Source organism: Fistularia commersonii, chromosome 30 (genome assembly GCF_037954325.1).
Source record: "Fistularia commersonii isolate RoL2024-O1a breed Wild chromosome 30, RoL_Fcom_v1.0, whole genome shotgun sequence".
Lineage (NCBI taxonomy): Eukaryota > Metazoa > Chordata > Actinopteri > Syngnathiformes > Fistulariidae > Fistularia > Fistularia commersonii.
This window is the reverse complement of record NC_141313.1, coordinates 4,847,609-4,901,170: the sequence shown is the minus strand read 5'-3', so window position 1 is coordinate 4,901,170 and position 53,562 is coordinate 4,847,609. Positions and strand designations below refer to the sequence as shown.

Below are 53,562 nucleotides of genomic sequence, written 5' to 3'. Positions count from 1 at the left end.
TAATGTATGTTCGAATGTATGTATCTATATGCATGTGTATATGTATGTATGTATGTATGTGTTAACATGTGTAAGTGTATTTAGGTATATACATTTATATATGTATGTATATATGTGTGTATGCGTGTATGTATGTGTATGAATGAAGGTATGTGTGTACACTTGTATGTGTGTATGTTTGTATTCAAGTTTGCATGTATGTATGTATGTTTAAATTTTGCACACTTATATATTCCTGAATTTATGTATGTTTGAGTGTATGTATGTATATGTGTGTATGTATGAATGGATTTAAATATGTAGCTATGAATGTATTTTTGTTCACATTCACAACTATATTTGCCAACATATATTTACATATATAAATACATACATACATACATTCATACATACATACATACATACATAAATACACTCAAACATAGCATACAAATACATATACACACATATTTTACTTATACAATGATTAACATACAAACATAAATATAAACATACATAGATACATACATACATACATACCTACATATATATGTACATATGTATATACGTACATATGTATATACGTACATACATACATAAGTACATACTAACATACATTCATACATACATACATACATACATTCATAAATACATGCAAACATACAGACACTAATACATGCATACACACACATACATACATATACAGATTTAAACATATATACATACAAACACAATTACATACACGCATACATGCATACATACACTCATGTATAAATAAATTCTGAAATATATACAAACACACATACACACACGCACACATACATACAGACTTACATCCCTTTACACATACATACACACATACATGTATATATCTTCATGCAATCATGGATGTATATATATACATACATACATACCTACACACATATACACTAACATACATACAAACAAAAGTCATGCATACATACATATTCCTACCTACATATACAGTTTATACCTACATACATACATACATGCAAACACATAAATTTGTACATACATACTATCATACATGTTAATACATATTAACATACATATTACATACCTACATACCCACATACATACATACATACATACATATGTACAACCATACATATTCACACCTACATGTATATACATACACACAACCATACATGTTTATACATACAGACATACATTTATACATGCATACATCCATACACATACATTTATACACTTATACTTACATACATACATACATGCATAGATACATACATATATACGACCTACATATTTACAAACATGCACATACATAAATATATACATACACATACACACATATATACAGCCATTCATACATACACTCAAACATACATTAATTTCAGAAATATATATATACACACAGTAACACGTAACTACATATATGCATACATACACACACATACATTAATACAGACATACATACTTATACACATATAATTCCAAACACACATAGAAACATACATGAATACTTTCAACCTGATATCTACATAAACACATATACAAACATAAATTCACACATTTCATACATATTAACTTACTTACAAATATACATTCATACACATACATACAGACACATAAAAACATACATAAATACACATATATGCATACACACATACATACATATACACAGATATTTATACATGCAAACATATATAGACATACGTGATTACATTTATACATACATGCAAACATATGTACGTATATATACACATATATAAACACATACAATGACGTAAATATAAAAATAAACACATACATAAGACCTACATATTTACATACATACATATACACATACATAACACACACACATACGCACATATATACATAAACATACATACATACATACATACATACATACATTCATACGTATGAATATCAATATATACATTCATTCATACACACATAAATACATAAACACACATACACACAAACATATATTTATATATATATATATATATATATATACACATATTTACGTAAATTTACGTAAATATTGCAAATTGCAAACTGACATAAAGAAAGTCATACATCCACAAATACATGTATGTTTTACACACATACATACATGTTTGTATTTATATACATGTATTTAAACACATACATACATACATAAACAGATATACACATCAAACATTCATATATAAATATATATATAGATACATAATTCAATCATACATGTTAATACATACATACATACACAAACAAACATACATACAACATAATTATACACTTACATACACTCATACATATATACATACATATACATATATATACATAAATATATACATGCATACATGCGACCATACACTTATACATGTATAGACACACACTTACATACAAACACACACTTACATACACACATACATACGAACACAAAAACCATTATATATAATCACACATACATAAATATATAAATGCATTCATACACACATATATAAATACACACTTAATAAATATAGTCATACATAAACATATACAAACATACACAGATTTATTAAACACATACATACACAAACATAGACACACACACAAATTTATATAGATACAAAAGCGTATAGATCCAGACACACTTGCAAACATACATATATAAAAACATACATAAACATATATATGTTTGTGTATATATACACACGCTTACATACAAACATACATATATGGATGTTTATTTACATATACATACATGTAAGTAAATACACACGTAACTACATATACACACATACTGTATGTAAATGCATTTTTTCAAACATAAACATTAACTCATACATACATAAATATATAAACATGTGTCTAAACAGACATTATGTGTTTAAATCCATATATAAATACATGCAAACATACATATATACATACATACATCTATATAAATACATACATACATGTATATACATCTAAAATTATGTGTATATAAACACATAATTACATGTATATATCTACACACATACATACATGTATTTATATACATACAGACATGTACATACATACATTCACATGCGAACATACATATATACATTCATACACATGTACATACATATACACGTACATGCCAATGTACATCCATACATGTATACATAAAATGCATGTATCTGCATGGATATATATATACATACAAATCAATTAATATACGTGTATGTATGTCTGTATCTAACAGATATATATATTAACATACATATACAAACATGTACATACAAACATATATACATAGATTCACATATTTGTATGTGTGTATGAATAAACATGTAGATATATATAAAGATAATCATATTTAGACATGTACGTGTATATATGACCATACGTATATTGTGTACATGTATATAAATACATACACATGTACGAATAGTCAGATATACATACAGATATATGTATATTCGTAGGTGTGTATGTATGGATATACATACATCCATTAATATAAATGCATATAAACTTACTGTTACTTATGTACATCCATATATACATACATGCATGCGTACACACAATTTTATACTACCATACATAATGTATATACATATATGTATATAAATACATACATACACACATAAACAGATACACACATACATGCCAACATACATGTAAATGCATACATGCATACATACATAGGCAAAAATATATACATACATACATGTATGTACATAAATATATATATGTACACACATATGTAGATACATATGTTTGTAGGAATGTATACCTTCAGACATACAAATATATACATGCATATGTTTACATACATACATAGCTGCGCACACACATACATTAGCTACATAATGTTTATACATACAAAAATGTATATACTTACATGCATAATGTTTATACATCCATACAGATGTGTATATAAATACATGCCTATACCTTAATAAATGTATATAAATGTATAAATACATACATACATACATACATGTGTATAAAAACATACATACATTCATACATACATACATGTGTATAAAAACATACATACACGTATATACATGTATATGCTTACACACATACCAGTACATACATACACACATATGAATGCATACATACATTCACATGTACATACAAATATGTATATATGTATATATTACATTGATTATATGCACATACATACCTATATATATATACCTACAAATACACACAATATCTGTATGGATATACATACAAATGTATTTATATGGATATATATTTCTACGCATAAAATATAATTAATATGCATGTATGTATTTATTTGTATACACACATATATACATGCCTGTATGTATGCATATGTACACAAACATATATATATATATATATACATGTATATCTAACCTACATACATAGATACACATGTACATACACATATTTGTGTATCTATATGTGTATGGATATAAATTCATGCGGGTACATACTGTTACATACATACATTTATACATACATGTCGAGATACATACATATATACAACCAATACTGTGCCATACATACATACATGTATATACATACATGCATATAAATGATACATACATGTATTAACATCTATAAATATGTACATACCTATACATACATGTATACAAACATTCAAATGGATGTATATACATGTATAATTATGTATACATGTGTGTATATACACACATTCATGCGTGTATGTATATACATACATATATTTTATATATTTACCTACATGTATGTATATACATACATACATACATCAATACATACATATATACATACAGATCTACATGTATATACGGACATACATAAATACATGTGAAAATACAGACATACAAGTACATACATACATTCGTACGTACACACTTTCATACATGTCTAGACTTACATATATGTATATATCCAAACACACACACATTTCTATTTATACATGTAAAACATCATCCTTGGAAGTGAACACTCCTGGTTCAATTTCTGTTGCTGTATATGAAAAATACCTTTATAGTGCAAATCACTGCATATATATAACAATTTCATTTTTTTTTTCATTTTTTTTTCTTTCCAAGATTGGAGAGTGAGGCATGGCCTCTCCTGCCTCCCCTGACTGCACTGCATCCATGCACTGCATACATACATATAATACAGACTGTAGTGAGTCACGAATGTTGGGATTTACGTTGATGCTTGTTTTCTGTGTGATTTTGGAAGTTGCCGGGAATTTTGTGGCTCTGGTTTGGGGTGCAATGAATTCTGTTTTTTTTTTTTTTTACCTGGAATTGACTGGGAACAGTTACTTGTATTGCAGGCTTGTGCGGTGTGGCTATGGGCAGCAACAGATATTGCTCATTAAACAGACGTTTTACCATCACACGTGTGTTTCCCTGACTAAATCCACATAGATAAAGATGAAAACCTAAATAGCCATACACACTCCATACACACTATGACCAAATATGGTCATATTTGTATGTAAGTATAAATACATGTACAGTATTTGTGCACACATACATGCATACACAAATACATACTTTTGTATGTTTACTACCTGTATACTCATGGGTATATATTGCGGGATCGGCACTTACCGCTGGTCCTGTGGGCTTATCGGTCAGCAGTCCAGGAGTCCACTAAGTGCAACCCCGCAGTACTTATGTTTGGGAGGGAACAACGCACGCCGGTGGACCTGGCCTTTGGGCCTCCGCCTGAACCTGAAGTGGAGGGCAGACCTGGCTTGGATTACCTGTACCATCTCTGAGAACGACTCAAGGGCATGCACAAGTTAACCAGGCAAGCCCTTGAAGAGGGGGTCCAAACTGAAACGGGCCTATGACGTGCACTGTAGTGGAGAGGATTTTTGCTCCCAGGGCCCAGGTGTGGGTCTACAGCCTGGTGAGCAAAAAGGGTCTCTCCCCCAAGCTGGTGAGCTGCTGGGTTGGGCCGAGTACTGTTTTAGAAAAACTGTCAGATGTTTTGTATAGGATGAAACTAGTGGAAAGGAGTCAGGTGATAGTCCTGCAGACAGACTTGCCCTGTACCAACCTCTACTCCAACCAGGGGGCAAGTTTGGATACTGGCCACCAGAGACCAGCCGCCCCTCTGAGCCTGCTGTTGTAGGACCCCAACCCTCTTTAAAGACTTTGTAATGAACGGTAAGATTGCTGAGGACAGCTAACCTGTGGGAGATATGTAGCGCGAGGCGGGGACTGGCCAGCAGAACCAGAATCCTTTGCGAATGATACTATGATGACTTTTGGGAGCTTCTCTTGGTTCTATGTTAAGAAGTCCATGGTTGAATGATTGTAAAATGTTGTGTTTAATGTGAGACACTAACCTGTGCTGGTAGTTACCATAACGGGGGAGTGCCCCCTCAGGCTAACTGTTAGCGCTGAGACACACAGCCCCTGTGATTCTTCTCTTTGCTATATGTAAAACTAGAGTTAACTACCTAACAGTAGAAAAATTTTGACTTCAATTGGCTACATACTGAACCATAAATTGCAAATGAATGCATATAACTATATTTATATGTGTATATGAGTACACCTGTAGTCCTATACATACATGTAAATATAAAGCAAGTGTGACCTAATATATACGCACATTGATACACATAAGCGTGCACGTGAGTCCGTTTATATTTTCACAATCAAAAAGAGACAAGTTCAGTATCAGGTCTTAACTTTCCAGACTCTCTGGTTTCGTTCGCAGCACGGCGGTCTATAAAATACAATCTAAAAACATTGCTGGACTCGTATGTGTGGTAGTTGTGTTGGGACTTATAGTTGCGTGTCCGGTGAAGACCGCCGACTACTTGTCACTGTCGAGTACGACACCCTTTATATGGACGCAATGGAATGATCCCGTTAATCCGCGCGCGGCCCACGCGCACCTCTCCGTCCAGTCGCAGTGAATGAGGCAGAGTCGCGCGCGCGCTGGCACGGACGTCTCTCGCGCCGGCGGCTCGCTATTAACGCTAATAACGTTATCTCTCGCGTCACTCAACGTCCGCCCGAACGTCAACGGTCGCGACGGGGCGGAGGAGCGGGACTGAGCCGGAGCGGGGACTGCGGTTTCAGGTGCATCGCCGTGATTGAAAGGCGGCGTGAAGTTTGGTCGCCGCGGACGGAGGAGGCGGACACGGAGCGCTGATTTGTCGACAAGTGTTTATTCGACGTTCTCGCCATTGTTGTTCTTCTGTTTTTGTTTTTTTGTTTTTTTTGTGAACGGGTGATGGGATTCCTCCCGGAGCGACCTGTCGCCTTCCGCCACTAAGGTAAGACTCCAAACTAACAAAAGCTAGTGCGTCAAACAGGAAGACGATGCGGGGAGTGGGTGCACTGTTTTGGAGTGGGGGAGGGGGGGTGGTTGGCGTGCGGGGAAAGTTAATGAAAAGAGTCAGGAACGGTCGTTGAGGGCGCCGGCTCCCGAATCTCGTACCGGGGCAGAACGGCGCCGAGCGACGGGACCGAAAGTGGGCTTGACAGGCAGCGACCCCCCCTCCTCCTCCTCCCCTCCGTACCTCAGCCGTCTCTACGGCTCTGTTCGGCGGGTCGCCGGTTTGATCCGCGGCGCCGCTGCCTGCCACAGCTGTGGGCGAGCGATCGGCGAGGAGTGCCTGTGCACGCAAACTTGCGGTTAGTGAGTGCAAACGGGACAGACAACAAGGCTGCCATTGTAACGGATCAGCGATGGATTAACAGAATTCCTTTTTCTCTGCACTGTCTGAATGGCCTCCAATCTCTCTCTTTCTCTCTCTCGCTCTCTCTCCCTGCCTCTGAGGATGTAACATCTTGATTCCTCGTCGCTTTAACCTCGGGGATATTGACAGTGGAAGTGAGGATTTTAGATAAATAAATATGAGAATACGCATCACCGACACCTAACCGGTGGGCGAGGATCCACCTGGGCTGAGTCACCGTGAGACGTTGATGGGACGGTTTTTACCAGGAACAATATGTTGTAGGTATTGTCATCAAGGCTTGTGGCTCAACATCAGGGATTAGCAAACAGTAGGGCGCCAACTAAAAATGTCCACCAGTTAATGATGAAGTCTGCAAAAAATAAGAAAACAACTCCATTCTTTACTTCAACATTTTGAATGGACAATTGTAGAGAAACACTGCCAAGAATACTGAAAAGTGCAAATTGGCCTGGAATGCTTGCTTAATGCTCGAATCATTTGGGTTATTAGAAGGAGTTTTCTCCCTGTCATAGTGTCACAACAGCTCCAGCGACTCACATTGTAAAGTGATGCCGTCGCCTTGCACCTCTCAGAGGGTTAATGAGCCCTAGAGGACAAATATGTGTCATGCAGGTCTTGGGGCTGTTTGTCTGCTCTTCCCATAAAATGCTGTTGCCTCATGAATGATCACCAGTGTGAGTTCCAGTTGGAGAAGATTTTTATTTAGGCTGCAAGAAAAAGCTTTGCTCACATCAGTCAGACAACTATATAAAGCCTCTCTCTTGTGCCTTTTTCTGGCTCATCACTGACAACAAACAAGCTCAAATATACAATCGCTTACTCCTCCTCTACAGCCCCCCACACACACCTCCTTCCCTACTCTTGCACATCATGCACAACACGCACCATCCTGTGCCCACCCCTCCCCATATGTGGCCAACCAACATGTGGGGAGGTAATCCCAGCTATTAGGGTAATCTCCTCAGCATGACGATCAATAGGGGCGGGTGTGCGACAACTACCAGACAAGAGTAGCAGGGGGACAAAATTTGGGCTAAGGAAAAAAAATGATTTAATCATCGAGATTGGGTCAGGAGACTGGGGTCTGGACATGGGGGAGGGGTACAGACAGAGCAGCAGACAGGAAGATGTGAAGGGGTAATGTCATCTCCACTTTGGGGAGGTCCCTTGTGTGTTAATGGGCTTGTTTTCTTGGTGAAAACAAATTCAGCTTTATGGATTTCTATGACCGTGTCAGTTCAGCGAGTAAAACTGAGAAACAAAACAAAAAACAACAACACGGTCAGAAAAGTATCTTGTAAGATTCTAAGACAATACTTGTTTAACTATGAAATTGTCCAAATAGTTGCTACGGAATGAAAACCGAATGCTTGAATCTTATTTATCTCAAAGGAAACTATGAAGACAGATAGGAGATTCAAACAAGCCTTTGCCTTAACATTCTTTACAATCCATTCGAAGTGAAGCAACAATATGCTAGTGAGACGCCACACACTGCAACACACACACACACACACACACACACACACACACACACACACACACACACACACACACACACACACACCATATTATCCCCTGACGTCCCCTCACCCGCAGAGCCTCAAGAGTGCCTTGTTATTAATCTACTTCCTTCACATTATCGTCAACAAGCTCACAGATAGAATAGCCTGAATTGTCATTGCATTTCAGAAACACAATGAAATTTGAATACATTGTCATTAAAATATGACATTTTTTTACGATACACCTAGCAAGAAATTATCCTTATAGGGGTCTAAATTATTCACCATATTTTTTCTGCTGTATCAGGTTAATAATAATAATAATAAAAATTATTATAGGGCCAAGCCTTTGACCATTGAAAAGGTCTCAACATGCCTAGTCTCAGACCCTCTGGGATTCTGTTTTGGCAGAGAAGTGACTGTTCTCTAGGCTGCTTCTCCATATTTAGTTTTAACGCTGACAAATGCCAGTAATCCCAAACCAGCTGACTGAGCGGTCTACATGATCAGTAGAGGTGAACAAGAGAGAAGAACCTTGATTTTGATTCTACCAGTAACTGGTACCAACAATGTGAGGACTCTGTGCTTAGCTTTTTTGGCTGCTGTGCAACCCTGGTACCAGCATTCTTCTGTATCAGCTGAAGCTGCTTGAGTGCAGCACTCAAGCCAGCTTGAGATATTCTGTATGCATACAGTTTCTGCAGAACATTTTTTTTCTAATAAGGTCATTTCTGAAATTCATTATGCATATATATATACACACACACATATATATATGTATGTATACATACATACATATATATGTATGTATAAAATAATATTTATATATTATGAAAATATATATCTGAAATAATATATACATAAACTTGTCCTTAATGCCTCCAGTGAAGAAACTAGAGTGCAAACACTGGTAGGATGTCCAGATGGAAGATGGCAGGGATGAGTAAGGTGTTCACAGATCCCTTCTGTTTGGCCCCACTGAGACAGAGAGAGACGAGATTGGATGAGTCGGAGGGAGTCAGGTTACTATAGCCCCATTCTACTCCCAAGAAACGATGGTGTAAAAGATGCAATACCTCTCTGGGAAACCTAATCCAAACCCTGCTGCCAGCTGTCATTCTTTTGCTCGAGGGTAAAATCGCTGAGCACGTATTACCTTACCCCTCCTCAATCATTACCTTAATCGTAGTAGGATGTAGGACTTTTTAAAAAAAGCTTTTTTTTTCTGTAGTGCTAATCAACCACGTAATTTGAGAGGAAAGATTTAAGGTGTGTACCAGAAAGAAAAAAAAAACACTGTAGTGTTAAGGAATATTAACACGTGGTTAGTCAAACTATAACCATTTTTAATTCAAAAGCATAAAGGAGAAGGCCACACTTTCCTAAATAACTGTGATCTATATATATATGAACTGTTTACCGGAAGCTTGTTTTTTTTATGATAAACACTATATTTACACCACCAAAATATTTTATCTTACAGAGGTTCTGTATCTGATCGATGCCTCCCTTATGAAATGGTTTGATACCAAAGTTCCCCTCAATCAGTTACAATGATTAATAGTAATGTTTTATGCTGTTGTTTCTTTAATTTCAGTGATGATATTAAACCAAAACATCTCTGTAGTGGGATACCAAGTCATTTAATTGTAGTGCTGTGCTAATCAAATCGCAGATGCTCTGACCCGCTGTTTCAGTGCATGAATATCAGGCAATGTACTTGTACCTGTTCCATATCAATCACATCCTTCACAACATAATTGGCAGCAGTACTGAGGCCTCCACTTTAGTCTTGCTTGTGTCTTTTCATGCTTTCATGACTTTTCCTGCTTCTGTTGATGCAGAGATGCACGTCGTCAAGGATATTGTATTTGCCCTTTTGAATGGCAGTGTTTCAAAGCTGCATAAGGGGTATGCTTATGAGTATTTTTGATAATTCATTATTTTTTGGGAGGGGGGGGGGCAGCACGGCAGCACATAGGTCATCGCTTCGGCCTCACAGCACAGCCCCGTGTCTGTATGGGTTTTCCTCTGGGTTCGCCAGTTTCCTCCCACAGTCCAAAAACATGCAGCAGGTTAATTGGGAAAATATTGGGGAAATTGCCCCGAATGAATGAGCGACTGAATGATTGTTTGTCTATGTATGTGGCCATGCAATTGACTAGCGACCAGTCCAGTGTGTACCTGATGACAGCTGGGATTGGCTCCAGCATCCCCTGCAACCCTGAGGGCAGGATAAGCGGCAGGAGATGGATGGATGGATGGATGCATTAACTTTTTTCGTATTTTAATTTGTTTTCATTGTTAAATTCACCGAGATGTGGATAAAGTGTTTTTTTTTAACCAGGAATTTCATATTGACTCAGTAGATCAGCAGTGTATAAAGACATGATATCTTTTGGAGTAAAAAAAAAAATCAGATGTTAATACTTTAAATTGGTTGACTGAAAGAATTGTGAGAGCCCTTTCTCTTTCTTATTTTAGCCAAACTAAAACAAAGAATGATTAGGAGTTGAATGAATTAGCCAATAATATGACTCAAAGTAAATGAAAGCAAGGAATTTGATGACATCACTATTTTCTTCTTTGAACTTGTTACTGTTCATTTTATGGATAAGAATAAGAATAAGAACAAGGATTTAATCTATAAAATAACCAACAGGAAATATACTATTTATTTTAAGAGCCTATATGGTTTCTAATTGTAATAATCTGCAAGCTAGTGTACTTGAGATATTAATTTTTGAAAAGCATTCTTGTGGTTTCTAACCTTACTAGAGGATTGAAACACATTTTCAAATGCATAGAAAAGTCAGCATATTTAATCCGTCAATATGTTTTGTTTACATTTGATCGCATTGGGAGTGAAATCAAGAGACATGCGGTGGCAGTGGTGAACAGGACATCTCATGGCAGAGTTAAAGGAGCAAACAGAAGATTACAGGAACACTGATAAAGTAAAAGACAGAACGCAAAGTGATAGAGAGACATAAAGAGAGACAGTCAGAGTGAGTCTGAGCTGACCTTGCCATGATAATCTAATCCCTGTTGAGAGTGCTTTTTTTAGAGAGCAAGTTAATGCCAGCAGATTATACTACAGTGTCTCCCACACCAGCCAATCCACATCTAAAACAGAGTGGGTCCATACTGGATCCTAGGACCTACCACAGCAGGGACACACAATGTGCATGATATAGGATGCACTATATCCCAAAAATGTTTTTGGGGGGGAAACATTCACATATTGTAAACTATGTCTCCCTCTCTGCTTTTCTGCTCTCACAAGCAGCAGATGTTTAGTATCTGATGTCTGCTTTTGGGATTGCATGACAACATTTTCAAGACCAAGTGTTAACATTTCCTTAACAGGTAAAAGCTCTGCTAAGTATCGCCCCGATTCCCCTTCCTTGTGTCTTCAATTTGCCAGTCTTCCTCCCTTGAGTGTGCTTTATTTATTGCACAAAGGGGCTTCCATGATAAAAGGCCACTCATTGAGCAGCCCATCTAATGCTATGAAGAGTAATCCCTCTGTATGTTGTGTAACGGAGTGGAGAGTTGGACAAGGAGGGGGATGGGGATGAATGTGTGCAAGTTTGTCCATGCTTGTGACTGTTGAGCTCATGGCTGTCTAATCTTTTAGGTACACGAGGCTGTTCGCCCACAGTATTGTGCTGCTTCAATCTTTTTACTCCAATTAAGTCATTCTAGGAAGCTTGCTGACACTGAACACTGTCGAGGGGTTTGTGCAAGTCACATTGTGCTCATTACACTGCAAACGTGTGCAACGAATGAAGGTGTGTCTTATGCTACTACTCACACTTGACATCACTGACTGAGATGGGAGTGATGTAACAGTTGTTGTGCAGGCCTATTTCTTACTGCAAAAAATAGTCTGATGAGGTTTTATTTAATTGATTTTCGCAGCTGTTATATCCCCCTTTGATCGTGTTTTTTATACTAGCACACGTAACATGACTTAAATGCACAGTTTTGCTTTGGACTGCTCACATTTGATTGGCACTGGGATGTGCAGGGATTCTGTGTTTAAAGCCTCAGCCATGATAAGAACTGCATATGTAATGAAAAACATGCCAGCCCACTGACTCCTCAGCTGATGTGCATTTTCAGACAGAAATATTCTTGGTTGTTAATTTTTTTGAAGCAGAAACTGATATGTGTTTCTGACATGCGAGTGATGTAACAGTCATACATTTTCATGACAAATAGTATCATACTTAGGTAAATGCCCCGATTATGATGAAATAACAAAATATTAATTTCAAGGTTAATAAAAATAATCCGTAACACACGGAACAATGCGTTATTAGAGAATTATTTTCATAAAAATGTTATCATATCATCATTTGACTTGACAATTGAGATGTAATATGTGATTGTGTATTATCCTGTAATCTCTTGTGATTTGTAACCATATTTCAGAAAGTAGTGATGAGTTGTTTTTTTAACTTTATGGTCACATTTTTTTTCTTTGAGAGTAGTAAGCTCGCACAAAGATTTTGCAGTGTGACTAGGACTGAGAAGGTGTTTCTTTAGTTAATTACTCTGTGTAATATTTTGTGAATCAGTATAATATTGATAGAACCATACAAAAATAAAGTATTGATAGTTTCAAGTTGATCTTATCTAAATAGTATTAAACATTCTGTTGAACTTAAAAATCTACTTTAAGTTCCACCCTATTGGACCTGCACAAACAATGATTTAGTTGATGGAGAGAAATTACAGCATTTCTTACATTTAGAGAAGCTGGAGGGATTATTCGAAGATGGAGACAAAAAAAAAAAAAAATCCTTGGAAAAAAGCCCCCCTTTGTTTCTCTACAACATGTACAGCAAAGAAAACATTCCCAATCTGTGTATTAGATTTGTTTTATGCCTCAGTTGTGTTAGCAGTTGATGAAAACAGACAGGATTATTGGACACAAAATAGTGGATGCGAGTTGAGGCTTAGCGAGTGACTATGGCTTTGAACACTAGCATAAGGACAGTCACATGCTATCTCCAGTCAGGGGTATGTTGGCACAGGCTTGTTACTGGTTGTTGAAAATATTTGGATGACTTCAGCACACGCGCACACACATTCACACGCACACACACACGCACACGCACACACACACACACACACACACACACACACACACACACACACACACACACACGCACACGCACACGCACACGCACGCACACGCACAGACGCGCACACACACACACGTATGCAGACACACTGCTATACACACATTTTTGCTAAAAAAGGTCACATACTCTACTTGTTTGTGCTTACCATCTTGCTAAAAATGGGTACTGCAGGTATTCTGCTGTGTAGCTTCAGTATCTTGCAAAGTGACTTTAGCGACAGCACTATTTGCAGTCCCTGGCAGGAAATTACACCCACAGTTTTGGTGCAGCAGGCAGTGCACACACATACGACTCACCGACAGTGGATATTTTCATGCAAGAACACACACGCATCACAGCACACAGGCTCTCAGCATCAGTGCCCTAACCATAGGGAGTTTGTGCTGAGCTGGTTGGGACGTCAGGATGAATCAATGCGAGGACAGCTGACTGGACATGCCTATTCATCTGCCAAAGAAAAGAGAGAGAAAAGGGGAGTGAGGGATTCTAAAAGATATGAGTTAAGCCCCTGGAGCAACATGTTTGGCTATCTGCATTACAGCTCTTCCAAAGGGTTTTCAGTTTTCATAGAATGACAGAAAAAAGAAGGGAACTAGATAAAAAGGAATGCAAAATGCAGTTAGCTTTAAGATTGATTTTCGCTTTTGAACATGCAAACCACAAATATCTTTAAATAAAAGGATTTTGCAAATGCAAATATTTAGCACAGACCAAGCATGTAGGTTGCCTCGACAAAGGCATAAGCTGACACTGTAGAGGCGACTAACTCCATACTGATGGCCTGTTTATTCCCATCTGTTGCCCTCAGCTCTGACTTTATCCCCATTGTGTTAACTCATTACATTCGCCTTAACCTTAACCCCTTAATTGCCACCCTCTCGTTTCTCTTGCACATCCTCCCCCTCACGGAGACAGTGTGCTACATTGCCCATACCCTAATCTGATGGCGTCTGCCTAGCAAACACCTGCCACGTCCGGAGAAACCTCACAAACTCCTCCCATTCCAGATACAAAACCCATTCCAGTGTCCAGTGTGAGCAAACATGACCTCGAGCAGACTCACATGTGATGCAAAGACGGATGGAAACACAGATAATTACAGAGACAACCACGTCCCCGGAAAATCCTAGAATCCCAAAAGCAGAGACAATCTCTTTTTCTGGGCTTCATGTGCTCGTGCACCTAGAGCTTCCTCACATTCAAAGATAGACAAGACAAGCAAGAGTCGTCTGTTGTTCTGCCTCTGTGACGTGCAGACCTAGGCCTCTTTGCTTTAACAATAACTCTCTCGACCCCCCTATGTGGGTTGGAGGGCCAGACATGAGGCGATGTGACAGTTCTGGTGCGGCCAACACAATAGCAGGTTTTACTTTTTACTGCCTGGCTGCATATAGGCCACAGAATACTTTCTTTCCCTATAACAGTCTTGCAAATGTTTGCCTGAGGAACAAGTTTAATCACAAAAGCCTGTGCCATAGTACTATCTTTTCATATGGCATGCAGCAAAAACTATGCCGTTCCTGGATGTTTGTGTTGTGAGCATAACCAGATGTCTCAGAGGAATTTAAAAGTCATATATCAAAGAACTCTTCCATTCTGCTGAGACAATTTGCCTACAAGGTTTTGTATGGCATTTTTTCACCACTCAAGGATGCTATAAAAGAGAAGGGATTAAGAGATAATAGTTAACACTCTTTGTAATGAATACAGTACTGCCACTGTCATAACAGATAATAAGACTGCAACTTATAAATGTTTACCATGCTACCCGATCTTACTTCAGCACTTAACCCAGAATCCGAGATGTTTGTGTGTCTGTATGAGTTTCTGAAACAAAGTTTGTTCATAATGGATTATTGATTGTGAATTAGTGTGTACTGCCCCCTGAGGGCTCATCCTAGTTGGCCAGGAATGAATACATCTCTTCATGCTTCACTTCACACACTCAATTTAGGCAGAGGAAACCAAGGACACAATCACACAAGCCTGTTGAGATAAAACCTAATTCATACAGACAGGCGTCGCTCAACGTGTAAGGGACAAAGGTCATCCTGGAAGCTTCCAATGAAAATTTTCCTCATTATCCAACTCCTTACTGAGTTTAGATTTTCACCACAAAATTAGTAAAACAGCTTTATACCCACATACTTCAACTGATTTAAAAGATATGTTTATGATGTAACTGCTATTTGTCACTTTCATGTCGGCCATTTTAACAGAACTCTGCCTTTTCGGTAAACACACTTAATGACACTTAATAAACTAGGTAAACTAGGTAAATAAAGGTAAATATTAAACTAGTACATCAACTAGGACCTCATGATTTTGAAAGATTTGAGATTTTCAATGGAGTGACATTTTTTGCAATTGAAAACTGTCGTGGACCAGATTAGGATTTTTAACTGAATTCTTGGCCAACAATGCAGACCTAATAACATTTCACACTGCAAAGTAAAACTTTGTAGAACCCTTGTATTTACTACACATCCATTGTTTCACATATTCCATGAGCTTTAAATATTTGAATGGTATGGAGTATATATGGGAAATTGTTAAAAAAAAAGGTTCGCAATGTCTTGTTTGTGTTCCTTAGTGTAAATATGACTGGGTTGTATAACAGAGGATTGAGATTTTATGGCAGTTGGTGTCCATTGAGTCGTATTTGCCACCAAAGGATTTTTTTACGTTTTTGATTGTAATCTTAGAGTGTAAACACATTTTCAGGTCAAAGGCAGAATTCCGAGATTTAAGTAAGAAAAGACAGAATCATGACTTTTCTTACTTTAATCTCGGAATTCTGGTCTTTGAAGTCGGGGGATTTAAAGGTTCGGACTGATGGATCTTAAACAGATGCTTGACTTAGATATAGCACCTTCGTGGATGCCAACTGCCATAAAACCTCAAAAGAAGAAGTAGCAGAACTTGGAAGACTGTTAGGGATGTGATTATAATTTACTCTAATTTACTGACATGTCTTTATTCCCCTTTTAGGCTTTCTCGTTAAAATTAGTTCGTGGCTTGCTTGAGGAGAGCATCCCGCCAAAGATCAGGACGAAAGAAGAGCAGTGATGCGAGCTTCATTTTTGACGCCTGCTTCCACATCGCAGCTTTTTTAACCACTGAATTGGCAGAGTTATCAGAGTTACAAGACGACTGTATGCCAAGATACACCAGTGCTGTGGGAAAAGTAATGGAGACAGAAGAGAGAGAGGATGAACTGCAGAAAAGCACAACTAATGTAAAGGTAGAGGTGGAAGAAGATGTGATATCTGGCCACACTTGTGGTGTTTGTGGCCGTAGCTTTCCTCTTCTCAGCTCTTTGTCGCAACACATGAGAAGACATACCCGGGAGAAGCCGTACAAATGTCCATACTGTGACCACCGGACGGCTCAGAAGGGCAGCCTGAAGGCCCATATCCGAAGCCATAAACTGGGCTTATTCAGCCAGAACCTGAGTGACAAAGATGGCGATGGAGTTCAGGCGAAGGAAGATGCGGAGACAGTTGACATCCTGGGAACCATGAGCACACCCGACTGTCATAACGTCAATGGCAAGGTGAGGAAGAAAGGCACTAAGAAGAAAGTCAAGGGTAAAGATGTTGTCACTGCTGACGAGGCCAGTTGTGCCGATACCGAGCCCTTCTCCTGTAGCATTTGTAGTCAGGTTTTTCCTCAGGTGTCACTTCTTAAATCACACATGAAAAGGCATCGAAGCCCCCAAGACCACGGTTGCCGGATTTGTGGGCGCCGCTTCCGCCAAGCATGGTTTCTCCAAAGTCACATGCGCATCCACCGCGCTAAAGCCCAGCTGCGGGGTGGCAATGAACCCCCTACCACCATTAATGACGTTCCCCAGCACCCGACGTCACTGACAAATGACGACTGCCTCTACGAGCTTTGTGCCGGCTGCGGTCATTTTTTCAATGACAGCAAGACTTTACGAATACACCAAAAGCTTCATAAACAAAACCACAGCCACAATCAGATGCAGGGCCAACCACAAAAAGACCACGAGATGAACATTACTAAGAGACACTTCTTGGAAAGCCTGAATCTCACATGTGTTGGACCAAAGGAAACGCCTGAAGAGAGTCTGGGCAGTCGAATTCCTGAGCTGGATCCTGTTTGTAGCTACCAGGCTTGGCAATTAGCCACAAGGGGCCGTCTAGTGGAAGCCACTGAGAAATGTCTGGGGTGGGAGGAGAGACTTGCAGATGCTGAAGTGGCATATGACATGGAGAAGGGTGAGTACATACCCCTGAAGCAGGAGAAGAAAAGAAAGCAAATTGACACCGCTGTTTCCAATGTTAAAAAGAAGAAAGGTGATATAGACTCTGATAACACATCAAAAAGCTTGGCTCACACTAAAGGTGCTGACAAGAGAATTTTCCAGAAGGACCGTATTCTGTTGAATGGACTAGGTCATGCCTTTTATGAGGCCATGCAAACTAAGAAGCTCAAAGACGATGGGTTCTCATCTATCCAGACAAGCAGCAGCAGGAATCAGGACCAGGGAGGTAAGCCACATATCTCCAGTTCATTTTTTTTATCCCTCACAAATAGAGATTTTTTTTTTTGATGGGAGGGTTGATGTAGCACCAATGTAAGTGTTGAACTTCATGTCTGTGTCCCAATGTAATTGATAAGAACTGCTATGTTATGCTATTTAGTTTATTGCAGACAAAAGCTGAACAATACCATGTCTTGCAACAATTGTGTCAGCATAACAAATTTACAAATTGAATGAATCAATACAGTCTGGTCAATTGTTAAATTACACAGAAACCCTGAAGTTGTCCCTGTTGCCATATGAGATGTGGAGCCAATGTCTGCAATACACCAGATCCTTTTTTTGAATAATGAATCATTTATAACAGGTTTATTGAATGGATTTTCTTACCACATAAAAAATGACTGGGTACCTCCTATGGAGTCCAAAATCAGACTTTGACTATAGCAATGTAATAACTCATAGTTTTAGTCCCTTTGGCGCATTACTGAGTTGAATCTCTAATAATCCCAGGAAGTTGAATCTGACATGAAAAATTTTTGAGACCTACTAAAAACCAACATTTGTCAATTATAACATGTTCATCCTCGGAACCGAACCGAACAGTCCTGGTTCTATTCCTGCACTGCTCTTGACCTGTCGAAAGGTTGAGGAGCAAGACACTGAACCCCTAACGGCACCCTTGGCACTGTTCAGTAGCTGCCTTCTGCTCATGGGTCATCCAAAACGGGTTAAGTGCAGTGGTCAACTTTTGCCGGCGTTGAGCTTTATGTAAAACTAAATATGACAAAAAAGGTTTTCTTCTTCTAATGGAAGGAAAATGGTCTGTTTTCAGATTGAGACTTGAGTCAAAATTGAGCCCAAATCTTTGACTTTATTAGTACAGCACTGGTAACCACTGCTTATCGTCAAATTAGTATCAGTATTTTCAATAAAATGTATCTTGCTCATATGGTTTCTCTCGCTTCTGCCTACAGATAACAAGCCCATCTTCTGTGAGCACTGTGATTTCCACACTGTTGATGCCTCTTTACTCAGGTCACATTTACACATGCAGCACCAGGACCTGCTTGGTCCCTACAACAAGCAGAACACCGTTTTTGAAAATATTCGCCAAAGTGGCTCCAAAGCTTCGAGATACATGGACTACCTCAGAAACAGGAGTGCGATGCTCAGTCAGCCATACTGGAATCCTTACACTTGTCCACTTGGTCAAGGTGCAACAGATCCAAACATTAAAGTAGAAAAATCCCTTGATTCAGAGGTCAAAGTGCAGGAGTATGTGCACAGTGATGCTGGCAGGCTTCTGAACTTGTCTGCATTAGCCATAAGTAAAGGAGATGGCACTGTAAATAATCCTGTCAAAAAAGAGTGTCTAGTGAGACACCATTGCCCATACTGCTCCCATACTTCCAACTACCCAGAGGTTCTGTGGATCCATCAGCGGGTTTCGCATCGGGTGGACAACAGCAGCTCTGCGGCACCTAAATGGGCACCGTGTGTAAACAGCCTCAAGAGTTCCAAGGCAGGTGCTGCGCTGTGGAGGCGCACAGGACCCCCACCGTTCCTGGAAGGCAAGGACTGCCCGGCTTTACTTGCGCCCAGGACTCATCGGACACAGCCACCCACTTTGACAAACCACAGTAGTAGCAGCAGTAGCAGCAGCAGCAGCAGCAGTAGCAGCAGCAGCAAGAACTCCACCTCTAAAAGCCAAACGGGTGTCCCTAAGTCAAGGCATCAGTCAAAAAACTCACAATCTGCAGATGGGACACATTCTCGTGGGAGAGGAGGGCTTCTACCTCAAAAGAAATGCAGTGAACAAAGTCAGACCGCGGAGAGAGGGAGTGGCAGCTCCAGTGCCCAAACTAGTTCTTCAACTACAATTGTGCATAGCAAGAGCGTCTCTGGTTTCCAGCCCACCAGCAGCCCCAAACACCACAGAGCAGCAGTAGAGGGGAACTTTCCAAAGGAAGGCTTGGGTTTTATGCTAGCTCGAAATCACAGCGGGACTTCGTCAATCACATCTGTGGAGAGACTCCATCCTCACAGGGGATCATGTGACTCTTCAACAGTCCCAAAGGGCCCCGATCTTTGGACTGCCATGAGCATGTGGGGGCACAAAGCATATCTAGATCCACTCCTTTTTGCTCAGGGAAAGAGTGAATCGACGGGAGAAATGCCAACGGACATTGATATTTTGAGCCTCCTGAAGAGTTACAGTCCCCATGATCTGGCCGCTCTCTACCAGCACTGGGGATTTGTTGACCCCAGGTTCGATCCACAAGGTAAGAAGCAGCTTTGTTAACGAGCTACCACGAAGTAAGATCTGACTGAAATATTGATTACAATGTAGTGAAACAACGTCGTGACTCTCCCGAAAATAGTGGATGTTAATGTTTGGATATTTTGTTTTGTTTTGAGGATTAAAAAAAAAAAAGACAAACATTTCAGAACAGTATAATAACTGTAATGAAATATTCTTCATACTTTTGATATTTTACAGCAATGTTGCAGTTAAATGGAAATTTTGGAAATGAAGTCCATGCCTCCTCTGAAGCCTCCAAACAAGTAGGTTTCTTTGATCTTGAAAGTGATATTTTGGTTCAAATTTCATTTAAAATTATTGAGCAATGATAACAATAATGGTTGTGTAACTGCATAAACTATAGATATGTATATTTAGTTACTACAGTTCATATATATCTTGAAATTCCCGCATTGTGGGATGGTTAAAGGCATATTCTTTTGTGAACTTTGGATTTGGGAGTTTGGACACTTCATGATATATATGTGTATATAAAATTGTTTATTCACCAAAACTCTTTGCCATAAAAAGACAATACTATATCTGAACCTTAATTAAACCACACACTGTGACAGTGTATCTATATGTATATGTATACGATTATGGGATACTAAGCTTTAATACGCAGGTCGGTGTTTCTTTTATTACTTTTTAGATCTCCAATTTTATAATTTTGTGCAGTGCAGTACTGCTTTTAGGTTACTGGGACAACATCAGAAATGAAGCGCACAGAAGGGGAGAATGCTTACAAAGAAGTGAAAGAAAAATTGCAGCATCTGACCTTCATCTCTTTTTGATGAAGTCATTGTAAAACTGGAGAAGAGCAACTGCATTTAGACAAAAATGCTGTGACTAAGACCTTGAGATCATGTATCAGAGGTGACTGTAGTACACAAAGTATTCCCACCTGATCTGCAACAAATGACTGCACTCTTAGCAGCAGTTGACAAATCAAAAGCAAAATATACTTGTAATTTACCAATTGTGGCACCAGAGAGTGCTGTTGTTCAAATTAAAAAACTTACCTCTATTACATTGACTCAACTGCGAAATTTGGAGAATTTGTTCAATATAAGGTTGGATTGATTATCCATTTTACTGGTATATTAAGTTACGCAATTAACTTTTCATAGAATTGAAAGTTATTAAATACGTTTTATCTTCCACATATTAACTTTATGGGATATTTTTCAGTCATATGACATTCTTATTCTTTGCTTTTTGTAAATGATTGTATAATATTAAAAAGAAAAGAATAGAATGAACAAAGCGAAACACATAATGGCTTAAAATCAATATCCAATGGTGCGGAACTGATCTGGTAAAATTAAACAACAATCAATGCAGGTAGTCCAAATGTACCAAGGGCACATCCGAGCAGGGTCCAGAATGTCCAACAAAGTCTGACTATCCCTTAATGGTAGTACGCTGGCTGTTCTACGGTGAACTCAGTGGCCACTTGTGCAAAGTGCTTTGTGCAGCTCACTTTTCTTAAGCTTTCATAGTGATAAACAGCAAAGCATGTGATTCTGCTGTGGAGTTAGGGCTGAGGTAATGGAGACCCTGCTGCAGGTTGTTACAGACCATCAGCCATGTATGTTATATTTGTATCTCATCAAAAAAGAGTGGTAATGGTGTGTGAATATTTTTTGCCTCAACAAATTTGTCAATTTATTTGTAGGATATACTTGCGTCATGGATTGTGGTTCAAATATGCTGGGAAAAGTGCTCTGTTCAAATCTTCATATCAAAAGCCTGAAACATGAATTCAGTGTCCAAAATGACAAATGTCTATCACAAGCCTGCACCCTCTGTCATCCACAAATGCGTCTACCTTAATGTCTGCACATTTTATTTGAGCGTATAGTTTGTCACACCTGAACACATCTCCATCTCTGTAGTTTCCTGAGTGTGAACATGGCTGTTGGCTGTTTTGGGCTTCAACATTTTCATAAGCGAGGCTGATAGTGAGAAGGTAGACAAAAATCAAGAATAAGAAAAACATTGTTGTCCCTCTCAAGTTGAAACTCAACACCACAGTCCAGATGGTGTGTCATCCGGCTGTCAGTTAGGCCGGCACAGGTGACACGGGAGGTCCTGCTGTCTACTGGAGTTAAAACCTTTTCATCGTGAATGAAAAGCTGAGGAATTCCGGGTCAATCAACCTTGAACTGACTGAACACGGAGGCTGATTTGTACTTCAGGATAACATTTAGCGATAAAAAGATTCAACTAACCCGATCTTACATGCACTTTGGTTAGTTATACCATCACTATGTTTTTAACTTTCACTAAATCTGTTTGATCACTGCACTTTGAAGAACTCACCCTCCAATACCAGTAAATATTTGCCCCCAAGTGCAGGACAATAAATCAAGACATTTTCAGCCTTTGAAGCCCAACTTCCAGCTCATGTGTCCTCATATGTACTACAATGATACTGAATACATGGTCATTTTGGTTATGATTGAATTGTTTTTATCTGCTATAAATAAGGGAAGGACATAAAACTGAAAATTGCACCATGCTTGTGCCACTGGACAATGTTTTTCTTTTTTTTCCTGAAACATCTCTTTCCCCATACCTTTAAAAGCAATATGTTTACTTTACATGGGCAACTATATACTGCTGCTTGCTGGTTTCGACATTCTGTAAGATACAAACTTTAACCCTTTAACTAAAACAAACGTCCTGCAATCTAAACTTTCAAGCTTGAAAAATAAAACCCGAAACACAAATATCGTTCTTCCCCATTCGAATTTTTAGCACATGAAGGGACAACATAAGCAACCTGTGGAATAAATGTGAACGTTTGAAATGTTGCAAACAATATTATGTACTGATTTCACTTATTTCTCTTCATCTCCTTTTAAGATCTACCTTTCTTATTTCCCCTGTCTTTCGTCCTGCAGGTGAACAGCCGCTCCACATCTTCCTCAGGGTCTCTTCATAAAGAAACGTGAGGCTCCTGATTGGCTCCCAGCCGACACGAGGCGCCGGATCGAGGGGCCTGCTGTTCTTTAAACGGAGCCCGCCATTATTCCTCAAGAAGGAGGCACATGACTATGCACACTAAATGCAAAGAAACAAACTCACATTATTTTGTCACATAGTCGTTTCATTTGAAGTGTTCTGCATGCTTTTTTGTTTTATTTTTTTGTTTGTTCAGAGTGTTGATATGTTAGTTACTGAAACACACACAAAGAAATGTTTATAGTAATAAGCCTGAACTGTTGTGGGCTTACTATAAATATAACAGGACACTGTATGAGTGGACATAATTTTTGAAATGAAAGTTGCAAAGAATGTGATGGCATTACGTTGTAGTTAACAAAAATTTCCCTCGCTTTCGCTGCAGAGTATCAATTCAGTTTTAAGTTCTTGGTAAAGCAGCAAAATAAGAGTTGCTGGCAATAATTGTGACGTTTCTTTTGGAGTCGTTATTCATCAGACATATTATTGCCAGGTTCAGGCCAGATTTTTGAAGACGACGGTACGATAGCGAAACTGAATAGCGCTGCATTAGCACAATAATTGGTTGTTGAGAATGATGTGCTTGTCACAGTTACACACTTGCATTTTGTTTATGGTTACCAGCGGAGAGTTTTGCACTTTTTCCAAAAGAAGCATATCGTCTGACTAGAAGCAATTTGATTATTTAATTTGAGATCAATATGGCCGCAGTCCACGATTTAGCAAAGTTATCTCTGCAATGCTCGGTTCCAATATTAGGTCCAAATCAAGAAGCTTCGCCACTCGATGATCACATTTCACATTGCAACTTAAAAAGTTCCAAAGTGTTTTTAGAGTAAGGTATTGTACATACAAGGCAGCTTGCCATATTGCTAACAGAAAAAATTAGTCTACACCCCAAAGACACTGGAGTCCCCCCTCTTCCCTCCACACAGATGCTTCCCAGGTGATTAAAGATTAAAACGTACCCTCGTACTTTCAAACATCTAATTACATTTGCTCCAGGCTCAAGATCAACCAGAGCGGTTGTATCTGTAGGGAATCAATGCAGCACTGAAGGGCGGAGGTTTACCGGCAATATCCTCTGTGCTACGATCTGTACTTCTGTGACTCTCCTCTTGGTTTCAAATAGTTTCTTTTGGGTTTCATTTTGCCAAACAGGAGGTGTCTGTTATTTATGACCGCTTTGAGGACCCGGTGATTGACATTTTAATGCATGAACACAAATCAGCAGTGGACGGAGCTGGGATTGCGGGCGGGACCGCCACTGACTGACAAGACAACTCAATCACTCTGATCAAAACTGGCCTGTGGTCCTGGTCTTTCAGTGCAAGTCCCACCTACAATTATATACTTTGCATTGGAAAACATAACTTTTGATTGCAGCATTTGTTGTTATAAACCCCAAGTCAATTGGAAACCACATTCTGTTTTAACTGCGTCAAAAAAGTGAAAATGTCTTAAACTTTGTGAATCCACAGGCACAAAAAATGATGAACTAATCATTCCTGGGTCAAATGTCATCTGACTCTAAAGAAATTGGAATTTAATCAGTAATCTTGACATTCATTTTGGCGATCCGTTCTGATCAGGAAAGTGCAGGGAAGCCACTGAAGTGCAGGGAAATCAGTGAAGAAAAGTTGGTGGTCACCCTTGTTTTCAAGCGTTAGGTGTCACAAGTTGTAATCTGTACTGATTTTACCATCTTGTTTTGGAAAGGTCCCCTTTTTTAATTCACACTATTCACCTTTGTCTCCATGTGATTTATGTTTACAGATACATTTAGTGTGTTTGTTTTTAGTTTTAATACAGTGTATTAATCTCCCATAGAGACACTATGTATTTATACCAAAACAAAAGCCATCAACTTGTAAATTCTTGTGCGGTCTTGATAATTACATAATTGCTATGGGGTACTGACTTTGATATGTGTGTTGGGGGGTGGCTTTTTTTTGATAAATTGTAAATGATAGTTTTATTTAATTGTATTTTTGTTTGTTTTGGAGTGAAGTTTAATCACTCCTAACTACTTGATATTTGTAGTAACAGCTGAAAATGTAACTGAAATGAGTTTTTTTGGGGGGGCTGGGGCAATCTTCAGGAGATATAGTTCAAGTCTGGGCAAATGTTTTCTAAATGATTTGTTTTGTTGCCGGTCGTCTGCGGATGCTGACCAACTGGGGAGTTTTAATGCAGAACCTGGACTTTTTCATAAACAAAAGTTTTCTTCGGGTTCGGATGTTGTAAAGATTTCATAGTTAATGATGTCCGTTTTGTCTGTACACAAAAAAAAAATCAATAAAGTCATTTGATTGTTGGTTTATATAACGTGTTTACATCACCGACAGATTTGTATCCTGACAAACAAATTAGAAAGTAGAGCCTGACCTGTAACATCATCATCCTTTAAACTGGGCTTTACAATGTTACATAAGAAAAAATACGTAAATATACATCTCCCAACCACAGGAGCTACTCATACTGTTGTTGAAATCCTTAATGTCCAGCAATCCATATTATAAGACGATTTTCAGTGAAAATGCCTTTGAATGACATCAGTGAGGACGAAAATTTACATGACTGCTTTTAAAATAATTAAGCTATTTGAAAATGAAAATTGATTTTATCTGTAAAAAGGCACAGCAAGAAAAGCATGACATTTCTATCAATTTCAAGACTTTTTGCAACCTTTATGTAGAGGGCATAATACATAATGAAGAAAATAATGTTGAAGTCCAATCTACGCATGCGCGCCACTACGGGTTCAAGGTAATGGAAAGAGGTGACCTTTCGCCTGCTGCAGTTTCCGGTTTCCACCAGCAGATGCTGCTCAACATCAAGTAATAAGACGCTTTAAGAATTCCAACCCTCCGTGCAAACATTTTTCTCCCTCTGTTTCGTCCACAACGTGTGACCTCAGCTGAGTTTTGGCTTGGATAAAATTTAAATTATCTGAATGTGAAGATTTCTCTTGTATAAAACTGACATACAACTGTGAGACAGTTGAGCTTGCACATCTTGAACAAAACTTAAGAATGGATAATATTTGTGTTCTGAAATTTTATATAATAAGGCGTCTGTTATTTAATGCAAATGTATATACATTTATACAGGACTGTCTCAGAAAATTAGAATATTGTGATAAAGTTCTTTATCTTCTGTAATGCAATTACAAAAACAAAAACATCATACATTCTGGATTCATTACAAATCAACTGAAATATTGCAAACCTTTTATTATTCTAATACTGCTGATTATGGGTTACGCCTTAAGAAAACTCAAAAACCCGATCTTAAAATATTAGAATATCATGAAAAAGTAATTTTGGTTGTTTTAATTGCATTGCAGGGGATAAAGAACTTCATCAAAATATTCTAATTTTCTGAGACAGTCCTGTATATAATTGCATTACATTTGCCGTGACCTTGTCCGGCGGTGCTCGTGACCTCATATGGTTGCGGGTGTGCGTGTGCGCGTGCACGCCCGCCCTTGTCATATCGCGTCCCGTCAGCGGAGCCGAGTGTCGTTCCCGGGTGCAGTGACAGCATCGCTCCGGCCGCCCGAGAGACTCCGCGGATCGTGTTCGCGGGCGGCCGCGGGGCTGCGGAGGAGAAGAACTGCTGCAGCATATGCTGCGTGACAGAGGGAGGCCCGGCTGCTGCGGAGCAAGGCTGGGAGATGAACTGGTGGCCGATGGGAGTGACAACTGTCAGGCTAGTGTGTGCCTGTGCGTGTGTGAGTGTGTGTGTGTTGTGCATGAATGTGCTGCAAAAGCAGCCATGTTGCCGGCTGTTTGGAAGTCCTCATGATGTACTTGTATTTCTATGATTTAAAGTGAGGGTTAAGGTTAATGTTCAGGTTCGGGGATCAACGTTTGATGACACGTGGATCCCGGTAGGAGTGTGTATCCATCTGTGCTACCGTCCGACTACTATCTTGGCTTTATGGCCATATGTGGACTCCAGGTTGTGAGCGGGCCAAGAAATGAATAATACTAGTTGCAAATTCTTCTTCCATTGATGCAAGTAGGTGAGAAAGTCATCAGTTGTTTGGCTGCAGATTAAAAAAACATGAGGAAGGATTTTATAACTCAGCCCATGTATGCAATGAATGGATTTATCACGTTTAATGGGAATAACATTGTGAGACCTTTGTGGAAAAGATCACCCCCCCCCAAAAAAAAAAAATATCACAAAATATTATCTTGAAATTTAGCCAGTTATGTGGGAATTAGCAAAAATCCCAACCAAATAAACACACTGGCAAATCAGATGAAAAGGAAAAAAATAACAATTAAACAAGTTATTTGGATCTGATTCAAGAGCTTTTGTCTTTGCAAACCGGAAAATTCCTCAAAAATAGTTTCCACAAACTGATACGTTCCTGAGAGTTGTTTTCATTTCATGTCACTCATCAGGGTGTTTCAGGGAAGAATCAGGGCGGGATCTAACATAAATTCAGGTAAATTAAAAAGCCGCTTAAAGCCAAGGTTTTGTAAGATAATTGAAAATAGTCGTCTTAAAGCAGGGATCAGTGGCAACATAAAGAAGAGTGCAGTTTTTTTTATAATTTCAAAGCATCATACACATAGTTTGGGGTAAAACCTCCCCAAAAAAGGTGAAGTTTAATCTTATGAAATGTTGGATGAGCTCACCTTTGTTTGTGAACATTGTTTGTCAACAGGCGGCCGGAGATAAACCCACCGAGGCTGAAAGGGTTCCTGTTGTATGAAATAAAAAATGGGAAAGGGAAAGAAAAGACAGAAATCAAATGTTGAGGATTTTTCCCTCTCCGCCTTTTAACCTTTACAGAATTCATTTATTCTTTTTGTAATAACAGCGTGTCAGTTTGAACTGACAGGCTTTGGTTCATCGTGATCGGTCGGGTTCAAGGTAGTAAGCTGTCAATCAAAATGCTTTTTCATTTATTGAACTCCAAATGAAACATTTAGAAAATCAGCATGGGGTCACGTTGACAAAAGTCAAACTGTCAAGACTGTAAACTGAATAAGGAAAGTTTAACTGAGCTCGGCGAGTCAATCAATAAACAGTGGTTTGCATGTAAAAAACTGGATTTCTCTGGCGACCAGTTGCTGCTCCTAATTTGCTTTGGCTCCTGTGTGTTAGCAACAAGGGTCCAATGTAGTTACTTGTTGCAAAAAAAAAACAAAAAACAGCTATTCTCTCTACACACACACCCACGGATTAATAATTGAAAGGCTTTAAAAATGTAATAAGATAAAACATCCCTTTATTATTCCCTTAATAGGGAAATTGCAACGTCACGGCGGCAAGTGAATTGGAAAAGGTGCGAAACACAAGAAACAGCAATAAACTAAATAAATCAAATGTAAACATGGGAGTGTGGTCTCTGAAAAGTGCGACTGGACGGCGGCGCGCAGAGACGCGGAGGCAGGCTTCCGACCGTCCGGACGCGTTGGATCTGGATATTTCCCTGGAGTCACAGCAGATAATTAGAATTGTTGTAGAGCACGCCGTTAAAGTTACCAGGGTCAGAAATGTGTCTCCCACCTGCAGCTGTGTAATGAACCGTGCTGCGAGATGTATTCTCCGCAACAGACGTTTTTCCATTTGATTTTTTTTTTTTTTTTTGTCTGATAATTCCGGAAATGATTCAACTGAGAATAATCATAAGCTTACGAGGAGCTGATTATTTTTTGCCCTCGTCTTCTCACACATAGCCGTAAACATAATGAATGCTCGGGAAAAAAATAAAAAACAAAAAACAAAGTTTTCTCTAAATCCAGACGTGAACCGTCTGTCCACGATTTTCTCGAGCAATGTAAAGTAAATTAGTTACACCGTCATTAGGCGTCTAAACATGCCAGGTGGACGGAGACATGCTGGGGGAAGAAAAGAAAACAAAACAGGCATATCTATCAGATTAACACGCAGTAATGTCTTCCTGCTCTGGCTTCCAACATCAGTGATTTATCAATGCAAAGCTAATAGCATCAATATGAATCTAACTAAAAATCAATATTTCATTACCTAATTGTTAGTGGGAATGAAGAGGGATGTTCATATGAGGCAGCGTTTGAGAGCAACCGGAGTTCACGGAGACATTTGGAGGACAAGCGCGGTCGGTAACGCCACATTTGCCTGCAAGAGGCTCAAACAAGAAGGAAGAAATCCATTTAGTTGGCTGAGAAACAGTGAAAAATCCATTGATCGTTCCTGTCATTATAGCCTAACATTTAATCAACTGCCACAAAAACCACATTGTGAGCCCTGAAACCCCCTAAAAATTCACTTTCTCATTTAGCAGAAATGAATTATGTGTCACGGGGGGCCGCTACCTGTGGTTTTCAATGCTAATAGAAACAAGACGGATTCAGGATTCACAGGCTGAATGAGGCACAAAGGAAAAATGATAAATATCGACTTCGTTTTTGCACATCACAAAATTACGTACTCGATATTACGCGTACGGAGGTCGACGGGACTTTGTGAGTCCTCCATTCTCCAAACCACTCCTTTTTCGGAGGGGTTTTCGCAGAAACGGAGGTTGTGCTCATGCACGCGTTCCCTGATATCACCCGTCCTGGATCAAGATGAGAGTTGGTGTGATCCTGAAAACAAAAGGGTCTCTCTTTCGCCCTGGAGCTTGAAGGATCTGCGAGAAACAGGGCGATGATGTCAAAATCGGGAGGGGGGGGAGTATTATTTGAAAGAAAAAAAAAAATGACAGATTAACACATTTATATTTTGATAATTTATGATATAATCATCAGCGAGTATTGGATCTGCAGCGCCGGGTGGAAAGAAGGGCTTCGGTTTAATTGCCGCAGAGCAAAGTACCTGACAAGACTGAGGAACTGGAGAGACGCCAGATCCCTCCACTGTCGGCCACTAATAACACATCACGCTGACAGAGACGCGCCTCCCCTCTACCTGCCGTATCGATCTCCCATCTTGCGGTAATAGTCCTGTTAAACACCAGCTCTGGGCTCTTTACTGTGTCCAAGCCCACTTAACAATAAAACCCCACCTTTGCTCACCTTCTAAAGTGCTCAAGAGGTAGTGATACGGCTGCAGGCGAAGCCGGTGCCGCCGTTGGGCGCCGGTCGCCGGCAACCAAGATGGTCCCGCCCAGTCGCACTTTAACAAAGGCAAGTTGGGACGTTCGATTTTTGATTATTTCATTCATTCGACTCAGGGTTGCGGGACGGTTTGTTCACCCCGGTCCAATCGCCAGTCGATTTCAAGGTGGAATTCAGAGACCAATCATGACTAATCACTCTGTCATTTCACGCATTTGAGCAATTTAGGGCCTCCAATTGACCGACTGCGTATTTTTGGACAGTGGGAGGAATCCGTTGAAGAGACTTGAACCGAAGACATACTTGCAGAAGCGCTAACCATCACACCACCGTACCATCGTACCACTTGACAAGCAGCTCGGTCGGTTTGACCTCCAGCTCCTGTCGACATGTTGAAGTGTTCTCATGTAGGACGCTGAACCCCACGTTGCACGCGGTTGCCTGTAGCTTAGCACTCTGCCACCATCGGTTTGTGAGCATGAACGGGTGAACGCTATCCAGCGTAAAGCTCCACGACATGGTTTCAAACCGCGATGCAAGTTGAGAACTTCTCTCGACCACACCTGGGCATTTCGTGACCCGGGGGCCACATGTTGCCCTTTGGGCCTCTCTATCCGGCCCCGCGTTGGGTCAATCAAAACATGAATGACAAAACATTCTTGTCATGCTAGCTGGACTTTAATTTCTTCACTTGAAGAAGGATTTCCTCAGTTCCAATGACCTGTGTGGAGTTTCCGACTAGAACTTCCGGGGTTTTGGGCCAGGTTATGGTGGCTCCTTATTGATCTAAGGGGGTTGTTATTCTAATGGGGTGTCATCCATTGGGGACAAAGGAGCAACTTTTGGGGGTTACCTGGATTAGGTAATCCCCAAAAGTTGCTCCTTTGCAACCACAAGAAGATTTTGAAAAGAATTCACCATGTCCTGGATGACTGAGAACCTACAATGACAAAACATGTATTCCTTTTAATGCCTGTTCCAACGCAGGGATCTGACAGGAAACCGTAAACTAGAGGGACATCAGGGGTTTAGTCAGGGGAGAAATTGGGGAGAAAACAAAGAACTGCCGGGGTTTTGGGCCGGTCCAGGTTAAGGTGGCTCCTTATTGATCTAAGGGGTTTGTTATGCTAATGGGGGTGTCATCCGTTGGGGACAAAGGAGCAACTTTTGGGGGTTACCTAGATTAGGTTATCCCCAAAAAATTGCTTACCTAGAGTTGATTACCTAGAGTGGGTAATGCCCAAAAGTTGCTCCTTTGCAACCACAAAAAGATTTTGAAAAGAATTCACCATGACCTGTATGACTGAGGACCTACAATGACAAAACATGTATTCCATTCTTGTTACACGAGTGTGTTGCTTTTCTGTTATTGTTGGTTCGGCCCCCCAACGGCGTCCAAGTTTCTCACGTGGCCCCTTGTAATAATGAATTTCCCACCCCTGCCCTAGACCCTTTATCCTGCTTACCGGTTTGCAGGAAAGGGTGGAACCGATCCCAATTTATAGCTGTCGATGAAACCGCCGCAGGTGTTTGGACTGGTGGGAGGAAGTAGATGGAGAACCTTGAGAGAACCCACGCAGGCGGAACACAAAACATGCCGGAATCAACTCTGTCACCTTATTTTTAGAGAGTATAATAAAATAAATGAGGAACGAGCTGATCCGTAGATTACCAACCCACAGGCTACGCCATCGACAGATTATTAGACAGGAGGTTATTTAGAACCTTCAGCCCGAGAGTAACGATAACTCTCCTCCACGCTGACGTTGCTTTGCGGAAATCCTGCAGACGGACACGGTGTAAAACCCGGTCTTTACAGAAGGGAGAGCAGTAACTCTCTCACCATCAGCCCTAAATCTGTTCTTCGCACACACGCATCAAATATTCCTAATGTGCGGTAAATGATCATGTTTTGGCAGTAAACAGTGCATTAGGTAATTGCTGATGTTGGAAGATGGCGGAGCACCTCCAAGGCAAACAATCGTTGCCCGTGTAGAGCAGAGCGTCCGGGGGGAGTCCAAGTCTTTAGTCAAGGACTTGTGTTTTATTAGCTGAACGATATAAAACATGACAAAATGCCTACTCAAAACGAATCAAAGACTCTCAACCCTTCCCACGGGGGACCTCTATGTAGGGCAAGAGCTTCTCGCGTATCCTCCTCCTCCTCCTCCTCCTCTTCCTCCTCCTCCTCCCTCTCCTGGGTGGCACGCATCCTCCAAAACACGGCTCCGAAAAAAAACCCTCGTCGATAAACAGGGATGCCGCCGTCCTCTGCCGCCGTGACGACGCCCAGCTCTTCCTTTGCGTCCCGTGAAATTATTGCCAGTTTTAAAAGTACACGTTTTCTGCAGGGGCTTTTTGACGATTGAAAAATCAATGAAGTTTCTTAATATGCACTGGTTTTTGTCCTTGTTTGTCAAATTGGAGCTGAAGAATTCGCTTTTTTCCCTCCAGGATATGATAAAACATTATAATTATAAGAGTAACATTTAAAACCGGCACTTTTTATGCATGTATATAGTTTTCTGCACCTCCTTCAATTTGGGAAATCCAGAGTTTACGGCGCCCTTTCTTCTTAAATCTGAATGTTTAAACACATCATTAGAGCAAAACTGTTTTTCTGTATCTTTTAAAAAAAAAACCTCGGATGCAGGAACGCCACCGATTCCCGAGATGTTCTTGTAAAACGCGACGCGGGAAGTCGTTCGTCATGAACGTCTTCCGTTTAGTCATAAACACGCGTCGCCGGGATGGAAACTTCGCCTTGAACTGAAACTAGAAAGACAAAGAATGAGACTTTCTTACTTAAGAAACGTGTTTGTGTGTGTTTTTCTTCTTTTTTTTTGTTGCTTTTTGATGGGGTGTTACATCTTCGGAGCGGAGTGGCTTTTTGTCAAGCAAAAAAACAAGCAAAAAAAAAAAAAAAAAAAAGCTAAATTTGTGTGACTAAACAGCAGCGTGAGTGTGATGTTCCTTGCATTTTGATTTCGCCGATGCCTCCGGAAAGCGTACCGAGCTCCGGCCGGGAGGCTTTGAAGAGACTCGTCTTCAAGGTGTGCCGTGTCTTTCTCACGCTCGAAGCAGCATTTGATTTATTTCTCATTTATCCCGATAATGTCGCACGCGTGCACTCACACACCCACACACGCGCGCACGATCAGAGAACTGTTTTACCGGTGCTTACTGCGTACTACACAGTCAGAATATGAGATTATACAATTTTCACATATGAAGCAAAGGAAAGAGAGTGAAAAAGAAAAGTGCACTTTTTCTCTGTCTTTGTAAAAACCTGCACGTTCACGGTTTTCCTCTGCCAGAGATTTGGTCGAGACATCGTCAAATCCCCAAATGACAGTGAGGTGCGTGCTGTCGCCGTCCAAAGCCTCGGTTTGGAGAAAATAAATACATTACTGTTCATTAGAAGATTGAATCTGCTGCTAATCCTGACCACTTAGTCCCATTTTATTATCGTCATTAGAAATGTTTTTCCCCTCTAAATCAAAGCACTTTAAAAGGAAAAAAAAAATGTGATAAACAAAGGAAGTGTGTCTGAAAACAACCCCAGAGACACAGAGTATCTTTCTTTCATACCTTCAGAGTTTTTTTATTTAATCTAAAAGTATCAGCCTTAAAAGCCTCTTGTATTTAATCTCGGATTTAATCTTAGCACGTGAGATGTTTATGCTCATTCTCTACCGTCTTGCATTGACGCAACTTGAAAACCCGTGTGTGCGTTTCTGCACGTGAGTGTGTGTGTGTGTGTGTGTGTGTGTGTGCACGGCCCTAGAAAAAACGACTTCAATGCAAAACACGCCGTCGCGCATTCACTGCACGCCAATCCTGCAAAGGTGGGCCCCCGGACCCGTCATTAAACCCCGCTGAACACATACTTCCGAAAACGCGGCGCAATAAACCGAAAGTTTTCCACCGCAGCCCTGTTATTAATCACCGCTCACTCAGGTGCTCCGGCTCCGTTCATGTAGAGCCGCCGAATGATTCATAAACTCTGCCGAGTCTGCACTTTGCCAAGATGTGAACATTTTTCTCCCCGAAACGTTCGCCCTGCTTGTTCTGCTCTGAAATACGGCGCGGCTGACGGTGGCAATCATGCCGCTTGATGGTTGCCCTAATTTGACAAAAAAAAGACAGGGAGGGGGGCGGCGGGGGGGTGGAGGGGGGGGGGGGGGGGGTGTTTGCCTGCGGTTGCTACGCGTTTAGAGAAAACACTGTTTGTACAATTCATGGTAACATCCCGATGATTGACATGCGTGAGCAGAAAAGAGAAACCCGACACGGCTCTCTGTTTCTGAAAGACGGGAACCGGCTGAGACCTGTTTTTTTCCGCCGACGTCTGATCAGCGGACGGCCTCGGACGTCCCCGCTACTTCATCAGCTTGTTCGAGAAGGACTCCGGCGAGAGCGAAAGTGAAAGAAGTGTTTCTTGAGGCCTCCCTGAGCCTCGACTCTGGGTTTCCTCACGGTAACGCTCGCCTGTCAGTGTTCTTGAAAGATCCTTGGAGGGAGAAGAAAAAAAAAACCTCGATGACCTCACAGCGCGAAATAACTTCATATGGTAAAAGTGAAGCGGATTAGGAAGAGAAATAATAAGAGTTGGTTTTGCTTTCTGGAAGCGGCAGTGGCAAATGGGTTCGCGCTTCACGGCAAGAAGGTCATTGGTTTGATTCCAACAGGGGGCCTTTTCTGTGTGGAGTCTCCATGTTCTGCCAGCGTCTGGGCGGGTTCTCAAGTTTTCTCCCACAGTCAAAAATACTCTGCATTGAAGACCATAAACTGTCCATTAATGTGAATGACAGTGAATGGTTGTATGTCTCTATATGGGTGAAGCCCACCTCTCGCCCAATCTTTGCTGGGATAGAGCAGGATAAGCCGTATGGATGAATGAATATTTCTAACTCCACCTTTTTTGCATCCGATTCAAGCCCACACTGTGACTTTCTTACTCCCGAGTCTCTTTACATTTCATTTTCGAGGTGTTTGCACCAGACACCTGTCACAGGAGTTCCTGCGCTCAGAGAACCTGAGAACCCTGCGGCTTCTTTGATTGTGTGTTTTACTCTCTGAGGTCTTTACAGAGACCTTAAAAAAAAACACAAAAACGTTGATTTGGCCTCTGTTTCGGGGAAGTCGGTCCACACACCGACCGCAGGGGCTTCTTCGCGCTATTGCGGCTCGCCGGCAATATTGCTGACCTCCAGCAGGGGGCGATCGCGTTCGCAGATGCTTGAACGAGCGCCGCATATTTACGTAACGCGATATTTACAGTTTGTTGTGCCACTGCCTCTCCATCTCTCCCTGTCTGCTGTTTAATTGCTTTACCGCTTTACTGCCCCCTGAATACCCTTCCTTATTTGCCATTTTAAACACACGTGCACGCGCTCACACAGAAATGCACAGTCCGATACACACACACACACACACACACACGCACACACACGCACATGCACACACGTCCTCTGGCCTTGAGGAAGTCGGGGCAGCTGCAAAAGGCCTCACCAATGCCGGCTGACAAGAAGTGACAGCTCTCTGTATCACTCCCTGGCACTGACAACTGACAGATGGATACCACTCACACCCACTGCAGGGGAAAGAGGGAGGGAGGGAGGGAGGAAAGAGAGAGAGAGAGGGGGAGGTCGAAGAAGAGGAAAGCACCAGAGAGAGTGATTCTAACCAGTGTTATTCTCTTTTTTTTTCATGAGGCTCTTGTGTGACTGAGTGCCGGCTAGAATAACAAGCTTATGTCCTGCCAACCTTAAGCTCTTTCTTTTTTTTTTTTTTTTCCCCTCACAGACACAAACAAAACATGTATACACACATCAGCACATAGAGAGAGAGAGAGACAGAGAGAATACCTGCACTCGTAAGAAGAAACAAAAGCTAAAAAAAAAAAAACAGACAATTTTTGATGGGTAGTTGAAAACGGGGCGGCGGTGCGGTGCGGTAGTTGGCTCTTCCGCCTGCAGCGAGAAGATCCCTGGTTCGATTCTGACAAAAAGCAGAATCCGCTTCTGTCAACAGTCCAAAATCACGGATTGCGAGTGAATTCTCTTCGAATGACATGATTTAAATGAGCGAACGCCTGTAAATCAGATGAGCGGTCGAGGGTGATCCCCACCTCTCACCCATGCAGCGTAGGTTATGAATGCATGAAATTATTAAAAATACATGTGCTATTGTTGAGTATGAACGCATAGAAAACAGACCGGTAACGGAAAAAAAAAGATTAAAAAAAAATATATATATATAAATAAATGAATAAATGAAATAAAATTATTTATAAATAAAATAAATAAAAAAAAATCAAAAAAAAAAAAAATCGACAAATCAGACACATGAACGCCTTGGAAGGCATCACAGCAGATAGTGCTTTTATTGCCTTCGATCATTTTTTTCTTCCCTCCGCCTGAAAATGTGAAGAAAAACATCCCGTCATTCACTTTTCATTGGATCAACGTGTTAAATAGGTATCTGACGAGTTCCTGTTTCTCGGTCGAATCTGGGAGTTGATTGTGGAAAAGTCGTGTTTTCCTTTCCATCAGTCACACGCCAGATGTTTCAACATGTTGCTTGTGACGTGAACGTGTGCGGTGATTGACAGCCACAACTTGCGAATGTAAAAAAAAACAAATGTCAGGATAAATCTTCTGACAAACCGTAAAAGCGGCATTGATTTATCAGGGGATCAAAACACGTGTCAGGGTATCAGGAATAAGAGTTTGCGAGTAAAATGGGATTATAATTTTCTGTAGGATGAGGACATACATAGAAAATTCATTTATTTTATGTAATATTCATGGAGATTATAGTGGCAAAATAGAAATACTTAGCCTTGTCAATTAACACTAATACAAATTCTTAGATATTTGTTTTTTATCTCTCTGAAGGAATTCAAATTTCCCGTGTCAATAGAACTCATATTGACAAAAGTCAATAATCTCAGATGTAATTTGTTCCTGTTTTTATCTTTGCTTTTTGCCCGATTGGATGAAAGTTTGATTCAGGACATATTCAGTACCCAAGGAGAATATAAATCATTATCATTGGTGTTTAGAGCGCTGGTGTTAAGTGTTAGGTAGCTTTTACTGTAGCCCAACAGCTCTCACAGCAACGCATGTGCAAACCTACACACACACACGCGCACACACACACAGAGCAAGGCTAAGCCAAGCTAAAACAGCTACACTTCCAGAATAATAACACAAACAAGCACTGGGTTTGGTGAACTTTGCAAACGACTCGTCACCACCCTGCAGTTTAAAGCCTGCAGAGGGTTATGAAAGTGAAGTTCAGCACTGTATATCTCCATGGTTACGTGCGTATCAGGCTGGTAAATAGTTATACATTGAAGTGTGAGGACTTCCGTCTCCGTTACACAGGGACCAGAGAAATCCCATGTTTTAAGCAGCTGCATTTCCTCAGAAATGAGAAAACAAAAAAAAAAAGATTTTGCGCACATCCTGATTGGATATAATTGTTATCCACACACACACACAGTAGAAACGCCCGTATGTGGATGTTTGTAACATGTCTGGCGTCCTTACAGGGGCCGAAACCTTCATTTTCTTAATATTTTCATTGCTGTCATATCAATCTTCGTCTCTTCGCTAGACGTCGGCCATTGAGAGAAAACCAACTTAGAAATGTGACAAGTCATGAAACAATATATAATATAAATAGAGACCTTGAAGTATAAAACGTATATTTGTAATTCTAGGTTGGACACGAGAATGTTATGATTGGACACGTAACCGATGTATTTTCACCTCGGACGCGTTTTCACATGAGAATCAACAGTCGTCCGGAGTGAATCAGCTGTGAGGAAAAGTGGAAGGTGAGGAAGAAAAAAAAAAAAATAGGGGAAAAGATGAAAGAAAATTCAGGCAGCGACGGAAATCCCGCGGGAGCCGCGCTAAGCAGACGCGAATCAAAATCCGAGCGGACACTGCAACCGCAACATCCACGACGGCGGACGCCTGCGTCTCAGCGACACGAACATTATGTCTCATTATACGACGTTTCAACCGGGGGGGGGGGAAACTGATACCGTCCTCAAACGGAACATTGAATTAAAAAGTTCCTGTCTTGGTGACAGACATTTTTTACGCTTTAAAGACACGGGAGGAGATTTGGCGAAGTTGGCGACGCGCCGAGGTTTGATTCGAAGCTGGCACACACACACACACACACACACAAACACGCTCCTCGGTGAGTCTGATTGAACTAATAAGCTCAGAGTCTGAAAACCGTAAGTGACACTCCGAAACAGCGACGGTGTCAAGTCTCAAATGGCTGACGCCACACCAAGGCGATGATGACACCGGTATTGTGTACAGGAGGTGAAGAGTATGGTAATGTTGTCAGAGCGCCCCCGAGGCCTCGGAGACATCACACGGCAAAACAAGAACTCGGTTCTGCGCCTCCTCGTTACCGGCTGCCACATATCCTGTCAGTCTTCCTAACGCCACGCCGCGGCTCTGATTACTTCCTCTCCACTTCCTGCCCCCCCCCCGCCCTCCTCCTCCATCGCCTGACCCTTGATAATTACATGAAATTATATTTATTTTCCCCTTTTTTTTTCCTGCGGGGAGGATTGGCAGAATAAGAAAACTCGGCCCGGCTCGACGGCTCGAGTCTCATTCGATCACCGTTACGGCGGCCTTTGGCGGTCGGAGGGAATTCGCCTCCCGGTGAACGAGCGCGTCAATGACGAAACGGTTATGGGGACACTCGTATCATATCTCTGCCGCTGCTGGAGGAAGTCTCTTGGAACATCCACCCCGTCTTGTATTTTTACATTAAATCATAAGATATTTCCCAATTTTTCCATCTGAGAGAAGAAGAAAAGGAGCTTAAAACTCAAAGTGTCAAGATGCCGGTTTTAATTTATCCTTTATCAATCCCTCGTGGGGGAAATTCGTCCTCTGCAAAATTAACCCATCATGGATGAACCATGAGCGGTTGGCCGCCGCACACCAGCGCCAGGGGAGCGGCAAGTTTCGAGGAGGAGCCGGGAACCGAACCGAGGAATGCCGGGTTCCGAAGACCAACGCTCTACCTCCTCCGTATCGGATTGAAAGATTGGGCACACTGCGATGAGAATAGCGGAATAGTAAACTAAGAAGTATCGACCGCATCGGCCCGACCGCCGATAATTTTTTTTTTTACGCGACTATGAAAAACTACAGAAGCCGATTGTAAATCTGCGCGGCCAAGTGTGTGACTGTGGTCGGCCTTGTGCTCGCCTCAATCTCCCCCGCCATCTTCTTTTAAAGTTTTTGTCGACTTACTTTGAAAAATGTGCCACGGTTTCTGAAAGACTCTCTTTCAGCCGGCTTTAGGAGGGCGGAGGAGGTATTTGTATAAATGACAAAATGACTTTCTGATATGATGAGATGAAAAAAAAAATGTAATTCCATTGAAGTGGAAGGTTAAACATAGAAAAAACATCATAGATGAGGGATGATAAATGTTACAAATATACACAATTTTCTGAAATAAGAGGGGAAAACATTTCCTTCCTTCCACTTGTAAGAACTAAAAGATGGATAAAGACTTTTAAGTGAAGTGAATAACATGTATCACTTGAATGCATAGCAATGTGCTTAGAAACATTTAAACTTACCACAATGTGTGATTATTTCTGCACTCAGTAAAGGAGATAAATATCATGAAACCACTATATATATTTAAATGCCTAATTTCAGTGTGTTCTTCATCTCAGCTGAGTGTCCAGGGTCCATATAAACTGCCAGGCTTCCTTTGTGTTCAGTTGCTAAAATAAATCCCCTCAAAAACACACTGAAGGAATCTGCCATGAAACTTAATCACAAAAGGTCATGTTTTAGAGTGAGGAACAGATTAAATTAGCATAGAATTAGATATGGAAAATGATTTCTGTCAAATCAAACTGTAGCACAATTATAATATGTTAATTACTTATTTCATTAAGGAAGTTGATTGCAGTTCACAGATTAAATCATGCGGGCAAAGGCAACTGGATAGGGGCGATGAAGCTTGAAACCCGCCTCTCCCTCCTCTGTCCCTCCGACTCACGCGTGTCCTCGTCATCCTTCCTCATCAAGTCGCACTTTGGCTTTTCACGTGCACATTAATTGCCTGAACTTGGCGTGCAAAAAAAAAAAAAAAAAAAAAAAGAAAACGCTTCAAAGGGCGCAGGACTTCTCATTTGCTCATCAAAGGGGCGATGATGAGCAGAGTGAGATCTAATAAACCCTACAATGCTCTCTTAGAGAAGTGAAGAGCAGAATGGGTGCACGTTTGTCATTGAGCCCATCTTTTTTTTTTTTTTTTTTTTTTGCAGTTAATTTTGCCGTAACGGGAAGTGTTTGTAAGCAGCAAATGGAAGAATTAAAAGTTCAATGGAAGGATGGAAGAGAGAATCGCATCAGAAGTCTTTGTTCTGAAGAAGGTGCACGTCCAAGGATAGTGTTAAAATATTATCTTTGGTATGAATGGGGATTACCGAGATGTAAATCGGGGCGGGCCGTGCACGTCCGCGCACCCGGCGCAGGAATCCTCGCAGGTGACGGACCTTAATGAATCCACAGAAGCAGCAGCTGCACGGCGCCGAGGCCCCGGTGCTATTCTGACCTCCATCTCATATGATGGCCGCCGTCATTTAACTTATTAAATCGGAAATGAAAGCAGACCGGAGGCACTCGGTGTTTTGTCACTGTTAAAAATGCCGAGGTGATTTGTTCAGTGTCCTGCATTGTCTCTCATACATTTCTAGCCAGTTTCCAACAGAGCCCTGTTTTTTTTAAATTTTTTAATTTTATTTATTTTTTATCCAGAAATCCTCTCAGGTGACTAGGATGGAATAAAACTGCTGACGGACTAAATAACTTGTATCCCACCCCCATCCAAAAACAATTTGTTTTCTAAATACTAGATACTATAAATTATTGAATATTCTGATATCATATGAAATATTATATAATTTAATTTTTTTCAAATTATTTCTACAGATACTTGGTTTTTATTTTTTAATCTTTACTCTTTTATTTGATAATTATTAATAATTATTAGAAGATGTTGATGATCATTTGCAAATTGAAAAAAAAAAAAACAGAAACAGATAAAAAACAAGGAAAACAGCGGCTTCATTGGCAGACGTCAATTTCCTTGTAATTACTATATCACAGCTATTTTTGGCCCTCTCGGGAGCTGCAGGCCCTCTGCGGTTGCCAGACATGAGGGGCCGGCCCCGGCCCCCGTCATTCGGATATGATTGTTTTGAAGCGACAAACTGCACTTTGTGCGCTCCACTGTCAGGAGATCACTCTTGGAAATTGAAATCCTCCAAAGTAGCGTCGAGAATAAAAGATTCATTAAAGCTAAGAAACTGACATCGGGGAGGCAACGCTGAACAGATCTTAGCCCTTAACTGGGAAACAATAACCCACAGTCTCCCAGAGTGTTCAAAGTTGATATTAGCACGTCACGGTTGCTCAGCATTTTGCAGGGTAACAAGCCCATCTATTCATGAAGCAGTAAACAGTCCTCCCACATTATCAGCCAGCAGCCACGTGGTACTTTTCACATCCACGGATGAGTGTTTCATTTGAGTCGAGGGGTTTGTCAAAGTCTTCCTTCCACCACCTGAAGATCAACAAGTCACCCCCCCCCCCCGTCCCGAAGTAAACAGCCCTGCTTCCCTTTCCTGTGTCACCTGACAGTTTACAGGAACCTCTTGAAGGACCGCTTTACCTTGGGAGATCCCGACGGGGGCAAATTCCTGGGATGGCAAAGTGCTCAACATCGCAGGGACTCACAAACATCCCGGGGACATGACTTGATGACCCCAGAACCTACATACTATTTCAGCACATAAATGTTTTGTCATTGTGTTTTCTCAAAAAAGTTCAAGATTTTATTCTTATTATTGTGATTATCAATATTATTATAAATATTATAACAAATTTAATTATTATTATTAGTAGTGTAAGTTGTAGTATTAACGATAATAACAGTATTTTTCCCGTTTTTGTAACGCTTGTTTATTTACTTGGTTTTAAAGGCAAATTTTGGTCATTTTCCTAACATTTCCCATTTATTAGCTTAATGCTTGAGTTAATTACACATTAAAAAAAATTAATTGCAAAAAAAAAATATATATGCAACAAAAAAATATGACCATGTGATCACATGGTACTCCTTCTCGCATTGTGTATTTACAGCTCCAGTCAAAAAGTGGGGCACTGCATTCTTCAAACCAATGCAAAAAAAACACACTAATTTATGCTAACGTTACATACGTTAACAAGTACACCCATTTCAAACATTGTCAAACATCAATGCTGTACATACTTCTTATGCGGGCTTATGTTGTAATGGCTGCTTAGCAAGTCATCCACTAGAGGGCAGTGCAGAGGTCAGAGTTCACAGCCGAATTCTGTGTTCCGTTTCGAACGTAGGAAACACGGCGACAGCAGAGAAGCTGGTGGTGATGTTCATTCTACGTGACAGACATAAAGAGATAGTGCGTCGTCTGTGCAGCCATTGAATAAATAGCGATATGTCGACAGTGAGTTTTTTTGGTTTGTTTATATTAACAAATATCTACACAACAAATCTGTGTAGCCAGGGGTTACACTGTACATATAAATATGTGTGAGTGTGTGTGTGTGTGTGTGTGTGTAAATAAAATAATCAAAAAGCATGTGGATGGTGATTCTTCTCCCTGGTGAAACCCATGCAAGGTTGTCTTATTCTACTCTTTTGGTTGGATGGGAGAGTATTGAAAATGGACAATGGATGAATGAATGAATGAATGAATGAACTGATTTCTGATTAACTTTTTCATACCTCAGAGCACTTTACTGCTAATTTGCACTCTATTATAATTATTTTACTAATTTCATGTCATCGTGGGATTGTGAGAAACTTCTTCTCTTTTTACTGTCCAGTCCATACAGGAAAACGGATTCAATATTTCATCATTTATTTAGGAATCCCCTTTTTAAAATCTTTTCCATATAAGGCTGCGGATGGTTGGAAATATGGCCAGTCTCTTTGGGAGACATATTTTTTTGGTGTCTTCTACTGTCTCCTCTCGTCTTCCTTGGACTCAGACCTGGTCTTTGGCAACTGCTGACAAAAAAAAAAAAAAAAAAACGCTCAGAGGTCCATCTTGAATCACTCAGCGCCTGCGAGACAGTGGACACGGTGACGCCGTGTTTATGCATATTTTCAACCTGCTAGTGATCGAGGACACATGCTGCACAGTCGTACGTCTCCGTTCGCCCTGCACTCTTTGCTGTTTATGACTACGAACGCGATGGGCGGAGGCCCTCGGTCCATCAGGATTTGTCAACTGCATCACCAACTTGTGAGTAATAGGGTTTTCTTCAAAACATTAGCCAAATTGGATATGTTGGCAGCATCGTATATTATCTGATCAATGGCCGGGAAAGAAACGCGTCTTTTGACCTGATCGAAGGACTGACACGTCTTGTGTGAGTCGCTGAAAGGCTGAAAGACGAACGGTGACGACGGCAACACTAAATGACACTTGCCTCTGACAAGTGGCAAATGGAAAGGATTAACATAAGCCAATGAGCTTCAGAATGAATATATGTTCAAACCTCATTTGAAGTGGCGTCTGTGACATTGCCATGCCAATTTAGAGAGAATTCAATCTGCCGGCATCAACTCTTCTGAAAGTCTGATTGGACTTTTAAAGAGACCAATTTGTTTCGAAATGTGTGCAGTCGCGGGCTCTTTGTGATTATGATACGATATCTGTATCTACTCTTGAGCTTCAGCTGTATTCTCGCCTCCATCAACACTCAAATTAGCCTTTCTTATCGAGTATTTGAGGGAAGATTAGACCATAATACAGTCTATCATTCTGAGAGGCAGGGTTAATGTTTGCCGGGATGTTTGAGAGGTTATCAGCTGTCAGTACAAATTGCTAGAAAGTTGGTGAAGTCTGTGTTTCATTTGTGACCAGCGGTTAATCCAATGTAGCAGACTTGTATTCTGGGCTGAATTATTTTTGATGGAACTGCCAGCTCTTTTTTTTTTTTTTTTCTCGTCAATTTCACGCATGTTTATTTCCTCCTTAAATGTAGCTGTCAGTGTCGAGGGTTTCGCCAATTTTTTCCCCAAAGTCCGGCTTTTGACTTCCAATGTTACGGATGAGCGTCACGCATTTCCTCTAATCGCTGCTACATTCGCAGAAGTTTTGTCTCTAACATATTCTGAGTGAAACCCTTTTTTTTTTTTTAAAGGAAGCCTTAAACAATTCAGGATTTCCTTTTCTCGGGGTTATCTCCGAGAACTAGAGTAAAAGTCGGACAAGTCGGTACAAGAAATACAAGACTGCGGGTCGAGTAGCTTGCGAAATTTAGCCGAGCTTTGCATAATCAGGATTAAACCTTTATTTGCTTCCCAGGATAAACTGATACACCAGGCCATTTTATTCACTCAATATCTATGCCTCTTATCCCGCATTCAGGGTCGCAGGAGCCTTATCCTGGTTGTTTTGGGGCGAGAGATGGGGTCCACCCTGGACCTGCAACCGGTCCACCAAGGGTCCGAATGTGGAGACAACCAACCGTTCTCGCTCCCGTTCACACTTTTAGAATCTCCAATGAACTTCCTGCCTGACGACACGCAGACAACATGGACTCTCCAAACCGAGGGGCCCCCCGTTGGAATCGAAGCGGAGATTTTGTTACTGCGGTGTCGGAGTACAAACACTAGGCCAACCGACACATCATTCGCTCCACACATAATTATAAATTAATGCCCTATAACTTAAACCACAGTATATGCCGTATTGAAGAAAAAAAGCCATAATAATAATGATAATAATAATAATAATAATAAACTTGAGGAGCAAGCCATTGTTTGCAGCGATTGTTTGAAACCTTTTCCGCGTCTTGCCGTTTGATTATTGTGATGAATGATTATCATCTCTGGCTCTCGCAGGGCAGCAACGTATAGGAATGGCCGGTTTCTTCGCCTATTATCCCTCGTCCGTTTGCGCAAACAGCACTTTAATGCTTCGGAGGAGATGAGTCCCGATGAAATTAGACTAACCGGATGCGAAAGAGGCCGTTCCCTCCAGTGGGGCCTGATGTTAAAACAAATTGCACATGTTTGTGTGCAGCGGGAGACGGGCATCCTCTGTGTGTGTTTTGTGTGCAGGGGGGGAGCTTGTGTATGCCCTGTCATATGATAAATGTTCTCTCCCTTATAATCTATGTGCTTCAAAATATGATGTATGTGAGGATGAACTTTGAATTATAACCCAAAGAGTGACTCATTAATCTTCTGACTTTGGTGGGGAGTGGACCAGCGGAATCCATTTTATGCATTTAATGTTTTATGAATAATGCAATATTGCAACTGGCCAGCTGTATCCGCGACTCTCAGACGCGTAGCGTGTCGACGTGCGGGCAAACAGCTCTCTCCGCTCAAACGAAGAGGATGTGAATGGATGTTAGTCTTCACGAGGAAGGTCAACAGATAATAATAAGGTTGGGCTGTGTGATACCCGATACCAAATGTTTCAGTTCTGGTCACGGTCGGATGACAGCTCGGCGTATTTTGGAAGTGCAAAATGGTGTTAGGCAGTCAAACACATCCGGAGAGTCGCTAGAAAGGTCGCAACGGGTGCGGTAATGAGAAGCGAGATTGACATTTGCTGAGAGGGAAGCAGTTTTTCCTCCCGAATGAAGCACCGCGGCCGCTCGCCACTCGTGTGTACGTTCCGGGACGGTGAAAAAGAAGCGGGAAAAATGTCACGCTGCGATTTCGCCGTCCCGCCGTTGCTCAGGGCCCCCCTCGGTGTCTCCGACCCGAAAGGCTGGGCCCGACAACTTATCAGGTGAGGCCACACGTACGGTGCGAGAGGAGATTTACCCGGAGCGGACTGCGTGTCACCGGAGCTTTCTTTGTTTCTCTGAAGTCTTATATGAACTCCAATTGCCTTTGTGAAGACTTGGCTTAGTTTCTCATTATGTGGCCCCTCCCAATGCTCAAACATTAAGGAGCCCTGTGTACTGTGTCACGCCGTGTCCTCAAACGGTAATGCCCTCATTATTTCCCGGTATTACTGTATAACCATCTGTCACACTGCCGAGTAGGTTTTTTTTTTTTTTTTTTTTTAAAGCGCCGTTTTCCAGGTCATCGTCGAAAACACCGGAGGTAAAAGCTCTGCTGCGCAACGGTGCGAATGAAAAAAAATGTTGAAAATCGAATGTGCGTCGTTTTCTCGTAAACATACAAGTAAAAGGCTGGAAAACATTAAATTACGATATTTGGGAAATGCTTGAACTGGAGTTGTTGTACGGTGAATGGGCAATTCATGAAATTATTTCTTTAACTGCGTTAATTTCGGGAGTTTGCAGAGATTTCCCCGCTATGTTATACCATCCCTACCAACTCCAGTGAGGAAAGCCTCCAAACCGCTGACGTATTCATAATCAGACCTTTAAATGCTTGAAAACAACGCCCCCCCCCCTTTTTTTTTTTTTAAAACTTGATTCAACTTTTTACTGTAAAAGATTCATCTATTAAATCAGTCACACTCAAACTGGAATTGACGACAAATTTATAATTGAGCCACATCCTTTTGGGGTCTAAATAAAGTAGTTATACCAATGATTACTTCTTATTCAACCCCCCCGGCGTCCCACATCAACCGTGCACGTATTTGAATGCCCGCTACGATATGAGAGAAGGAATTTCCGGAGAGAGCAAGCGTGTCGTGTTTACACAAGAGAGGGTCAAAAGTCAACGAGAGCAACGACAGGAGCTTCCGCAAACAGAGATTGTCTTCGCTCGGCCAAAAACTACCAACTGGTGGTTTTTAAAAAAAGATGACTTAACTTACTATGATACAAGATTAACCTAAAAATAGTTCAGCTGATCTGCAGAGTTCCTTCTCGGCTAAAACATCTACCCAAATTTAAATCAATATTTGGATGTGAATGTGATGAAAAAATATAAATTCCTCCATATTCGATTTAGTTAATCCTAACATTATACAGCAATTTTTTCAGTGAATGGTATCCTATCATCATTTAGAAACCTTTATGAAAGTAAAGTATCAAGAGCGACTACCCTGATTGGTTAATATTTGGGCTTTAACCCGAGTAAAACTTCAAAAATGACTTTCGATTGATTTTTCACGAAACCAGCGCAGGCAGTGATTTAGAAGGCAAGCCTCCATCGTCCTGATGACGGCGACGCCAGATCAGATCGTGATCAGGTGGGAGTTTGCAAATGAGGTGTCTAAGTAGGACGATAAAACACACACCCATATGCACACACTCTATCTTGACTGTACACTTGTCCGACCCCCCTCCCCACACACACACACACACACGCCCGTAATCACGCGGAACGAGACGGAGAATGATATTGCAGGGAAGAAAGTCAACATTAACAAACTTGTAACTGCTGCTCCTCACTTTCTCGTGTGAGCAACCGGGCCTCCATAACCCCACGCATCAAGCAGACATCACATCCCTATACCTTGAGTATTTACTCTGCCGTACAGCCGGAAAGATTAGTTTAGCCGAAGAGTTGATTTATGGACGACAGAAAGTAATCCCTTCTTGTCCTGCATGCTGTTGTCGTGGCTCCTCCTTTGCCAGAGCGCTGAGCTAACACAGTCTGAGAGCCCTTGATACCGTGTTTGCCCCAAGGTGTAATGTTTGATAATATAACCGCTGCTTCTGTCACCCGGACCCCCCACCCCATTCGCACCCACAGCAGAACCTCCACCCCCCCCCTCCTCCAGCCCCCAAATACATTACAACCCCACAATGCTTTGAGATTTATGAGGGAGTAGTGGTACAGGAGAGAGAGAGACTAGAGAGAGAATATGCATTGATTGAAAGCCCTAGATAGTCCCATCCAATCCCGCCCCGAAGAACATCAGTTATTTTGCATCCTGACACAGCGATTGATAACTCGTAAATGTGTGCAGGGATGACAAATGCAGATGGAAACTGACTCTGACTAAAATGATAACGGCATCGGTCTCGAGGGGCTGACGGAGGTGGAGGCGGGATGCTGCTTAAAAATATTTAATAATTGATACGGAGGAAGTGAGACGCCGTTTGACCCTGGAGGAGTGTGAATGTCATCAGAAAATTGCCAAGACTTTGAAGTGAAATATATTAATGATGTGTGTGAAGATTGGTGCGCGTGTGCACGTCATGTATATTTGCAGAAACGTGTGTGTGTGTGTGTTGGGGGAATGGCCTGTAACAGCCATTTAAACCGCATTTGCATCATTATTTATCTTTAAGGTTTGGAATGTGATAGTTTCTATGTTTCCAGAAAGCAATGCTTAAAACAGCAACATGAAAAAAATGTTAAATTAGAAGGATGGAGAATGGAGAGCTATAAAACCTAAAATTGATTATCCGTAAGACGCAGCTAAATATTCTGATCTCGGATCCAAAGTCATAAAAAAAATAGGGCCAAACCTTCTAACATTCCAACACCACCACCTCATAAACTGTTAACATGCTGATTTTAGAGTGAATATTACATTCATTCATCATAAAAAGAAAAAGCTACAAAACAAATGTTTGTTTAAAGAAAAAGTTAATCCCTCAGTAAAAATCCACCACAAAATGATTCATAGGAAAAATATACGGATTATTTTGAGGTTTTCACTTATCTCATGAAAACAATGGAAAACGGAGTCAAACAAATCAACTCAAGACTCGTCGGAGACGGAAGCCCGAGATGTGAAGTCACAATGAATCGGAGGAGGGGGGAAACAAAAAGACCAAATCAGTCAGCGCGGGACGGCGTGTAACAAAGATCTTTGTGTGAACTTGAAAACAGGATGTTGCAGCCATGGTGCGCAAACTCCCAGATCAGCCATCGCCGCTGCCATGTTTACTTTAACTTGGCAATGGACGACCTTTTCGCTCCAACGTCTCATTGTGAAGTGAATGTTGATGCGTGGTGGAATGTCTGTTGAAAAATGACACCATCGTCGCTCGGACGTGGTTCCTGCGAGCCCCGCTAGCGCCGTTCATTTTTGTTCGGCTACCTGATGCGTGATTTGCAGGAAAAAGGAAAAAAAAAAAAAAAAAATTCATGCTAAAATAAATAGAGGATGCCATTTTTCCTGTGAAGCTATTGTTAGCTCACATTTTGCGAAAACCAAAGAAAAACAACCAGAGAGGAATAAGAAGTTTGCTTTTCTTTTAGTCTAAAATTGCTAAGTATCAATTCAACACTTGTTATTTTGACTTTATCATTGCCATTTTTTGTCAAATGCAATTGATTCAGACCTGCTAATGATATCTGTTTGCAGCCAGGAAAAGAAAAAAAAAAAAGGCCCTTTTCTGGACACTAGAACCAAAATGTTTCTATATTTCAGGGGCAAAATGTCTCTCACTTCCATGTAGCTCCATTGGGCTCGAGTGAAAATGGAAATATATCAGCTATCAACACTAAAATGCCATCGGGGTTACCCCCGCTTCCATTCCCCATTTTAGGGTCAAATAATGCCATGCGGTTTTTATAACAAACAAAATGTCTTATGTTGAAAGACACTACATCTCTGCCATATGGTGAGCCCCGGACCCCTGCGGTGGACTCAGTGGGACGCCGGACACGTCTCCCCGACAACGCCACGTACCTTCGGCCGACCAGACCCCAACATCTTCCCGCTGTCTCAAAACTGCCCTCTGTGAAGCATTTCAATCCTCTTAGCCAAGTCTGATGTCTGAAAGGCAGCAGACAGCTAATATACTCCAATTAACAAATTGCACAAGATTAGGAATCGTTGTTGCCATGGGCCATTAGGCAGCTGGAGTGTTGCACGTAAGGATTTCTTAGTTTCTTTTTTTTTTTTTAATTGAAGGTGAAATTCTCAAGCACAAAACCACCGAATTCATAACAAATCCAAGGATCAAGACTGTTTCGCTTCACAAAAGCCGAAGCGGCGCGATCAAAACCAAGGTTTTCCATAACCCCTCCAGGGCGAGCGTCGGCTACGCCTTGAAATATCAATAATGATAAATGTTTAGCTGCATTGCATTAGAGGGACGAACAGCGGCGGAAAGCCTCTTGAGCCTGATCTTTAGCGTGCACGATAGCAAATTCAAGCGGACGAGACATCGACGGGGCTTGTCGTTCCCTCGGGAACGCGAGGACCAGGACCTTACGACCGCCATCGTATTTTTTTTTTTTTTTTATAAATGAACTTAAAAAAAAAAAAAAGGAGAAAAAGCCGAACTAAAATTCTGATTAAAGTTGTACCGATGTTCCTTAGAAGTTAGTTCAAGCTTTCCCCCTTCTTTTAATGCCTTTGACGACGCCTACCTTCGGAGAGGGCGGAGGGGAAAGGGAGAGAGAAAGAGGCAAAGACACCGAATAAGCGAACGGAGAGGGGGAAGACAGGAGCAGAACGTGAAAAGACATTAAAACATTTCAAACGAAAGGTGCGTCAGAAGAGCTTGTCAGTGCATTACCCCCAAAGATTAAAAGGGTCTCAGTGTCTTCTGTCGGGTTCAAGGGAGACTGCATGTGGATTTGGCTCAGGCTCTTAAATACCTCTGTCGACTGAGATTCAAACAAACACTTCAACAATAATTACATGTAGACGTTTCTTCGTTGCCGGAGGAGAAGGTAAAATATTTGAAAATAAAACTCAACTGCATTGACAGTGTAAGTACTTTGTGTGTGGTTTTTTTTTTTCATCCAACTTTGGTGTTTTTTGAGACCATTATTCAGTGATTAGGAACACAAGGCATTGGAAACATAATGCTGGAACATTCTCAAGCCCCCCGAGAGTTGAAGGGGAATAAGGTATTTAGTTCAGGTATTAGTTGGGAAATGAAGGTGCCATTGGATGTCATCAGGAAATAGCGAGCCGAGTTGCTTTGTGGAGTCGCGCTGCTTACAGAAGTGACACTTTGAGCTCAAATTGTAATTTTTTTTTTAAGCAGTTATAGGGGCTTAATGCATATAGGGAGTTCTTTTAAAATTCTCACTTACTCCGGGAGTTGCCGTCATGTTGTTGTTTGATCCCGTTCATCTCCCGCTCGCCCGAGGCCGACGTCCTCCGTCCGTCCGAGACGCCGCCTCCCCGCAGATAAGAACGCCGTCCCGCCGCAGATCGGCCAAACAAAGCGTCGCGATAATGATTGATGGCGAGGTTCGTCCGAACCTTTTCCTCCACACAAAATATCTGAAAGAGTTACAATAAGTCAAAATCTAGGATTGAGAGGTATTTACACTCAAAGTTCTTACCGCCTGGGCAGAGATAAAATGTAACACCTCCAAAATGCTTGTTCTTTTGTTTTTAGTCAGACTCTGAAACCGTAATCTACCCTTACAACCCCCTCGGCCCCCCCATTTGGGGGAACTGGGACCGGCAGTGATTTCCCCCCTTTGTGTGCGTTCCTATCTCAAATACACACTGCTGGAGGATCGTCGCGCAAACAGCCGTGTGGTCGGTCCTCAAAGCACACGCTTTCTTTGTTCCTTTTACAACGTATCCGAGCCGCCGAGCATGAACCGGACGAACCCGCGATGCGGTCAAAACAGACTCCTGTAGCGATCCTTGCTTTTTTGACTGACTACTGGGATATATGACCCGGCATAAGAGGAAAAACACTATTTGGGATGGAATTGAACGTATTGTTGGGACAGTCCTATATCACACCTGTTTAAAGAGCGCTTGTTTTATTTCATCAACACAATATGTCAGCATGCTCCACATCCTAAAAGGGCTTTAGGATTTCACAGCAAACAGAAAACATGACTTGATAAATACAGTTCATAATTACAAAGGCCTGGAAAACTAACCTTATTACTTCCTCGAAGCGGAGCTGATGAATCCAGATGTTCCGCCGGCTCGGACTGAAGACGTTCGGTCCACGCCTGCTTTCAGGAGACAGACGTCACTGTTTAGCAGGGCCGCAAAGTTCACTGCGATTTTTCATATTTGCAAGAACGCGCGTGATCGGCAACTCACCGTTGCCTTTGCCGGGAGCAGAGTCTGGATTCAGCCATATGTTACCTGTGTAAATACCATTTGAGAAATACACTTTCCAATAGACGGTACCGTGGTTTCGAATACATCGCGTTCACTGCAATTCAAAATTCATAGCGAAGAAAGAACAGACCCCCGTGGTGATTAGACGGCACGGACAGGCTTCATCATAATGCCGGAATAAAAGTAATCAGACTACTTGGCGGAATTAATGTAAAAGTCCACATGCACATTCATGGGAGGCAATCAATAAATTAAGCAAATGTACTTGTGGACCCTTACGCCCTTTCGCTTGGGGAGAATGTCCGATCTTCAGGAATTCTATAGCTTGAGTGTGTGTAAAGGGGGGAGCACACACTAACTCCATGCTCTCTAACCAGTCAGGTGCACAGTAGGAAGCCTGCAGCTCC

At 41.1% G+C, this 53,562-nt stretch overlaps 1 protein-coding gene across 1 annotated transcript; it reads left to right on the top strand.

The window, feature by feature from the left end:
* Positions 1-6,860: 6,860 nt before the first annotated feature.
* Positions 6,861-26,341, top strand: LOC147216168 (zinc finger protein 516-like). Its single transcript, XM_086177954.1, has 5 exons — positions 6,861-7,186; positions 17,268-18,793; positions 19,764-21,071; positions 21,290-21,354; positions 24,004-26,341. The coding sequence occupies exons 2-5, from the start codon at positions 17,434-17,436 to the stop codon at positions 24,052-24,054; spliced, it is 2,784 nt and encodes a 927-aa protein (XP_086034080.1). The 5' UTR covers positions 6,861-7,186; positions 17,268-17,433; the 3' UTR covers positions 24,055-26,341.
* The last annotated feature ends 27,221 nt before the right edge of the window (positions 26,342-53,562 follow it).

What these genes read in the sequence shown, in the direction of transcription:
- LOC147216168 (XM_086177954.1), top strand. Translation starts at nt 17,434, where the DNA reads ATGCCAAGATACACCAGTGCTGTGGGAAAAGTAATGGAGACAGAAGAG. An exon ending in CAGGAATCAGGACCAGGGAG is followed by an intron (nt 18,794 to 19,763) that starts GTAAGCCACATA and finishes TTCTGCCTACAG; the next exon opens with ATAACAAGCCCATCTTCTGT. An exon ending in CCCCAGGTTCGATCCACAAG is followed by an intron (nt 21,072 to 21,289) that starts GTAAGAAGCAGC and finishes GATATTTTACAG; the next exon opens with CAATGTTGCAGTTAAATGGA.